The following is a 71,175-nucleotide window of genomic DNA, read 5'->3' as shown; positions in this document are numbered from 1 at the left end:
CACCTTGGGGGATCCCTGGGGGGGCTCAGCGGTTTAGCGCCCGCCTTCCGCCCAGGGAGTGATGCTGGAGACCCGGGATCGAGTCCCACGTCGGGCTCCCTGCATGGGGCCTGCCTGTGTGTGTGTGTGTGTGTGTGTGTATCATGAATAAATAAATAAAATCTTAAAACACACACACCTTTGAGGTCATCCGGGCAGTGGGGTTCCCAGGCCCCGGGGCACCAAGGGGCAGGACGTGGAGGCTCTGGAGGGACAAAGAGGACCTCGGATACTCCATGTCCCCCTATTTCCGACCACTCCCTGGGGCTTCCAGTTCACTCCCGAAGCCTGCTCAGCGAGGCCGGGGAGATGACTCCGCCCCCTTCCACCTGCGGCGCCAGCCGGGAGGCTGGTCCTCGCCCCGGGGCGGGGTGGGGCGGGGTGGGGTGCAGCTGGTAGTGCTGTGCCCCATTCTGCACCCCGCAGGTCCTGCTGCCGGGACCCCAGGGAGTAGAAAGCATTTACTGGACCCAGCCAGGTTGTCATCGACGGAGCCCCGAGGCCGACGGACCTCGAGGAGCGCGGGGGCCCTCGATGCCCGCCCCAAGCACGTCAGGTTGCAGGGGAGCAAGGCCTCCCCTCTCCCTGCTGGAGGGAGGCCCTACCCGGGCTCCAGCGCCGGGAGCCGGGGCCTGGCCCAGCCCTGCGGTCCCCGGAACCGGGAACACCAACCAGCCCCCCCTCCCGCCTCCCCGCGGCCGGGCCTCTCCCCCCTCCTCCCTCCCTCCCTCCCTCCCAGGCCCGAGGCCCCAGGCCCCAGGCTCCTGGAGCGCGCAGGCCGGCGCGTGCGCACATCGCCTCCCGGGCTCCCCGGGGGTGGGCGTGTCCCCGGCCGCCAGCCAATCAGGGCCGCCCCTCCGGCCCCGCCCCCCGCGCCCCCGGGGAGCTGCGGCCGCGAGCCCGGCAGTTGCGCGGCGGCGGCGGCGGGAGGATGGAGCGTATCCCGGCCGTGGGCCTGGGCACCTGGAAGGTGAGGCGGCCTCCCCTGCGAGGCCCGCGGGGCCACCCGCCGCCCCGGGGTGGGGGCCACCCCGCATCACACGCCCCTGCGCACCTGCTGGCACCTGTTGGACCCCGCGTTTTATCGTGGGAGGGGCCGGCTGCGGAGGGCTTAGCATCACCCAGGTATAATCCTGCGAGGTGCTCTCCGGCTCCTGCAGACCTAGGGTGCGACTTGCACGGTGGCTGGGGCTCCGCGGCCCCGCCTCGAGCTGTGTGCGCGCGCAGCCAGCGCTCCGCAGGGCTCCGTGCCTCGACTTCCCCGCCTGCCTTTGCTGCACCGTCCTCTGCACAGCAACCAGCGCTAGGAAACCTGCAAAAAAAAAAAAAGCCTGCTTCGGGGGCCATTCCTCTCTGGTGTTGCTGGACCCCAGGTGCACAGAGCTGGGTCGGCCCTGTTCGCCCCTTCCTGACCACCACGCAGAGTCTCGCGTTTGCGCAGTCAGGTCACAGCACTACTATCGATTATCTCTGCTGGCCCCCAAGGGCGGCCTCAGTGACAACCACAGAGACACAGTGGCCTAGGGCAGCATGTGGGTCCCGACGGCTGCATGCAGGGTGCTCGGCTGCATGCAGGATGCTCGGCTGCGTGAAGGGTGCTCGGCTGCATGCAGGGTGCTCCGCTGGGCAACCCTGTCCCATGCCTGGGTCGGGCCCCCTGGGGCTAATCCTTGTGGCTGCACCGAACTCTCAGCCTCAAGCAGGCTACCCTGGGGTATCCTCTGGGTGATGATGGCTGAGGCCCTGAGGGAGCCAGGGAAATGCACAGGGCACCCTGAAGCCTAGGTTGGAAACCTCTCTGGCTGCATTCACCCCAGTGAAGCACAAGGACACCCCAGGTTCAAGATGGCCTTGGGGGGGGGGGTGAGGAAGATAGTTCATTCGGAGTCTGTGGGATCACATTAAATCCATGGATCAATCTGGAGAGAACTGACTTTTTCGTACTAAACCCGGCCTTCTACAAGCATAGTCTATTTCTCTGTTAATACATTGTCCTAGATAGATTGTGTCTGTCAGTGTCTCTTCGTCTGGTTGTACATACAGCTTTCCCTGGAGAGAGCAGACCCTTCATTTGGGGAATTAGTCCTGGATACTGGACGCTCTGTGATACTATTGGAAATGAAACTTCTCTGAAATTATGTCTTCAGCTCATTCACTGTTGATGCATAGGAAAATAATCTTCCCTGGGCCATCTGGCTAGCTCAGTTGGTGGAGCATAGGACTCTGACCTCAGGGTCAGAAGTTGGAACCTCATATTAGGTGTGGGGCCTAGTTTTTTTTTGTTTTTGTTTTTTGTTTTTTTTGCTGTTGTTATGGTTGTTGTTTTAAGTGTGGGTATTCTTTACCAGGTTAAAGAGTTTTCTTTTTTCTTAGTTTACTGAGAGTTGGAATCAGAAATGGGTGTTGAATCTTATCCAACATTGATTGACAACGTGTATTTTTTTAATCTGTTCATGTGGTGAAGTATTATTATGGATTTTCTGATATCAAGCCGTCCTTGGCCATGTCAGATAAACTCAGTCTGGCTGTGGTATGTTCTTTTTCCGTAGTATATTGTTGCGTCCACTTTGCTGTTATTTTACTTAGGATTTTTGGAACGATCGATGAGCAAGATCCATGTGTGACTGTCCTACTAATATTTTTGTCTGCTTTTGATGCCAGGGTTATGCTGGTCTGGTGGAATGAGTTGGGAATATTCTTTCTTTTCCTTTTCTATGAAATATTTAGTGTCAACTTGGGATGATCTCATCCTTGAAAACGTAGAACTCTGTGTTCAACGAATTGCTTCATTTAAAAAAAAAAAAAGATAATTATAAGACAATTCGGCTTTTCTTCTCGAGTAAGTTTCTCTAGGGATTTCTCCCAGTCTTTTCATCTCTGCAAATTGTCAGTTTGTAGTGACCGATAATATTTTCTGCGATTTTGGGTCTCGGTTTAATCTGTATGGCTGTTTTTCATTGAGGTCATTAAAAAAAAAAATTGGTGCTGTCAGTCTCATCAGAAGTTTGTCCACCTTACTAAGGTTTTTCAGAGACCTAGCTCTGGCTTTGTTGATCTTCTCCGCCGTGTCTTTATTGGATGTTCGTTCTTGTTCTCACATTTTCCCTCCCCTTCTCATTTCTTGGTGGTTCGTTTCCCGACTTGGGGTGGATGCTGCTTCATTAGCTCTCAGCGCCTCTGAATGCTGCTCGTGAGTGAAGACCTGGCGCGGGGGGTTCCGTGAAGGTCGAGCGAGCAGGTGCTCTGAGAACCACGAAGCCCTTGGGGGACGCCCGTCGTGAGCCCTCCCCGGGCTCCTTCCTCCGCTTCAGCCCCTTTGCTTGTTGAGCAGCCCCGTCCACAGGGAGCGTTTTTCTGATGAAAGCCCTACTGTGCCTGTGGGTTTGGGGAGCTCCTCCGCGGGGGGTGGGCTATCTTCGAGCGAGTGTACCCCTGTTTGCCTTTCCCCCTGGCCTTCTGGTCTTCCCAGGTAGGGGCTGAATCCACACCTTCTCCTTTACTATTATGTCTATTATGTCTCCTTTACTATTATGTCTCCTTTACTATTATGATGCCTCCTCCGTGTCTTTATTCCTCTGCTGGTTCAGGAGGCACAGCAGAGGATGTGGCTCCCTGATTTGCAGGCACCAAAAATACCTACAGAGTTTTCCCGAACAAGTCGAGGAGCTGGAACTTAGAGGCTTGGGAGCCGCCCTGACTCCCACGGGCCCTGATTGCAAGGCCAGCCCACGCTGGCGCGGGTGCGGGGACCTGACCCAGGTGCCGGGACCTGACCCGGGTGCGGGGGAGCAGCGGCCGTGTCCTGAGTGCGAGCGTTCCTTCTGTCGTGCTCCTTTCGCAGGCGGCCCCGGGGGAGGTGGCCGAGGCCGTGAAAGTGGCCATCGACGCGGGATATCGGCACTTCGACTGCGCTTACTTGTACCACAACGAGAGCGAGGTCGGAGCTGGGATCCACAGCAAGATCACGGAGGGCGTGGTGAGGCGGGAGGACCTGTTTATCGTCAGTAAGGTAGGACGTCGCAGGGTGTAGACCCCGGTGTAGACCCCGCAGGGCTTGGGGGGCAGGAGAGCCGACCTAGTGTGTGGAGGGTTTTCTGGGCCCCGGGGAGCTGAGCAGGACGCGCGTGCTGGGACTGGTGCAGGGGAAGGCGCCCAGGATGGCGTGACAAGCAGAGGGGACACGTGGGCAGAGCACGCGGTGGGGACAGGTACAGGGACCTGGAAGATGCTTGGCGTTCCTGGACCGGGAAATGAGGCTGCAGCGGGGGACAGGCTGCATCCCGGGGCCCCAGCTGCCTGTGAATCAGGGGCTCGCTCTTGTTCCCCACAGAGGAGCACCGTTGCAGGTGTTTAAGTAGGGAGCTCATATGGTGGAGCAGCGAGACTTGTGTCGGATCAGGCAATTGCAGCCACCGAGAGGTGCAGGGACACCTGGGGGGCTCAGCGACTGAGCGGCTGCCTTTGGCTCAGGATGTGACCCCGGGGTCCCAGGATCAAGTCCCACATCAGGCTCCCTGCGTGGAGCCTGCTTCTCCCTCTGTGTGTCCGCCTCTCTGTGTGTCTCTCATGAATAAATGGATAAAATCTTTTTTTAAAAAAGAAGGAAAGACAGGTGCATTTGCTCAGGAGGCCGGAGACCCTGGCCGCCGTGTGGGTGGGAGAGGAGGGCAGCCCGGACTTGGGAGACAGGGGGCCCGGGGGACAGCCGTGCGGGCCACTGAGGGGCAGACGCGGGCAGCGCACAGTCCAGAGCGCTTTAGCTGTTGACTCTGATGCGGGGTGTCAGGACCTTGAGGCCAGAGCCCCAGCCCTCACGCCAGGTGTCCCTGAGCTCCGAGGCACTGGGCAGTCACTGGGTGGCACGGGCTCACGGCGTCCTTGCATGTAAAGCCAGCCTCGGGATCTGATCATCTCAAGTACTTTCCAGGCCCGATGTCCATAGCTGCAGGACGCACTGCTGCTCCTGTGTTAGTGTCACTGTCCTGCGTGACTCTGCGACTCGTCAGGTCCCAGAGAGCTGGAGAGGCCTCGGTGTGTCCCTGGCGGGGTTCAGAGAGCTCCCCTGCTGGTCCAGGAGGGGTTGCCAGGCCAGCCCCCAAACCCGGGCACAGGTTTCTCCGGGGCGCAGCAGAGCCGGCAGGGCAGATGTGCTCCTCACCCTTGACATTTGGAAATGCAAGTTTTTTACAGAAATCACTCTGTATGCTCACCGTCTAGAAGGCACCGTTATTTATTCACAGTACATTCCTCCCTTTTTTGTGTTTTCCTGCCTTTCTGTCAATACCCGGTGTTTCTGGATTCTCTTTCTATCTTCCAGTCTTCTTTCTGGAACACGTATCTGTCTTTTCTTGCTGTGTCGGAGGCCCCAGACGGGCCTCGTTGCGGTCACTACGACACGGCGGAGCGGGAAGTAATGGGAGGCAGATCCAGGGGCGGGGCTGGAAGTATCCAGGTCAGGACAGGGCGGCTGGACACCCGCCCCACCTCACCCGCGGCCACGCGGCCTTCCCAGCCAGCGCTGACTTAACGGGAGACCCAGTGAGTGAGTCAGACGGTTCGCGCCCGCCCTTCTGCTTGCAGGCGTTTGGGTTGATTTTCGTCTGGTCCCAGTGGATCCCCGTAAGCAGGCAGCCCTCCCACAAATCGCTCCCCGTGCTGCCAACTTCCCTGCTTCCCCCTACTCAGGCAGCAGGGGCCCCGTTTTGGAGATCCGTCCCCGAGGGAGCCCCATGGACCATCCGAGGCCGAGTCACCACCTCGTGTTGATTGCCGCCTGGTTGCGGATGTTGTCCACCTTCCCGCTGCTGGAATCGTGGGGCACAGGGCAGCTGTGGTGCTAACATGGGTGTCCTTCCTCCCGCCGGCAGCTCTGGTGCACCAGCCACAAGAAGTCGCTGGTGAAGGCGGCATGCACCAGGAGTCTCACAGCCCTGAAGCTGGACTACCTGGACCTCTACCTCATGCACTGGCCCATGGGCTTCAAGGTAACGTCCTGGAGGCGCTGGCTTCCTGCTCACGGCCGTTGGGTGGTGCAGAGAGCTTGGGCCAGCAGCAGGGCCGGGGTCCCCGGGCCGCGTGGGCCACACGCGCACGTTCACTTGCCGGCAGTTCCCCATTGGCTCCCTCCTCTGCCTCACAGTCCGGGGAAGAAGACGTGCCCCTGGACCGCAGCGGCATGGTCATAGCCAGTGACACGGACTTCCTGGACACCTGGGAGGTGAGCCATCGGCTGGCGGGGGATCGCGAGCTTGCTGGTTCAGGTACACTGGCTGTGTGCCCAACGCACGGGTGTGCGGCGTGAACGGGGGTGCACACCTGACTCAGCGGCCACCTGCTTCCGTAGCTTGGGCTGCCTCCTCTCGCCGACGCATCCGTCTGAGCGACAACTAGGGCAGGCCTCCGGTACTCTCAGTGTCCGCTTGTTTCTTGATTAGGAAACAGCGCGTGGTCATGACGGAAACACAGAAGAGGATAGAAATAAAACTTAAGAATCCATTTCCCCATTACCTGGTGGGGCCCCATCGGGCTCTTTTGTAGTTGCCGACGGCTTGTCGGTAACCGCTCGTTGGAGAAGCTGGAGGGATGGGGTGCAGCTCTGCAGGCTGCTGCTGGAGCCCGGACGGAAAGGGGGGAGGAGGCCTCAAGTACAGCAGCGAGTGCGGGAGCGGGGGGTTCCCCGCTGGCCTGCTGACCCAGCACGTGTGATCTTGCACACTGATGTGGGGTAGAGGCGTGGGAAGCAGGCGAGTTCACACCGAGTTCAGGGAGAGGAGTGGGAACCGGCCTTCGAGGACCAGGTGGGGTGAGGGGCACACAGATGGGGAAGCGCGCCCCCCAGACTACCCTCTCCCCCCATTTCTTTTAAACGGGAATCAGTGAAAGGGATTAGCAGCAGGGCCTGGACTATCAGGGCCAGTGTCCGGGGGTCCCCGGCCCTTTCTGTCCCAGGGCACTGCCTCTCTGGAAAGCCGTGGGTTAGAGTCTGGGCGGTCTCGGCAGCACGAGTGGAGTTCTGGATGCTGCTGCAGCGTGCAGGCAGGAGCTGGTGTCTGCTCGCTGGCCGCCTGCCCGTGGCCACTCGGGACTTTTGCCGCCGCTGTCCCCTGCACCGGGCCACACTCCGCCTCAAGCAGAGGGCCAGCAGGACAATGATGGCACCTCATGGTGCTCAGGAGGTCCATAACCTGGGTAGAGAGGGAGGCGAGCCAATGGTCAGCATCGCACATCCTCGCAGACATCGCATCAGCAGGTAGTCAGAGTAAGAGGAGTAACGATACCTAACGTGCTGCTCGTTCAGGAGATTTGGGCCCTGAGCTGAATGCTAGGTGCGTGTTGTTGGATGGAATCTTAAGACAATCCTGTGGTGAGGACAGGCTTGTCCCCACTTTGCAGGTGGGGACGTTGAGGCTCCGTGCGGTCATAAACACGTGCCCCAGGCCCCCCAGCCGGGGAGCGGTGGAAGTGGAGTAGGCGCTGGAGGCAGAAATGCCCGTGGGACGTCGGGTGGGATCCGCAGAAGTCTGGGGTGGGTGGAGTGGGTTCAGCGCAGTGTGCAGAGGCGTGCAGGGCGTGGAGCATCCGCGGGACCCTGTGTTCTCTCTAGGCCATGGAGGACCTGGTGGTCATGGGGCTGGTGAAAGCCATCGGGGTGTCAAACTTCAACCACAAGCAGCTCGACAAACTTTTGAACAAACCCAACTTGAGATTCAAGCCAATCACTAACCAGGTGAGGCTTGAACAGCTGGCTCTGCAGCTGCCCCATCCGCGTGAGTAAGCTGGGAACGGGAGGGGGCGGTGCAAGGTGGGCCTTCCCCTCCCGGAGCTGCAGAGTGGTGCCGTGGGGAGCAAGTCGGCCGGGAGCGGACACCGAGGCAGGAGAGCCTGGGGGACGGCGGGTGCCCTGGGGAGGCAGGGCGCGGGCGGAGCTGGGTTTGCTCTGTGCAGAGGCGGCAGAGGGTCCTGGCGAGCCATCCTCCCTCACCCACGGTGCTGCCCAGGCCTTCCATGCACCAGGCTGGCTCGTGAGCAAAGGGCATTTTTGCAGTAATTCACTTTACCTGAACGGTTGCACAGCGTCACGGACGTCCACAAAGCGCGCACATGACCCTGGGACTCGATGACTTCTCCTGAGCCTCGGCGCGCTCCGTGCCCGGCATCCAGGCACAGAAACAGCGTGACCGCCGCCCGCCAAGGGCAGCTGCTGTGCTGATTACTGACGGCACCGAGCCGCTTTTGAACGTAGTCAGTGAAGTGACGCGTGACGTACTCTGCTGCGTCTGGCTTTCCACAGTGTAGTTGTCAGATGCGTCCACGTTCACGTGTGGTCATCCACCGTTCCCATCTCTGCGTGGCATTCCGCGACGTAAATACAGCACAGGGTAGTTACCCATTCTGGCGTGGATGGGCCCTTGGGTAGTTTCTGGTTTGGGGACGTTAAGCATAGAGCATCAGATTCCTTTTTTTACAACGAATTTCTGGGGCACCTGGGTGGCTCAGCTGTTGAGCATCTGCCTTCTGCTCAGGGTGTAACTCTGGGGTCCCGGGATCGAGTCCCGCATCGGGCTCCCTGCATGGAGCCTGCTTCTCCCTCTGCCTGGGTCTCTGCCTCTCTCTCCGTGTCTTTCAGGAATAAGTAAATAAAATCTTGAAAAAAAATATACCCTTCCTATCATGTGGGTACAGGAAAGGGCATCGCTCGGTGAGTCTCCGCAGGTGAGCGTGCTCAAGCGGTCAGCACCCAGACCAGGAAGCAGAACAGCCTCTGCCTTCTGGAAGCTCCCTGGCTGCCACCCACGGAGCAGCCACTGTCCCCACGTGAGGCACGAGAGTGCCACAGGCTGGAGCGGAAATACAGGCCCAGAGGGGGCACCTCACCGGGCAGGGGCCGTCGGAGCGCCCAGGGAGCATGGGAGCCCTCCTGCCCATTCCCAGGGGCCTGTCACCCCACGGGGACGGAGGCCTGCGCCTGGGGACAGGCCTGTGGCTCCTCTGGGGCAGAGCCGACCGTGAGCGCGTGCCCTGTTTCCTGGCGGCCTGTCGGTCCCAATCCCCCTGGTAAGGTGTGACTCTCTCTGTAGATCGAGTGCCACCCGTATCTCACCCAGAAGGAGCTCATCGGGTTTTGCCAGTCCAGACAGGTGTCCGTGACCGCGTACCGGCCCCTTGGCGGTTCCAGGTAGGGGTGCGTCGCGGGTGGTGGCACGTGGGGCTCTAGCAGGGAAGAATTCGGGTGGTTGGCAGGGGCTCTCTGAAGGAAGGGGAGGCTCGTCCGGCCCCCCCACCGACCCCAGCTGTGTGCCGTGCTCCCTCCACCTGCTAAGCTAACGAGCCCCCTTGGCCGCTCGCACCACCCGGACCAGACACCTGCACGTCCTCCAGGCCATTCTGCCTCAGGGCCGGGTCTGTCTCGATCTGTGTTCCTGCCACCCCTGCCGTAGTTAAGCGGGCGCTCTCCCCACTAATTCTCGCTAGTTCTCGCAGCCTCCTGGCTCAGGCCGGGATTTCGCGCTTTGCACCCACTGTCCCCGAGGTACCAGACGGGGCGGCTCAGTAGAATCAGGTCACCTTCCTGCTGGAAAACCCTTCCGTTCTTGGCTTGGCCTCGAAGTCCCACTGGTCTGGCCTCTGCGTGCTTCTGGCCTCGGTTCTTCCCCCAACAAGTGCGCTCGCCCAGCACTTGACACCACACGGGGCTCCCGGGAAGGAGCGCTGTCTTTCCGGGCTCTGTGCCCCTCACGTGCTGTTCTCTTTACCTTGAGATCTTGCTCGGACCCTTTTTTTTTCTTTTTAAATCTGGCTAACTCAGATTTCTGATACACGGTTTATTTCTGTGTCACCTCCTCCAGGAAGCCCCCCACACTCCCCGTATCCCGGTTTGTCCATAGCCCTCGTCTCACGGTCTTGTCATTAATTCCTGTCCCCACTTGTCAGAGCTGCTCGAGTGCAGGGATAGCATGTGATTTGTGACTCTCCTCCACCCCCGGCTCGGTGCCTGGGACAGACCAGGGGCCCAGGAGGGCTGGAAGCATTTGACTCTAAATACCTGTGTGTGTGTGTGTGTGTGTGTGTGTGTGTGTGTGTGTGCGCGCGCGCGTGCGCGCGTCTGCCATGGGAGGTGGGCACAGGTGTCTGAACGCGGTAGTTGCTGGAAGGCCAGGTCGTATCGTGCAGATGAGCGTGGGGTCCCAGGGCCGCCCAGGGGAGGGAACCAGCTGAGTGCTGGGCCCGCGACAGGTGAGATCAGCTGGTCAGTTCCTCCAGGAGGCTCTGAGCACTGTCTGTAGAGCCGCTTAAGGAGTGGTAGCCGAGGAAACGCCTCTCCGGAGTGGTTAGGGCCTCTCCCTGCGGGACGCGGGCCCAGGGGTGGCGCCAGGCCGTAGCCTCGGGGTCTCCGCACTAGACCTTCCGCGTGTTCCCGGGCTCAGGCTCGTGTGGGCCCTGAGTTGAGCTTTCTGAGATTGCCAGCAGCAGCAGCAGTCTAGATGCCACTGCAGGCCCCACGGTGAGCGAGGTCAGACAGCCCGTAGACGTCACACCAGGCCATGGGCCCTCCGATGGTGCCACCTCGTCCTCGAGGAAACACCACATATCCACCAAGACCAGCAGTGTGTCCAGCTGTCTCCTGGGAAGTGTCAGCCGGTGGGGTCGGGGTGGGGAGCGCTTCCGTCCCGTTTACCATCCCCGCAGTGAGCAGCTGTAGCGATCAGACGAAAATAAATCTCGGTTTTGCCCTCTGGAGGAAGTAGCGGGGTTTTCAAAGCCAGGAGCATGCACACTGGACCCCCTAACCCCCTGCCCGGCCCTGCTCTCTCTAGTGAGGGCGTAGACCTGATGGATGACCCTGTGATCCAGAGGGTGGCGCAGAAGCACAACAAGTCCCCGGCACAGGTAGGAGGGGCTGGGCGGGCCTGCTTCCTCTGGGGGCTGAAATGGGCAAGGACGGAGGACAGGAGCCCCTGGCCAGGCCCCCACGCTTCACCAGCACGTGCTGCCCTCCCCTCCACCCTGCACACCAGCGAGTGGAACAGGAAAGGCCTTCCCACCGGCTTCCTTGCTCTGACGTCCAGGGTCGAGGCGTTGGGCACATCCGTGGGATCTCATTAAGTCAGAGAGGTCTCCGCGGGCCAGTGGCGGTCATTACATACACATTGGGAAAACCTTCCAGAAAATACTGGTGTGGGTTCGTAAAGGACTTTGGAACAGAAAAGCTTTGTGATTAAAAGCTGCCCCTGACTTTTGGACTTTTTCACTGTACGATATGCTGTAAACTGCGTGAGAAACCACCAACTCCGTGGAATCTCCTCCCTGTGTCTGATATTAGACTTTTTTTTTTTTATTCCTGCAGATTTTGCTCCGATTTCAGATCCAGAGGAATGTGATCGTAATTCCCAAATCAGTCACCCCCAAGCGGATTATTGAGAATATCCAGGAAAGTGCTTCTCTTCTTTTAGGCAGAGGGCTTGGGAACACATGCAGCTAGCGGGGGTCGGCCACCTCGCGCACAGGCCCTGCTGGCTGTGATGCAGCGGGCGCGCAGGGTGAAGCTGCGGCCACAGCCCGAGGAACCCGAGGGTGTGACAGTGCCCAGCCTGGGAGCTGAGACGGGAGTGGGGAGGCGAGAACAGCCAGGCACCTACCCGCCGACCCCACCAGAACTGAGCCCAGCCACCCCCCCGGGCCCCTGCCCCCCTCCAGCCACAGCTGCTAGGGACCCCGAGTCCCTGGCTTCCCCTGGGCTGTGGTGGGGCCTCTCCTGTGGGCAGAGGCCGAGCCCGAGGCCACTCCACCTTCTCTCCCAGCCCCTCAGCTGCAACCAGGGTCGGCCCTCCTGGGAGAAAAGCTATTTCTGGAGCGGGTCATAGTCCTCAAGTATGTTAGGAGCCAAAGGGTGGGCGGGGCAGGGACAGTGCAGCTTAGAGCTTGGCTTCAGAGGGAACAGATGCGAAGAGGACCCTGCATTCTGAACACTGTCGGAGTGGCTGGTCCCGGGGATGAGTGTCCTCCTAGCTGGTAGGGTGGGAGGCACAAATGTTTTTGGGTTTTGTTTTTTTTTTGAGCAGTGGGAAAGCTTTGCTGCACCCCTTCACCGTCCCAGGGTGTCCCATACTCCCAGGGGGTGAGTGCAGTACCCCCCGACGACTTTCCAGGGGCTCCCAGCCGGCCCCGAGACATCCAGCGGCAGGCCAAGGCCCGCGGCCCACATGCGTGTGGGAAGGCCAAGGCTCTGGGGAAGACCCGGGGGCCACAAGCACCGTTCGCCCTCCGCTTTGTGTCCCCGAGAGGCCTGGCACGACACTTGGCAGGTAGCACATGCTCGACAAAGTGCTCCCTGACCTGACTTTGCCGTGAACATCTGTATTGGCTGCAGGTGTTCGACTTTAAATTATCAGAACAGGACATGAATGACATCCTCGGCCTGGACAGGAACTTGCGGCTGTGCACATTACCCATGTAAATACGTCTCCTTTACTTCCTTTCAAAATAGGGGGATTGGTTCCTGAATCGGTGTTGATTATATATGTTTTAGGTTAATTAAGCCTTCTCATAACTCCTAAGTCTTTTCTGTTTGAGGCTGTGCCCCTGAGCGAATCCAAAGACTAATTTGGTACATCGGGGACCTTGAAAGTGCACAACTGTGTCTCTTAGAATGTTTCTCTTAAAGAGAATAAGCATTTGATTTGTTTTCCTGTTTTTCAGAGCTGTAAACCACAAGGACTATCCTTTCAACATATACTTCTGAGCATGGCTTCCCTCTTCTTCCTCCTGCCCGGGCGGACGGATCCACGAGGCCCGAACCACCAGCCTCTGCCCTGGGCTGCCAGGGAGGGGACGGGAGGGACGGGGCTTGATTCGGGTGGATTCCCACCTGGAAGGGCAGCTGAGCTCCCTGAGAAATTCATACGGTTCAGATGGTCTCTGTGATGGAAAGGGAGAGGGTGATCCTCTCCACAGAGAACCCTCAGTCCTTTGAGCACAGTGTGATGGGATTTTACAAGACAATGTGGCCTGTACTCTCAAAAAAAAAAAAATGATTGTATTATGGAAATATTTAGATAAATACAAGAGTTGAGACCATGCCATGATGAGTCTCTGTCACTCGGCCCCACTGCAGCCCTGGGCCTGCCTCACATCCCCTGTGCTCCCCTGTGCCGGCCAGCACCCGCCCCCCCCCCCAACGATTTTAAAGCAAAATCCTTACCTTGACACATCCAAAGAAAACGGGGCTGAAGTGGGAGATGTCTCAGGTCAACAGAGAGGCGTTTTTCTTTCTCCACATAGTGGAAACCCCAGCTCAGAGAGGACGCTCGGTGCCCAGGCCGTCCACACTCTGCACAAGGAAGGGCATTAGGGAGCGTATCCACGCAGGCCCATTCAGGGCAACGTGTTGCTCATCTCACGAGGGGTCACCTCAGCACTATTGGGGCCACTCGTGTTAAAGCTGCTATAAATTATGCGAGACTTCAAAGGCTCATTTTCATGAGTTAATTGGCAGGCATCTCCCTGTTTGCAAGTGTAAGAAAAATTCAACACAATTGGCTAATAGTACTTTTTATTAACATTTACAGAATTTTCCTGGGTTACAAAGTAATTCGACCAAATTCACAATGCAAAGAACTGAGAGGAGCTCAACTAGATAAAGTAAAAAAGGCCTTTTATAAAAGAGCAGTATCTAGGAAAACTCCTCTTTCTAGTAGATCCTTGTGGTCTTTGCCCACGTCTATGACATGCAGATAGGGGCGCCTGGGTGGCTCAGTCGGTTGAGTGTGGGACTCTTGGTTTGGACTCAGGTCATGATCTGAGGGTGGTGAGGTCGTGGGGCTCTGCGCCTAGTGAGCGAGGAACCTGCTTCTCTCTCTCTCTCTGCCCCTCCCCACGTATGCTCACTCTTCTATCAATCTTTAAAAAATATATCTAATAAATGGGCATAAACACTTCACAAAACCTGCCACATAGCATACATAATTTGTAACTCGCTTTTTAAAAAAGTGTAGGGGCGCCTGGGGGGCTCAGGTGGTTAAGCTGCTGCCTTCAGCTCAGGACGTGATCTCTGGGTCCTGGGTCATGTCAGGCTCTCTGCTCAGCGAGGAGTCACTGACCCTCCCCCCGTCCCTCCTCCCCACTCCCCACTTGTGCTCTCTCTGTAAATAAATAAAATCTTCAAAAAATTAAACATGCACAAACGTACATACCGGATGTACAGTTGATGCAACCGTTCACTTAATATTTTGACCAGTTTCAGCCGGTCATCCATCTCCGGCCTAATGTAAATGACTTCCACATGTTACACTGAATCCTTATCACCACGACTCTGGCCTTGCAAAGGCACTTCGGGCTGCAGGGGGCTTTCTTCTCATCCCGACACCTCAAACTCCGACGCTGACCAATGTCCATTCACAGGTGAGCCTGGAGGGACCAAAAGGTAAGCTCCATCACTTCATATTCTATAGAAAAAACTATTACAGATTGGTGGGGGTTTTTCTTATTTTTTTATTCTTGTTTTATTTATTTATTTATTTATTTATTTATTTATTTATTTATTTATTTATTTTTTTTTTTGCTAGAAACACTTGGAATAGCAACACCAGGGCAACCAGCGAGGATGAGAAACACTGGGCCCCACGCGGCCGGCCGGGGAGGACGCGCGCCCGCGGGGAGCACTGCGCCTCTGCAGCTGGGCCAGCGGCTCCCGGGTTCGCTCTGTGCATATCCAGGAGCGCCCCGGGGAGCTCGGGGGCGACGCGGACTGAGGGCCTAGGCCAACACCCCAGGCCTGCCCCGCAGGGACCCGGGCCTCCCCTCCCCTGGAGGAGCCCAGGAGCCTCTCCAGGTCGCCCCGCGACGGGCGCCCGCGCATCCGCGGCTCTGGCGGCAGAGGGCGCCGCTCGCCTGCTTGTGGATCGGAGGCTCCCGCGTGGGTCGTCGGGGTGGGGGTGGGGGGACCGGGAGCGAGCAGGGCTGCGGGGGGGGGGGGGGAAGCCGACGGCCTGGTCCATCTTTGGCTCCCGGGGGGGCTCTTCTTGGATCCGCAAGAGCAGGAGCGAACGGGCCAGCTGCGGTGGGGGGGGGAGGTGCAGGGGGGTGGGGGTGCGGGGGTGCAGGGGTGCGGGGGGGTAGTGTCCGAGCCTGGGCCACACGGGGGCGGCTGGGAGCAGGGGCCCGATGGGGACAAGCGGCCGGGCCCTGTTTGTTTACCCGGCTTCTGAGACTGGGCCTCCTTCCCCGCGGCCCAGGGCCGCCCGCCAGGTGCGCGCCGCCCACCACCTGGTCCCACCGCGGCTGCCCGAGAGTGCGGCACCTGCCCTGCCCTGCCAGGTGGGTGCGACACTTGCCGCCACGCCCCGCGGATGTGGCCTCTCCGTGCTCCCCCAGGGCCGGCACCTCTGCATGCTCCCCGCAGGTGCAGCACCTCTCCAGGCTCCCCACGGGGGCGGCACCTCTCCGCTCCCCGCAGGTGCAGCAACTCTTCGTGCTCCCCCTGGGGGGGGGGGGCGGCACCTCTCCGTGCTCCCCGCGGGGGGCAGCACCTCTGCATGCTCCTCGCAGGTGCAGCACCTCTGCATGCTCCTCGCAGGTGCAGCACCTCTGCATGCTCCCCGCAGGTGCAGCACGTCTCCAGGCTCCCCGCGGGGGCGGCACCTCTGCATGCTCCCCCAGGCGCGGCATCTGCCCCAGCCCCCAGAGGGTATGACACCTGCCCCGGCTCACTGCGGGTGCGGCACCTGTCGGGGTGGGACTGACGCTCCCACCGGGTCCACAGGGAGAGAGGAACACGGGTTTGCTCGGCCTCCCCGGGCTTGCGCAGCCTTCCTGACAAAGGACGGTGTTGGTTTCTTGTCTGGTGCACACACGGCAACGTGACCTCTGAACAGTGGACTCCCTCTTTTTTTGGTGGAACCCCTACTATTACTAAGTTTTTGAACTTGCACCCAAACAATGTATATTTATTTATGTATTATATGAATACACTTCTTTATTAATCCAGTGTGTACATTATAAAATACCCCCAAAAAATAGAAAAAAAAAAAACTTTACACTGAGCCAGAGATGAAACAAAAATGGAAAAATAAGAACTTTAATCATGGTCCAAACTTTTTGTTCTCACTAATTTATTGTGGTTAGATTCTTTTCAAAGCAATGATTCAACTATGCTTTACATATATATATATATATATATATATATATATGTTTTACATATATATATATATATATATTCAATCTTGATTCAATACTTTGTGATACAGAAATTTGAAATTTTGATCGTAAACTCAGTTTGATTTGAAACACAGTCTTCATGGCAAGCAGCTGGAGCTGAAAATCCCTCACAGAGATGCATTGATGCAAATGGAGAAAGCAAATCTTTGGAAGTTCTTAATAAATCCTGGCACTCATTTTTCGGTCCCTTTTACTAATTATATCACTTTTGAAATTTGGACTCTCCAATATCTGTGAAGTTTTTTGAAAAATTATACTTCCAGTAGCTTAGTGATTTAATAAACATACACTTTAGGAGATGATTCCCACGATCAGGTTAATTAATACACCCATCACCCTAGATGGTTTTTTTTTTTTTTTTTTTTTTTGGTGAGAGCACGTAAGATGGATTCTTTAAGCACATGTCAGTGTTACAGCACGGTATTATTAACTATGATTACATGCTGAATATTAGATCCTCAGAACTTATAACAGAATTTGTGCCTTTGAGCAACATCTCTGCATCCCCCTACTCTGATCACATGAATGTTAGAGCTTTTGTTATTGTTCAAGGTCCACAGGCTCTGTTCCTGTTTTTTCCCCCAGCTCATTTTCTCTCTCTTGTTCCCATTGGATGATTTATGTCGTTTTACCCTCCTAGGTGCCACTTTGATTATTGTGTTTTCCAGTTCTAACATTTCCATTTTGTGATTCTTTATATCTTCTATTTCTTTACTGAAACTCTGTCTTTCCATTTGTTCCACATGTGTTGTCATTGCTTGTTGAAACATGTTCACCATAGCTGCTTTAAAATCCTTGGTCGGATAATTTTCCTATCTTGGTCGTCTTGGTGCAGTGCATCTGGTGCTCATCCTTTTTCATCCAGTTTGATAATCTCCTTGTTCTTGGCATTATGAGTACTTTTTAATTGAAACATGGCCTTTTTTTGTATTGTGTTTTAATTAAGCTCCAGATCTCTTTTAAAGGCCTGATAAAATTGTATAGTGTGGTAAATTCACAGAACAAAAGAGAAAAATTTTTGGAGACAAGTAAAAAGCTAGATTTTGGCAATTTGAAAGTATACTCAATGATTACCTTCTTTTTTGTTTTTTTGTTTTATTTTGTTTTGTTTTTTTTAGAGATTTATATCCCTGTGATCACTTCACAGGGACAGCATTTCAACCTCAGTGACAGGAAAAAGCAAAACAGACTAAAAAGCCAAGGCATTGATAGGTTAGGTTGTTTGAAATGTATTGTCATTGACTTTGAGGGGGAAAGACTGGGTTTAGAGACATTTACTTCCAGATTCGGGGGACTCAGGCTACATTTCAACGTGTCAGGCTAAGTAATATGGGCTAAGCCAGATCCTTTCTCATCCTTGAGCTGTTCGCTGATCATCAACCAGAGTCAAAGAAATCAGTTAATTCTCGTCATTAAATGGATAATCCGGATGATTAGCAAATCTAAAAGGTGAAGAGAGAGACTTAGTCAGGTAACTGTTTCTGGGCTGGGTAAAGAGAGGTTTCTTTTAAACTGGCTTAAGTATGAAAATTAATGGAACTTTCTTTTATGGACAAGGACAAAAGCATCTAGTTTTACAATAACCCGGTACTACTACCTACTACCACTTGACACTATAATGAACACATTGTAAAAAATAGTGCACAGTGCTCATGAACACATGTACAAAATTAAAACAATATGTTGCATTTTTGCAGGTATTGTATTACTCTACTACTTAGGAGATAAGGTCCTGGGGTTGCTACTTTAAACTCCCAAGAGGGCAGAAATGAACTCTGCCTCTTTTAAAACCATGCCCATAGGGTTTCATACATAACGGGAACAAATACTTCAAGGCGATGATGGGGAGGGCAATAAGAACGTCACTGTTGTTCAGTTTCTCTCAAGCACTCAGAAGTAATTCATCTATGCCTTTACTCGGTGAGAAATTATTAGATATAGGGATGGATACAGTGATATATATTAGTTATATATATATATTGAGAGAGAGATTGAGATATATCCTATATATATATAGAGAGAGAGAGAGATCCAATATATATCCAATATATATATTGAGATATATCCTATATGTGTATATATATATACATATATATAGAGAGATCTCTCTATATATACATAGAGATACATCCTATATATATATCTCTATATATATCCTATATATATAGAGAGAGAGATCCTATATATAGAGAGATATATATAGAGACATATATATCCTATATATGTAATAGTATATATACTAGTCTATATATATATATATAAAGTAATAATTTTGAGATAGTGCTAAATCACTAAATAATTAATTCTTTTTTTTTTTTAAATAATTAATTCTTGATTAAAACGACTGATGCTAATTGCTAAGGATTACTGCCTGCTTCTCCACTCTCCCTTTCCTTTCCCTCTTTATCATTTGATCATATTATTCATTGACCCAGCACTGATTAATCACTCAAGGAGACAGTAGATTTTTAAAAATCCTGCCCTAGGAATCTAACGTTTCCAATGAGGCAAACGGGAAATAAACAACATAAACCCGTGAAGTGTATGGTGTGCTAATCAGGAATATGCGCCAACAGGAAAACAAAGTAGAATAGAGAGAAAGGCATTGCTGAGCAGGGTTGCATTCTTAGGTGAGGTGACAGAGAAGGTGTATCACAGAGGTGACCTGAGGGAGGACACGAAGGAGGTGAAGGGGTGTGCAGCCGGCTGTCGGGAGGAAGAGCATCCTGGCGGAGAGAACAATCAGTGCAAAGGCCCTGGGACAGGCCCCGCAGCCACGAGGAACAGCAGGGAGGCCACGGGCCGCAGTGGAGTCAGCGGGCGGAGATTGGACACAGCGGCAGACAGCGAGGGAGGGAGCGCCCTGCGGCCCCTGCAGGTGTGAAGGAAGCCGGCCTTCTGTCCGAGTGAGATAGGCTACCATGTCAGGAAGAGGGCTGCCCGTCACCCTGGCCTCCAGGCGTGAAGGGGGAAGACTTGGGTGTGAGCTGTGGCCTCTGCAGATGCCATCTTGAGTCAGTGGTAGGCCTGATGGGTTTGAGGTGGCGTATTGCACACCCAAGTGCAGCTGAGCCAGCGGACTTACAAATCTTAGTCCAGGGTCGAGGTCTGGGCTGGATAGAATTCTGGGGAGTGGGTATTCAGATGGTGTTTAAAGCTTGAGACTGGGTGAAAGCAGCCGGGAGGTGGGCACAGACAGAAAAGAATAGAGGTCCAAGGACCAAGTCGCTCCAAAGTTAGGAGGCCAGGTGGATGGGGAGGGCTTGCTAAGAACAGGAGAAGGAGGCTCGGGCGACAACGGGGAAGCAGGTAAGCGGGTGGGCCGCGTGGAAGGAAAGCCAGGCACACGTTTCCAGGAGGAGAGAGAGGTCTGCCAGCTAAAATGAAACGAATGAGGAGAGGAGGTCATGGCTGACCTTGACAAGGAGAGTTTTGGCAAAGTGGGGAGCAGGTGCCTCAGAAGACGGGAAGAGAGAGGCTCGAGGCTGCAAGCATAGGCTCCTTCGAGAAGTTTCCCTGTGGAAGGAGAAATGCAGCGTGGCTGCAGAGTGATGTCAGCTCAAGAGAAGATTTTGGTTTGGGTTTTGGTTTTAAAGACAGGAGCACTATGGGGACTTCATCAGGATAAAGAGCTTCTGCACAGCCAAAGAAACAGTCCACAAAACTACAAGACAACCGACAGAATGGGAGAAGATTTTGGCAAATGACACATCAGATAAAGGGCTAGTATCCAAGATCTCTACAAAAGTTATTAAACTCAACAGCAAGGAAACAAACAACCCAACCATGAAATGGGCAGAAGACATGAACAGACATTTCACAGAGAAAGACATACACATGACCACCAAGCACATGAGACAATGCTCTGCATCACTGGCCATCAGGGAAATACAAATCAAAACCATAATGAGATCCCACCTCACACCAGTGAGAATGGGGACAATTAACAAGGCAGGAAACCACAAATGTTGGAGAGGATGTGGAGAAAGGGGAACCCTCTTACACTGTTGCTGAGAATGTGAACTGGTGCAGCCACTCGGGAAAACTGTGTGGAGGTTCCTCAAAGAGTTAAAAATAGACCTGCCCTACGACCCAGCAATTGCACTGCTGGGGATTGACCCCAAAGATACAGATGCAGTGAAACACCGGGACACCTGCACCCTGATGTTCACAGCAGCAATGTCCACAATAGCCAAACTGTGGAAGGAGCCTCGGTGTCCATCGACAGATGAATGGATAAAGAAGATGTGGTCCATGTATACAATGGAATATTCCTCAGCCATTAGAAACGACAAATTTGCTTAAACATGGATGGAACTGGAGGGTATGATGTTGAGTGACATAAGTCAATCAGAGAAGGACAATCATCCTATGGTCTCACTGATACGGGGAATATTAGACGTAGTGAAAGGGAATAAAGGGGAAAGGAGGGGAACGGAGTGGGAAATATCAGAGAGGGTGACAGACCATGAGAGACTCCTAACACTGGGAAACAAACTAGGGGTGGTAGAAGGGGAGGAGGGCGGGGGGGCGGGGAGCACTGGGTGACGGGCACTGAGGGGGACACTTGGCGGGATGAGCACTGGGTGTTATACTATGTGTTGGCAAATCGAACTCCAATAAAAAATATATATATTACAAAGTCCTCTCCAACTTTTCAACCTGATGTGATAAAATATTTGATTTCGTTCTAGATTTCCTGTAGCTGTGAATTGTTCAAACATGTCTGATTCAGGATAAAATGTAAACACGTGCTATTAATGATTTCACATGTTTGTACTTGTGGATTGTACTGTTTTGCCTTCAAATAAAAACTTTTTTTAAAGAAAAAAAAATATATATATATATTAAAAAAAAAAAAAAAGCCGGGAGCACGGTTGAGTGCCTGTGGGGGGAGGGAGAGCCTGATGGGGCAGTGGAGAGGGATTTCCCCAGGTTTCGGGGAGGCAGTGAGTAAGGCGGAGAGAAGGGTGATGCCAGCACCCGCTGGCCCCCATCACAGGTGCAGTGAGGACAGAGGACAGGATAGCATCAGGGAAAAGAGGTTCCAGAGGCCTGGAAGGAAAGATATTCCCCAGCCACTTTCCTAAAAGAAGAGGAACCCCTCTGTGGATTGGGGTCACACAGTCCCACCACCATCCAGCTTCCCAGCGTCTAGGGAGCAACGAGCTACTTACAAAGTATCTGAAAAGTAGCGAATGTTTTTGTTGAGGCCGCTCAGAGTCTCCATGTCCTCTGGTGTCAACTGGAAATCAAACACCTGCCAGAAACGTGAGGCGATGACTCAGTTTCCCTGCGGCACTGACTGCCCCCCGACATGTTTGTGCAAGGGGTGTGGAGGTTTTGAGAGACGGCTCATGAAGCTGGGGTTCACTCCAGGCGGGAGTCGGGCCCCCCGGGGGCGCTGGGCAGGTGCATGTGGCCGCAGCAAAGGAAGCCTCGACAGGCCCCAGCGCCAATCACATGTCATCTAACTCCTTCTCTGTGCAGCTGCAGATCAGGCCCTAGCTTGGGGTTCAAAGGAAACCCAGCATGGGGACCCCAAGCTGACCCTCCTGGGGCCTCTCCCGACACCGCAGATGCTACCTGGGCACTGAGGACAGACGGCCCGCGGGTGCCTCACGGATGACCCAGCGCAGAGGGAAATGGGGCCCCATCCAGCCCTGGGCCCGCAGCCCCACCTGGAAGTTCTCCCGGATTCTCTTCTCGTTGAAGCTCTTGGCCAAGGCCACCACCCCCCGCTGCAGCTGGAAGCGCAGGGCAACTTGGGCTGGAGTTCGCCTGTGCCTGGCGGCCACAGCGTTAAGAACTGGGTCCTTCAGGAGAACTGGGGCGTCCTGGTTCACCCTAGGGGGAGGCAGGGTGCTGTGTGTCAGAGCCCGTATAGCCCCTCACGCCGGGGGCCTTCGCCCTCTAAGCTCTGCCTCCTGACCCTGCGGCTGTGCCAGTCCCTGGGCTCGCTTCTTTTGGTGGATCCAAAGAAGGTCCAGAGAAAGGAAGGCAGAGGAGGACCCTCAGGGAGTATTTCATATGTTTTTTTGTTTTGTTTTGTTTTTTAAAAACGCATTTCTGAGAAATGTGGTAAAAGACTGGATAAGAAGAGAAACTGTCCAAATTAAGATCCAATAATCTGCATTGTAATAACCCAATTATTTTATAAGAATCTACTATTTCAAAAGTGCTTTTATTTTATTTTATTTTATTTCATTTTATTTATTTACTTGACTGAGAAAGGGAGAGAGAGAGAGCACACACAGTGGGGAGCAGCAGAGGGAGAGGGAGCCCAACTCGGGGCTCAATCCCAGGACCCTGAGATCATGATCTGAGCCAAAGACAGACGCTCAACCAACAGGGCAGGTGCCCCTCAAAAATGCTTTCAATTAATGATCTGCTTTGTCAAGTGCTAAAAGGTGAATTTTTATATTCCTCTTCAAGAGATAAAGATACTAAGACTTAACAGAAGTTGTCATTTGTCTCCTATCACTCGGCTATCAAGCGTCAGAATCATGGTGAGGGCTCACTTTGTCACTCTTTACAGCCAAAGCTTTTCAACTGTGTGAACATTCTAATCAGGGTTTGTGTTATTTAATAATGTGTCCTTGAGTCCCCACAATGTAGGCGAGTTAAGCGTCTATGGAGATGGATCATGGCTGCTGTCTACCATCCTTCCCCCCGCTCCCCCCACCCCAGACAGTTGAGTGATGACTCCAGAAGGTACAGTGTCTGCGGTTAGGATACGGGCATAGAGGTCATTACCATTCCTTCCTGAAGTCAGACCCCAAGGCACCGTATGCGGTCAGGATGATGTCCTTGGACTTGCAGAACTCCAGGAGTTTGCTCTGGTTGAAGTAAAGGTGACACTCCACCTGCAGAGTGCCAAGCAGAAGGGCTGGATCACAGGACCACGGCCACCAACCTGACGGGGAAGCTGCAGGGCTGTATCACCCAGTAGCAAACGCATGTGGGTGTCCCAGCCACAGGGGCCAACACAGGATCGTCACCCACAGCTGTGCCAGGGGACCTGCCAGAGGCTTATCTCTGCATTACAGCCCAGAGACAACATGGCTCTACTGAGAAAGGGGTTCATGAGAGACAAGGCCGGGGCGGGAGGTCGGCAGATAAGCTCATTCTCTCTGGCTGGAGACTGTGGGACCTTGAGTCTTCCTCACACATTGCTCATATCTATGGAGGAGCAGCTCTGCCTTTCTTGGTTTTCCTTTTTTTTTTTTTTTTCTCATGAGAGAGACACAGGCAGAGGAAGAAGCAAACTCCTTGCGGGAGCCCGATGTGGGACTCGATCCCAGGACCTGGGATCATACCCTGAGCCGGAGGCAGACGCTCAACCATGGAGCCACCCCCGGGCCCTGAACCCCAGGTGTTTAGGCTGTAGGGTGATGGTTTCCGCTGTGGGGCGGCCCTGAACAGAAACAGAATGTTCCGACCGATTTTCCAGCTGGCTACTTTCCTGTCCCTGTGCTAGAAGCACAAGGGGATTGTTCTCCAGCGTTCATTGTGAAAGCCTGGTAGGGCTTCTGGAGGTCAAAAATCACAAAAGCTGGGGACCGTCTGATAGAGGAGCCCTGAGATATTTTAGCTGCCAGGCTCGTCCACACCGAGCCTCCAGCAGTTCAGCAGCTGCTGTTTGGGGTTCTCTCCTGTCCCGCTGTGACCCTAGCAGTGACTGCGCTCCTGGGGAGCTGCGATTCTCTGCACCTGCGTGTCTGCATCTCTAATTTTCAGGGCAGCAGGTTGCCCTGTGACCTCGGTCCTCTAGCAGAGCTGGGAAGAGCTGCTGGGTGGGTCCCCATTGGGTCAGCTTTTCCTTATCGTAAGAACCCAAGGAGCTCCCAAGCTCCTCCCATGCCAAATCAAAAGTGTGGCTGAGCTCCTGCTGCACACCTTTTTCACTGCCTTTCCCCTGACTGTGGTGGTTGGATAAGCATGAGCACAGATCCGAGGAGAAGCCAGAAGCCTGACTTGGGCCTCCCGTGAACTGTATTCACCAACACAGCTTGCAGGAAAGGGGCTGGCTCAGGCATTAGGTGCAAAGGGACTTTCTGTGTCACAGCTGCACGTGTGTTTGCGGTCTCCGTCAGGGACACGGACAGGGAGGAAGGGGGATGTATTATATTCAGGGCCCCAAACCAAGCCTGGACCTAGGTTCACCTGACCTGAACCACTGTCTGCTATCACCTGGTTGCCTCACAGATCACAACGAACTGAACTCTGTTCCAGCTCTTTGAGCCCATGTAGACTTCCCATCAACCAATGACCTCAACCTCACAGCTCACAACAAACTAGACTCTGTTCCAGCTCTTTGGGCCCATGCAGACTTCCCACTAACCAATGACCTCAACTTGGCCGCATTCCATTTGCCCGGTAGAGCTCAGGGCCACGTTCAGCTTCTTCCTTAATTCTTCATCACTACCCCAATCAAAACCAGTTTCTTTATTTTCTATAAACTGGTGATGCCCAAAGTGAAGGTAAATCTCCCAAGGGACCCACAAAACCACCTTTTAGAACATCTATATGTACTTTTCATCTAAAAATAAGAAAAAAAATAAGCCTCACTGATATTTAATACACGGATTGCCAATCCCTCTCTAACAAGCCTGCAGGTACAAAGTTTAAAGGAGATAAGCCCAAGGCGAGTGTGAGGTCTCCGGAGTGCAGAAGGGTGGCCACTCACTTCTGTACTCATGATTTCTTACATTATTCTAAGATAAGCAAGTTTTATGTGTGGCTCATTAAAGCAGGTTTATTATAACAAGTGGACTTGTGGATTTTTTTAACCTTTAAATGTTTTTATTGTGTAAAGTACACATAACATAAATTTACCATTTTTAAAAAAGTAGATCTACCATTTTAGCCATTTCTAAGCATACAGTTCAATGGCACTAACCTATTCACATTGTGGGTGGCTGATTTTGTACCATTGAGTCTCAGCAGATATCTCCTAACACAGAACTCGAAAGAATTACCCGTTTTCTTTTATATAGAAGTGTTCCAACTTTATTGACCAGAGATGAGAAAGCTCAGTAATTAGCTAGCTTTGAATTTCTAAGACCAACCACCATAACACCTAGTAGATTATACTCCAACCTGACACTTCGATGTTTTGTTATAAAGTCACATGGCCTTGGGGACTGTTTTCAACAACTTGCAGTATACTCTGCTCTCTACAGGATGGGGAGATGCCACCCGTGACCTAGTTGAAATGAGGGAAGAGTAAGCCAAGGAGGGAGAGGAGATGGGGGCGGGGGGGGGGGAATTGATGTGGCTCACCTGGTTGCAGACAGGCTTGTACTTAAGCCTTGGCTTGCTCAGGATCCTCTCCAGCTGCCTGCGGTTAAAGTTGGACACACCAATAGACTTGGCAAGCCCTGAATCCTTACACTTCTCCATGGCCTACGGAGGGAAGGGGGGGTCAGTAATCTGTGGAGCCAGCTAGGGAAGCATGATAAATGGTAGCATGCTAAGAGTAGGGGTGGAGGATGGGAGAGAAGATGAGACAGAGCAGGAGAGAGAGAGCCTTTATTTTTTTTTATTTTTTATTTTTTATTTTTTTGGGGGGAGAGAGCCTTTAAGGGCACTCATGTCAATAAAGGAGATAGGAATTAACCAAGTAGGAGAATGGAAAATAAAATAATTCTAAAAAATGAATAAGAATATAGAATAAGAATGCACAGGGTTTAGAACAGAGCTAAAGGGCCCAGTGCGATTTTTAGCTGCACACCTAGAAAAACGTGAGTGATGGCAAAACAAGCCCCAGGAGACCAGGAGTAGAAGTCTGCAGCTTGGGAACCAGGAAGGAGGCCATTCTGGTCCCCAGCCCACTGGTTCCCTCTTTTCTCTGTGACCTCATGTCCTATTAGGGCCATCAGATTAACTGTTCCAGTCACACATGCACCCTTGCTGTTCTTGAACATAATAGGCTCTCTCCTACCTTAGGAACTGGGCCTTGAGGGCATCTGGGTGGCTTAGTGGGTTAAGTGTCTGCCTTCGGATCAGGGCATGATCCCAGGGTCCTGGGATCAAGTCCCATGTTGGGCTCACTGCTCAGCGGGGGATCTGCTTCTGCTCTCCCTCTCTGCTCCCCCTCACTCTCAGTCTTTCTCAAGTAAACGAATAAAATCTTAACAACAACAACTGGGCCTTGGCTTCCTTTATGCCTGTATCACTCTCCTTCTAGATACCCACGTGATCAGTTCCACACTTACAAATCTTTGCCCAATTTGTTACCTTCTCAGGAGAGCCTACCCTGCCCATCTGCATCCCATACCTACCCTGGCATTCTCAGTTTCCTTGGTGAGTTTTACTTTCCCATTCCACACACCCCCAACCCATGCCACAGCACTTCCATTCCATGCGCCTAGAAACCTTGGTTTGTTCATTGAAGTAGTCTGAGAACTTAAAAATACTCAGTATTCCATACATCATAGGCACTCAACAAGTACTTGGTAAATTATTAAATGGGAGAGGTGTGAAACCATGGCAGAAGGACACTCAGGGAAGGACTCGCCCAAGTCTACATGGGAGCAGAACTGGACGAGATGCACACATCTTGAATTCCTTGTCCATCCTCTCTCACCCAACATTCAGAGACATAGATCGCATCTTTGGAGCTCTACTCACCTCCCATGTGGCACAGAGATCCACTCTGTCAAAAATGATTTTTCCATCTTTGTCCTTTGGGAACAATTCCTCCCCAGGCTGGGACACAGAAAAGAATGAGAGGTTGTACAAAGCTGTGTTTGGCCTCAGCCAAGCCATCAAGAGCCTACAGACCTTCAGGCTAATGCGACAATGTATTCTCATTTTGAAAGGAATGGAAACCTTAGGCTAAAGGGAGAGAAAGTACATGGAGGAAATGCATTTCCTAGAAAGTATGTTTTTAACTGATAAATGTTCAATAAGTATTGTTTGTGTCAAGGGCAGCTTGAAACACCCAATACCCATCCTAGAGAGAGGCTAGGGTGGTGCCAGGACTCCATAGGCCTCTTGGCCCCAGATGCTTGTGGAATAAGCTGCTTCAATTCCTGCTTCCACCTAGAGATGGCCATTCAAAGCATGACTCGTCAGCATCTCAAAGCCTGTGTTCCATCCTCATTAAATCTCCTGTGCCTCAACTGTTCTCTACCTCAGGACATTTTCCAAAAACGAGGGGTCAAAGGCTGAGATTCAGGAGCAGAGGTCTTGAAAATACAGTGTATTCACAAAATCAAAGACATGGATGACAGTGAACTCTTGTCACTCTGGGGCTGAGAAAGGAGTATTACAGCAGAAAAAAGCGAATCTTAAAATACTATGTATGTTTCTCCTCATTTTTTATAAACTATATCCTCTGTTGTATTCATCTACTAATTGGTATGTTGGTCATCAAAGTAAAATAACTTTTGCTAACCTTCAAAGGTACTGGGAAATGAATGAGATAAAGATCCACATAGCTAAACCCAAGCTTCTTCAGTGACATTTCTAGATTGGTTTGAACCAATTCTGGACGGAGGAAGGTTACCCACACCTGCAGTGGTTGAAAGAGAAGTAGTATTAGATTATTTTTTTAAAGAACATTTAGGAGAAATTAATAAAGTATAAAACTGTCACTATTCACAATGCAGACGTGGTACTATATAAAGACTCCACCAAAAAACTATTAGAACTAATAAATTTAGAATTCACTAACATGGCAGGAGGAAGTAACAGGGAAAAAAATTAAGAAACCAATCCCAGGGGCACCTGGGTGGTGCAAGCAGTTAATCGTCTGCCTTCAGCTCAGGTTATGATCTCAGAGTCCTGTAATGGAGCCCCTTGCCAGGCTCCCAGCTCAGCAGGGAGCTTGCTTCTCCCTTTCCCTCTGCCTGCCACTCTGCCTGCTTGTGATTTCTCTCTCTCTTTCTCTATGCATCAAATAAATAAAGTCTTTAAAAAGAAGAAAGAAAGAAAGAAAGAAAGAAAGAAAGAAAGAAAGAAAGAAAGAAAGAAAGCAATCCCATTTAAAATTGCACCAAAAGGAATAAAACACCTGGGAATAAATTTAACCAAGGAGATAAAAGACCTGGATTCAGAAAATTATAAGACACTGAGAGAAATTAAAAATCACACAATGGGAAAGATATACCATGTTAATGTATTGGGAGAATTAATATTGTTAAAATGTCCATACTACCCAAAGCAATCTACAGATTCAATGCAATCCTTATTAAAATACCAATAGCATTTTTTAGAGAACTAAAACAAACAATCCTAAAATGTCTATGGAACCACAAAAGACCCTGAACAGGCAAAGGAATCTTGAGAAAGAAAAACAAAACCAGAACTATCATAATCCTAGACTTCAAGATATAAAATAAACCTACTGTAATCAAAACAATAAGGTACTGGCACAAATGGAGACACAGATCAATGGAATAGAATAGAAAACTCAGAAATGAACCCACAGCTATATGGTCAATTAATCTTCAACAAAGCAGGAAAGAATATCCAATGGGAAAAAGATAGTCTCTTCAACAAATGGTGTTGGGAAAACTATATAGCCACATTCAGAAGAATGAAACTGGACCACTTTCTTACACCATACACACACAAAAATCTCAAAACAGTTAAAGTCCTAAATGTGAGACAGGAAACAATAAAAATCCTAAAAGAAGACACAGGCAGAAATCTCTTGGATGTTGGCCTTAGCAACATACTTAAGGATATGTCTCCTGAGGCAATGGAAACAAAAGCAAAAATAAACTATTGGGACTACGCCAAACTAAAAAGCTTCTGTAGAGCAAAGGAAACAATCAACAAAACAAAAAAGCAACCTATTAAATGGGAGAAAATATTTGCAAATGATATATCTGATAAGTGGTTAATATAAAAAAAAATATAAGGAACTTATACAACTCAACACCAGAAGAACAAATAATCTAAGGAGACTAATCAGGTCTGGGAGAAGACCTGAATGGACACTTTTCCAAGGAGCACATAAAGATGGCCAACCGACACATGAAAAGATGCTAAATCAAATGCAAATCAGGGAAATGCACTCATCAGGGAAATGCGAATCAAAACCATAATGAGATACCACCTCACACCTGTCAGAATGGATAACACCAACAACACAAGAAACAACAGGTGTTGGTGAGAATTTAGAGAAAGAGGGACCTTGTGCACTGTTAGTAGGAATGCAAACTGGTGCAGCCACTCCAGAGAAGAGTATGGAGGAAGCTTCTTCAAAAAATTAAAACTAGAAAAACCATATGATCCACTACTATAATTCTACTTTGGGGTATTTACCAAAAGAAAATGAAAACACTAATTTAAAAAGATACATGCATGCTTATGTTTATTGCAGCATTATTTACAATAACTAAGATATGGAAGCAATCCAAAAGTCCACTGATAAGTGAATGGATGAAGAAGATGTAATACATATGTAAAATGGAATATTACTTAGCCATTAAAAAGAATGAAATCTTGCCATTTGTGTCAACATAGATGGACCTAGAGGATATCATGTTAAGTGAAATAACTCATACAGAGAAGGAAAAATGGCATATGCTCTCACTTATATGTGAAATCTGAAAAACAAAACAAATGGATGAACAAACAAACAGAAAACAGAAACAGACTCATAAAGGCAGAGGAGAAACTGGTAGTTGCCAAAAGGGAGGGAAGGGAAGGAATGGGTGAAACAGGTGTAGGGGTTCAAGAAGTATGAACTTCCAATTATACAGTAAGTAAGTCATGAAGAAAGGAGAATAAATATAGTCAAAAATGGTGCAACAACATTGTATGGTGACAGATGGCAGCTATGCTTATCGTGGCGAGCTTTCCGAAATATATAGACCTGTCAAACCACTCTCTTGTACACCTAGAACTAATAGAACATTATATGACCACTCTGATTCCATAACAGAAGTGCTATCTTTTAATTCTGCTTCAATTTTTTTAAAAATTGCTGTATTTTAATACGGCCTAGTTAATTGAGTCCTTAGGGACTTGCTGCCTAGCTCTAGCCTAAGCAGAACCAAATAAAACTATCTGATTCAGCTTTAAAGAAAAAAAGAATCTTTAGGAGAAATGAATAAAATGGCAAATAAATAATGAAAACCACAAACCCACTTGCTGTCATTGGGAAGTGACAAATCACCCTGCCAAGCTCCTAAGTTGTGTTCCTCATAGCTTCTGTTTCATACTGAATAAAGACCACAAGGAAGAAAAAAAAATAGTATGGCCTTGCACAGAGGGTTCAAATGTTAGAATGTAAAGGAATTATTTGGTTTGCCTGTAAAGAACACACTCCTGGGTTCTACCTCAAATATAATAAATCACAGTATCTGGAGATTGAACCAGAAAATTGCATTTTAAGCAAGAACTTCAAGTAGTTGTGATTCAGTAAATTGCATCTTGGCTGTATTAAATGGTTCAGGGTTCCAAAGAAAATTAGGCCCTATAGGAATTCGAGGGAGGGTACTTTAGCTTATTTTAGGAAGTAACAATTTAGGGAAAATCAATCAAAATTGCTAAAAATAAGGAAACCAGAGGACCCTCTGGAAAGGAGATGAACAGATGAGAATAAGATGATGATACTGTGTGTAACAGAGTCATAGAGCTTCATCCTCTGGATTGAGAAGGAAGAGATATCTGTTCACAGACCTGCCTAGGATTCACTTGAGTGGACTTCAAGTCTTTCTTCTTGGGCTACTTTACCTCATATTTAAATATCCGGTTCTAGCAGTACTTAGCTCAATGCACACTACTGGAAAAATGCCTCTTGGATTCCCTTTCCAGTCTGACTTTAATACATACATTTTTTATTTGTTTCAGATATGATATCTATGGATATGAAGAATAGTAGGAGAAAATGGGTCAAAAGTTAAAATATATATATATATATATATATATATATATATATATATATATAGGGGCACCTCGGTGGCTCACTTGGCTAAGCGTCCAACTCTTGATTTTGACTCAGGGTCCAGAGATAGAGCCTCGTGTAGCCTCCATGCTCAGAGGGGAGTCTCCTTGAGATTCGCCCTCTCCCTCTGCCCCCCACCCCACTGGCACACACGCCTGCATGTGCACACACACCCTTTAAAAGATCTTTTTTAAAAATTTTAAAAATATATGTATTTTTACAAATATTGCTTTCATCCTTGCAGCAGTTCTGTGGTATTCTTTTCCTACGTCATAGGAAAGAGACCTAAAATGTCTATTAGTCACAGTAGAGAGGGGACTGTACACAGAACCTTCGAAGTGTAGAATATGTCCTCTCTCTTCACAGCGCCATCAGCAATCTTCCTCTGGATGGCCCTCCCAATCTCTTCTTCATTGAGATACATATAGGCTGAGTCAAAATGGCGGTAGCCTACATCGATTGCTCTCTTGACGGCCTCTTCCACTTCAGTCTTAGGAACCTAGAAGACCACAAGAAGATAAGGACCTACTTGACAGGAATGGCCAGTTCCACATGTAGAGCGATTCAGCAGAACCTCATTTACCCAAGGGCTGAGAGCTAGAGATGTCAGAGATAAATGTCAACTCATAACCTTAGTGGTAAATGTTTGACAACCGATCTCTGAAGAAGAAAAGAAGTCTTGATTTATGGTATTGGCCTGTTTCTATGGTTAAATACTCCCACCCCTGCTAACTTCGAGCTAGGAATATTACAAAAAGGTGCTCACCATTGGATCTCATGAGCTCATGAGCTGACCCACCTGGCCACTGGCTTCAACCCTCTGCTTCTGGATTTACATGATCTGTGGATTTACACAATCTATTGATTTACAGTCCCAAGTGAATTCACTCTGTAAGAGATGATTAAACTGGTTGCAATCCAGAAGCCGAAGGCTCAAAATTACCTCAGTGCAATGATGGCGTAACTTTATACAGAATAAATTAATGATTCTCTTTTCTAAACTTGGAGAAACACTTCAAACATTTGAGGAGGGACAAAGACAAAAAAAGAAAATAAACTCCTCTTTTATACAAAAATAGCTATAAGCAATAAACAACTTGGTTATTTCTCTTAGCTGCCTGCCATTCTGCTGGCCTACCAGGCTGGACTTTTAAAATTATCCATGAATTTCCCTCTCCATGGCCTTCCTCCCTCCCTCACTTAAAATGTCCCCCGGGTTACTTTTAAATTTATAACTCCTGATAAGTTAACTAGCACCAAGGAGATTAACTGACCATCCACAGATTTAAGAGCCAAGTCCAAGTGAAAGCCATACTCCGCATCAGCATCCTTGCTGCAGTCCTCAGCATTATACCCCATGTGGCTCCTGTGCTGAGGAACTAATCCTACAACTTTCTTTAAACAGTTATAAGCTCCTCTGCCAAGAACCACTGAAGGCGTGCTCTTGTAGGTTGCAATGTTCAAACGAGAAACACGCATGGAGTTCAGCGTTCCAGAAAGAGAATTTCCAAGTGCCACTTGGCTCTCCCCATGGCACAGTACTACCAACCTGGCTTCTAAGAGGATATTTCCACTCCAGACCACTAACACACCTTCTAATATTAATCTTGTCCTCTCCAGACCCTTCAGTGGCCAAGATTTCTCTAGATATTCTATGAGTTCCGGTGGACAGAGATCTCTTGGACACTGGGCCTGACAGAAAAGGTCATCACAAGCAAACTCGCCACGGAGTCTCCGTTGTGTGGTAATCAAGACTCCTGGGTTTCATTGATTCTAGCGGACTGTGCGTGGCTACAACTGGAGAGCAGGTGAGAACTGCTGACAGATGATACACGCCCATGTCCCTTGATAAGAGTGCCACTCCGAGGCTGACCCATTGACAAATAGCATCAGAGTCACAGGGTAGCTCATGAGAAATGCAGATTTTTTAGCTCTATCACAGATCTACTCATTGAGAACCTTTGTGGTTATAGCCCCCAAATCTGGACTTTTAACAGGTGTTTTTATGCCTCTGAAAATTTGAAGAGCACCAACTCACTGACTAAATGCACAAAATAACCTAACCTGGAGAGAAGCTTACAAATGAAGAAAATGAGGCCCACCTGCATTTGCCAAACTCTGGTTCTTATGAGGACCTGTGTCTGCCACCCTCCATCCCCAACGTCATTATGACTACCTTGCTAGGAGCAGAGGTGCCAAATCCCAGTGGAGGCATGCTGAGTCCATCGTTCAGCTTTACAGATCTAAGTTTCATTAGATTCATCTCTTTGCACTCTTCTGGCTTCTAATTATAAGACACCTGCAGAGGGGAGAAAATAGTATAGTAAGTCACATGCCATAAAATCACCCCCTTCAAATTACACAAGTCAACAGTTTTTAGTATATTCACGGCATTGTTACAAGTATACAATTTTAGAGTACTTTCTTACCCCTCCCCAATACCCCATACTCCTAGAAACAACTCCCCATTCCTCTCTCCATCGACCTCTGGCGACTACTTTTTGTCTCCACAGATTTGCCTATTCTGAAAATTTTATTTGAATGCATTCACACACTATGTGGCATTTTGTGACCCCCTTCCTTTCCCTTAGCATAATGTTTTCAAGGCGAATCCACATTGTAGTGTGTAATAGTACTTCAGTCCTTTTCATGGCCAACTAACGTCCCTCTGTACAGATGTACCACATGTTTATGCAATCGTCAGTTGACGAACACTTGGCTTTTTCTACTTTTTGCTTACAAGGAACAACGCTTTACACTTCTGTAAACACTTCTGCATGTGTTTTTGTGTGGACGTGCATTTTCAATTCTCTTGGATCTATACGTAAGCCTGGAATTACTGAGTCATAGACCAAACCCATGGTTAACGTTCTGAGAAACTGCCAAGGGTTTTCCAAAATGGCTGTACCATTGACATTCCAATTCGTGAGAATTCCGATTTCTCCACATCTTCTCCAACACTTGTTTCCCATCGTCTTTTGTAAATAGCCATCCTAATAGGTAGGAAGTGATACCGTGGGTTTGATCTGCATGTCCCTGAGGACGAGTGATGTTGATCATCGTTTCACGTACCTCTTGGCCATTTGTATGTCTTCCTAGGAGACATGTCTACTCAAGTCTTTGCCCATTTTTGAATTGGTTACTGGTTTCTTTATTAACAAGTTGTAGGTAGGAATTCCTCATCATATTTTGGAATGAACCTCTTATCAAATACATGATTTGCAAATGTTTTCTCCCATTCCAAAGAATGCCTTTTCTCTCTGTTGACAGTTTCCTTTACTGCACACAAGCTTTTTGATTTGATGTAGTCCCACTTGTTTATTTCTGTTTTGTTGCTGCACTTCTGGTGTCTTATTCAAGAAATCATGATCAACATCATTTAGATTTTCTCCTGTGTTTTCCTCCAGTGTCTTAAAGTTCTAGGTCTTATATTTAAATCTTCAATCCGTTTTGAATTGAATTTGACAACCCTGATACATTTGTATTATTCTAACACAGTCTAAGAATGATTAATCTTTGATTAATTTTGTTCTTAAACTATTTAATGAAGCTCTAACCGTGGGCTTACTTATATTTCTGAGTTTGAATTGATAAAAGAGCAATTGAAATCCAGACATTATCTGCTTCATGATGGGTAGCAATAGAAAGTACACAGACCACCTAAGCAGTAGTTTGGAAAAAATGAGATTTTAAATGATGTTTGTTCGATTTTATGATGCTATGGAAAATTACTAAATATATATATTTTGAAGCTCTTATCTGATTTTCCAAGCCAATTTCTCAAAAGGCTGTGCCCCATCAGTGTTTACACTCTGGTCAACAGAGCATGACAATCTCTAGTTCATTGACCATGTGACGGTATTGTGATACCTCATTGAAAAATTTCTAAACAGACTATTGGGCTGTCACATTCCTTTTCTAGAATATATTATCTATAATAATTAGAGCAGATCTCATTAAAAGAGGCTAGCTAAAGCTGTTAGATTAATTTCTGGATTCCAACTCTGTTACAGAGTCTTTCCCTTTCCTCTCATGCCTAATTCAGATGCATTGAAACATCTCCTTTCCCTCTCCTCTCAAAAAGGCACTAAGCCTCTAGTAAGTCTATTCCATCTCACGTACACATAGGAGATGTGCAGGAAATGCATGCTACCTAGACGTACCGTGGCTATCATTCCGCAATCTATACAAACATCAAAGTGTCACACTGCACATCTATGACACGTAACGGTATACATTATACTTCAATAAAAATTATGCCTCTGTGGGGAAAATATGCATTAAAATGAAATGCCATTTTCATTTAGTCTGTTTAAATTGTATTACATTAAAATATCCACTACAAAGATGGTGAATAAAGTAAGATATCGCTACATCTTACAAGCCTTACATGGGGTATGAAACTCCAGAATGTTGACAACTACTGTGATATGTATTATTTTATTGCGATTTTTGGTCTCTGTTCTGGAGTAGCCAATTTTTAAGATTCCTGAAAGAAAATGTATGATTTTTGAAGAAACAGGTTAAAATGCCCTGGGTTTGTAGTTTTTATTGCATAATTGGTCACAATGAACTGCCCAGCAGGTGCTCAGCCTGCACAAATTTAGAGTCCCCAAAATGCCTTCTCAACCAGCTCCCCCCGCCTCCTCTGTTCAGACCTCTCCTGTCGTTTCCCTTAGACTTCTTGTCTTGCCCCCACCATCTAGAACTTCTCCGTCTCTGCCATGCTGAGTTTAGAAATTCTTCCAAGACAAAGCCAGCTCAGCTACCGGCGCCTTTCTCTTGGTTGCATAGGTCATCCAAAGAATAGTTTAACTATGAAACACTGGGTGGTATTTTCTGGACTTTGATACAGACTACCATCATTATTCAACATCTGCAATTGCCAGCATTGATTCTCAACGGTCTTTAAACCTGTTTCTATTTGCCTGCCGATTTCTCCATTTTACTGTAATTTCCTTTAATTAACTTTTTAAATAAAGAAACTCAATATACCATGAAAAAAAAAAAAAAAAGAAACTCAATATAGTAGAAGATATGAGTGGGTGACAACGCCTCACACTGTAAGAAACATGATACATTAAATTGGAGAAATTGTATGAGTTCACACATCTAAAATCATGCTTAAAATACTGTCTCCAGCTCTGTCCCGCCTAAGGGAAGCAAATAGGATTCAAGTAGCATCTCCACCTACCACCAATTTTCATGTGCGATACCATTGACCAGAGTTTACTCTCTAGCCGTTTCCTCCAAAAAGAAATCTGCCTTCTTAGAAAGTAGCTATTTGTATTGTGCATCAGGGAAATTCAGGATAGAGTTAAATACTGTGTTGTTGCCAGAAATCGAAGCTTACAATGCCAACAACAATGCTGATAAAACAAGGCGTCCACAGAAGGAATCTCATCAGACCACTTGTGACATTTTGAAAATAATGTTAACATCATTATCTGGAAGACGTTGATTCTGTGAAAATTAATTATGAGTTCAGAGTTACAGTGAAAAGCAAAAAATTAATACAAAGTTTAGGAAAGGGCAGTTGAAATACAAAAGCAAGATGAGCAAAAATAAAACATGTTGAATTTGTCACCAATTTTAATAAGTGAGGGAAGGTGAATGTACGTGATTATTTTTTCTTCCTTTATATCAATGGCAGGTTATAAAGTGGAGCTCTGACATTTCTCTATTTTGGCAAGCAAGACATTGATATAAGCCCAGGCGCCTTGAAAGTGTGCTGAACGGGAAGGATGGTGGCAGGTGCATGAGCAGGAAATATGCCAAGGATGGAAACAGGGAATCCACCAGTGGCCACACAAGTGACAGGTCAGTGTTCCAGTCCTCACTCATTACTCAAACATGGGAAGTGCTTAAGAGCACGGAAGAGAGATGATTAAATCCTATGGGTCCCATAACACTGATGAATGGAGCCTCTGAAAGACATGTCAATTCACGAGATACCAGATTGCAAAAATACCGAATCCTATAAAGAAGGCAAAAGCCATGGGCACATTTTTTTAAAGTGTGTAGAAAGTAAAGTTTTACCATAAAAAAAGAGGTCATTTTGGTGATCAGTGGTTTAGATTTGTACCACCTGGGGAGAGACAATTATACTAGGGCCCCAAAGGATAAGTCAATCATCAAAATCCTGCAATTTGGGCAAATCTTTTGTTCCAAAATATTTTATTTTTGAATAGTGAAAGTTGGAATTCACATAATTTTCAAGTGTCCTGAAGTATTATTCACTTTTTGGATTTTTCAGCCATTAAAAAAAATGTCTATGCCATTTGTAGCTTGTGACCTATACATGAACAGTCAGTGAGCTGTTTCATGTTGCGGATCTCCGCTCCACATAATTACTAGACATTATTATAATATTCGCAATGATCTTTCTATAGATTATGGTTTAACTGTGGTAAAATCTGCCTAACGATGTTTATCATGTGGACCATGTGTCAGTACACAGTCCAGTGGCATTAAACAGATTCACAATCTTGTACAACTATCACCACTAACTATAGGCAAAACATTTTTGTCGTCCCCAACAAAAACACTGTACCTGTCAAGACATTTCCTTTTGGAGAATTCACTACCGATGTACAGAAACACAACTAATCTTGGTGTGTTCGTCTTGCACCTTGCAACTTGGCTGAGTTTGTTTATCAGCTCTACGAGTTTCCTTATGAACTCTTGGGGCTTGTCTATACTGTAAGGTCACATCATCTGTGATCAAGAATAGTTTTACCTCATCCTTCCCAATCTGGATACCCTTTGTCTCTGTTGCTTATCTCACAGCTCTGGGTAGAGTGTTCAAGATAATGTCAAATAGCAGTGGTGGGAAAGGGCATCCTGTCTTGCTCCTGATCTTAGGAGGAATGCGTTCAGCCTTCCAGCATCGAGTGTGATGTCAGCTGTGGATTTTCAATGTATGGCTTTGCTGGGTGTTGAGCTGAACTGCTCCATGATATCACTGCCTCGGCCTCCATTCCAGTTGGCTAAGTGCACAGTGAACTGAATGATGCTAGCTCCTCCCACAAACTCAGGCCCTAGACAGCAGTGTTTTTGAATACCCCCCAAAACAGAGATGGCTCCCTTAAATCTGCTGGATGCCACTTTAGCCTGTGAGGCATAAAACAATGGCAACAGCCTTTGTATTTGCAGGCAGCAAACAGAAGCAACAACCCACCTTCAAAACACAGAACACTGATACGCAGAGGACAGGTTCCTTACTGCCCACCGTGGATCCAGCAAACTGTCAGAACCTCTGGTTTCTATCCTCACTGCAGCCTGCTGCAGACTGGGGGTGGAGGGCAGGGGATGCATTGAAACTACCGCCCTGAGGGCTCTAACTGTTCAATATTAGCTCAATGTACCAGCCAAGCTTTCCCAGGATGTGGCAAGCTTTCGAATAGACTCCGGAGTTCCAAACTTTTTCGAAGGAAATTTCAGTGTTCGTCTAGTAATATACTTTACAATCATTGTTTTTGTATGTTTTTCTGAAGTTTCTTTCATCAGTGATGTTAAAATTGTAATTTCAATACAAACTGTTTAGGAGGGACACCTGGGTGGCTCAGCAGTTGAGCATCTGCCTTCGGCTTAGGCTGTGATCCTGGAGTCCAGGATTGAGCCCCACATCGGGCTCCCTGTGAGGAACCTGCTTCTCCCCCTGCCTGTGTCTCTGCCTCTCTCACTGTGTCTCTCATGAATAAATAAATAAAATCTTGGGGAAGAAACTGCTTAGGAGATGATTTTTCCAAAATTTAACCAATTTTTAGTTGTTCAGTAAAAATCGGTTTCCATGTTTTGATTGGTAGAGCAAGCTTAATCTACCTAGCAGGAAACTAAGCACAATTAATTGGAGATACCATTCCCCTACAGTCATAGAAGTGCTTTAGACCTACTCTAACCAACTGGCAGACATGATTCTCCGGCAAGGAAAGACCTAACCTAACACTTGGCATCTTTGTGACATTTGTCAAAAATGTCTGGAATATCACCGTACCTTTCCTTCATGCATTCTGGTTCCCTATCTTTGAGCAACTGGTGCTCCCAATCTTGCAGTTTTTCTATTGCAAAGAAATGTGCTCAGAGAGCAAGATAATTCCTAGTATGTATGGATTCTGTAAGAGAAACATGACCTGTTCTGCCATAGGAGCTCCAGTTATGCCAACCAACTTACAGAGCCTGCTTCTCTAGACACAATTAGTGGTTATGAGTTGAGCAACTAACTCAACATAAACCAATTATATATGTTCCCCATGGCTAAAACAATTGGCTCTAGGGTAAGGGTTTCAAGAACACTAGGATTGGGATTTTCCCAATGGGTCCCTTTCATAATCTATGCAAAATCCAAGATTACAATTGTCTTAATTTACACTCACATTCTTAACCCAGATTCTTAAGGCAAAACATCACACCAGGGTTAGTTGGTTCAACCTCAATCACCTACAGCGTCAGAACCAGGCTCCCTCATGAATCCTTCCCCATGTCACTAGTACAAAATTTCTTATCCTCATGGTAATTTATATCAAGTACTGTGTAGCCTTTTTCCACCACTTTTCTTTCTTTTTCTTATTATTACTTATATTCACTATAACATGCCTGCTAATTTCAAACGTTGAAGAGCTCTGGTGGCCAAGGACTATAGGAAGCTGGTTTCATCTGAACTTCAAAGCAGTAGTTCTCAGAGTGTAGTCACAGGACCCATGGAGGACCCTAAAATCCCTTTTTGGGGCATATGAAAAAGACTATCATCATGATACCAGGGTACCATTTTCCTTTTTGGTCCTCATGATCTCACATGTATGCAGTGGAGGTTTTCCAGAGGTTTACAGGGTGTGGGGTATTGTACCAGACTGGACACAGAAGCAGATTTGATATTCTAGCTGCCTTCTGTTAGGCTACTCATTCTGCTTTCAAAAATACCAAATGATTTCACTCTTATCCCTAATGGATTTTTTTTTGGAAAATATTTTTACTTTTCATAAAATATACTTTTGGCATTGATACATAAGAGGCTTATTATTTTCTAATGATACATAAATGTTTAAAATGTCCTCGGTTTCATTTCCAATCGAATGTGTAGAATCTTAAAAATCTACACAATCTACAATAAAAATGCTGAACTTACAGAAACAGAGTAGATTGGTGGTTGCCTGGCCAGGGCTATGTAGGGGGGAATGGGTGAAGGTGGTCAAAGGTACAAAGTGTCTCTTGTAGAATGAAAAAGTTCTGGGGATCTAAACAGCATGGTGACTCAAGCTAATCGCACTGTAGTGTACACCTGAAAATTGCCAAGATAGTAAATCTTAAATGTTCTCACCACTCCTCCTCCAAAAGTAAATGTGTGAGGTAGTAGATGTATTAACTAACTTCATTGTAGCAATCATTTTCCAGCATATACGTGTACCGAATCATCACATTGTCCACCTTAAACTTCCACAAGGTCACATATCAATTATATCAACAAACTAGAAATGTACATACAAATTAAATCATGTTAAAGGAAATAGTATGAATTTACCAAAAACAACAGCGATTTTCTGGACTACAAAATACTAAAGTCATTTAACTAAAATCTGATAATAAAAGATAAGGTGTTATACTGTGGAAATAGACATACTTTAGAATTCACTAACCATAGTATAATTGTCTTACAGAGTGCAAATATAATACAAAAGAAAAGAATATACTAGAATTTACTAGAGACTTCTGTCATTGGGTACAAGGCAAATACACAAAACTTGCACGAAAGCACCACAAAATGGAAATGAGCAAAGTATTCCCTGCATTTCAATCATAACAACTTCAAAATATTTAGGAATAAATTTAACAAGAGTGATGGAGCTTCTACAGGGGAACAAAACTATAAAATATCATTGAAGGCATAAATAATATCTGAACAAGTGAAAATGTACAAAATTTTTGGACAGTTTATTAAAATTTAAATTCCCATAAAATAACATATATACCCACATGATTTTAATTCAAATTCCCCTAACAGTCTAATTTTTAAGATTGTATACAATTTTTTCTGGTATATATGAAAAAAATTAATGCCAGAGAGAAAATTCATGGAAAGAAAATTCATGGAAAGTATCAGTGACAGACACTTTCTTGACTGTACCTCAGAACTTATTACAAAGCCAAGATTATCTAAATAATTGTATTGGTACTCAGCCATCAGAAAAGGATGAAGGGCAGCCCCCGTGGCGCAGTGGTTCGGTGCTGCCTGCAACCTGGGGTGTGATCCTGGAGACCCGGGATCAAGTCCCACATTGGGCTTCCTGCATGGGGCCTGCTTCTCCCTCTGCCTGTGTCTCTGCCTCTCTCTCGCTCTCTCTGAATGAATGAATAAATAAATCTTAAAAAAAAAAAAAAAGAAAGAAAGAAAAAACAAAAAAGGATGAAATCTTGCCATTTGCAATGACATAGATGGAACTAGAGGGTATTACGCTAAGTGAAGTAAGCCAGAGAAAGACAAATACCATATGATTTCACTCATATGTGGAATTTAAGAAACAAAACAGATAAATGTAGAGGAAGGGAAAGAAAAATAAAATAAGATGGCATCAGAGAGGGAGACAAACCGTAGGAGATTCTTAATTATAGGGAACAAACTGAGGGTCGCTGGAGCGGAGGCAGGTGGGGAGATGGGGTAACTGTATGATGGGCATGAAGGAGGGCATATGATGGAATGAATACCAGGTGTTATATGTACCTATGAATCACTGAATTTCACCTCTGAAACTAATAATACAGTATAGATTAATTGATTTTAAATAAGCAAAAATAAAGTAAAATCATATTGGTATAAAGTTACACAAAATTCTCATGGAACAGAACAGAAAATTCCGAATTAGCTTTTATTTATGTGAGAATTTAAGGTATGAATTAACAGGGTGGGTATAAATCCAGAGAAGAGTAATGAATTATTTAACATATGGTACTAGAATAAATGCCTGTCCACTTCAAAGACAGTAGGGTTGGATTTCCCCTCTTTCACCATATATGTAAGTAATTCTAGATAAAGTATAAAAGGGGAGAAGAAAAATACTTACAAGAAACTCTAAGGCACAATCTTGTGGGTGAGAAGATCTTGTTAGACCGGGAAATCAGATGCTATGAAAGAAGAAATAAACGTATTTGAACACACAAACAGGAAAACTCGGCATGACAAAATTCACTTTTGTCAGAATTAACAAGCAAATGAATAAGCTGGAAGACATTTATCAACTAGATGAAAGGGAGCTGGTATTTATAACCTAAGAGAGCTCTGAGACATTGACCAGAAAAAGACAAACAGTTTTGAAACATTGGTGTTAGAGGAGGAGGCCTTCATTGCACAGAAGACTAAGCCTAATGTCCACACATACAGGACATTGGGATTCACTAGCATTTAGGGGAAAGCTAATCCGAGTCCCGAGAGAGGTCAGCCTAAAGACACCTGAGTGGCCGAAAATGTCAATGCCTCATGCCATCCATCGTGGGTAGGTGCGAGGAGGGTACGGCGATCTTATCTGTCACGGCCAGGTGTTGGAAACTGCATTTGCAAAGCAGCCTGGCCACAGGGACCGAAACCTGAAATCAAAGACGCAGTCAGGGGACAGAGAGCTGGGAGGTTTAAAGGTCACTTGGTACTCACAGCTGCCAAGGATGCTCCTCGGGCCCCTCGGGTCACTCCAGAGAGCCACTGGGGCTGGTGCTGAGGACACCATAATAAGAGCAGAGCTGTGGGCCAGAGGAGCAGAGCATCTACTGCGGGTTCCGGGAAGCATTGGGCCAGGCAGGGCGAGCAGGCTTCGGATTGGCTGGGCTCGGCTCAACTGGCTCCCATGTGCGACTAGCAGAGCATGTGGCCTGGAGCTATTAAAGTTTCAACATGCTTCTGGATGGGCCAAGGTAATCTGAGGAGCCTTGTTCCCCTTTTGTGGGTGTTAAAGTATCCGTTTACAAAAATTTAAACTATGTTTGGGGGCCTGGCCAGCTCGGTTGGTGGAGCATGTGGCTCTTGATCTCGGGGTCATGAGCTCCAGCCCCACACTGGGTGTAGAGATTACTTTACAATAATAATCATCAAATTAAAAAGTATGATCCCTGGGTGGCTCAGCAGTTTAGCGCCTGCCTTTGGCCCAGGGCGCGATCCTGGAGACCCGGGATCGAATCCCACGTCGGGCTCCCGGTGCATGGAGCCTGCTTCTCCCTCTGCCTGCTTCTCCCTCTGCCTGTGTCTCTGCCCCTCTCTCTCTCACTGTGTGCCTATCATAAGTAAATAAAAATTTAAAAAAAAAAAAAAAAAAGTATGATCCCTGGGTGGCTCAGCAGTTTAGCGCCTGCCTTCGGCCCAGGGCATGATCCTGGAGTCCCAGGATCGAGTCCCACGTCGGGCTCCCTGCATGGAGCCTGCTTCTCCCTCTGCCTGTGTCTCTGCCTCTCTCTCTCTCTCTCTCTCTCTCTCTCTCTGTGTGTGTGTCTCTCATGAATAAATAAAATCTTTAAAAAAAAAAAAAGTATGTTTCATGCAGTTGGCCCCATCACGCTTTCCACGACCAGGGGAAATCTAACCAGTGTTATCTAACACTCAGGGTGGGATTCACTGGGGAGATTCGGGTAGTGGGGACCTCTGTAATGGAAGGCACTAGTAGGTATAGGGTGAGACCTGGTCCCCATGCATCCATAGCCTTTAAGAAAACCACAGCATGGGTCTACTCCTCGGTTGGTCATGACGACCCCTTGATGCACGACACATCACCAGGTGGCCCATTGCCAGATGGCCCATTTGGTGAGCATGAACATAAATCCATGACACACTGGGAAGCATTTGGGGCTTGGAGTAATGTGGCATGAAGGGAAATGATGCAAAACTTGCTTTAGTAATAGCAAGGCACTTGTGGGGCGACTTGGCCCACGTTATGCGTGGACACCTAATGGAAGGTTCTTAGGATTTTGTAAACACTTCCGCAGTCAGCCGGTGTGAAGCCAACCACGAAACAGTTGCCTGACACCATCTTAGCTAGTGATCCCCGTCCTTGACTTAGGAGGCCAACAGCTCATGGTGTCTATGTCGTTTGAGAGATGAAAGCCCGAGACATTTGCCACTTGGCCTCTGCAAGTTTGGCCTGCCATGCCTGTCGTCTTTGGGACGGGCGACGTCCCTTCCTGAGGAACATATCTGGGCTGGGTGAGGCTTGCAAGTGGTGTTGGCAGAGGATGCAGACATGGTGGCGGTGTCCATACTGAGCATGGGGAATCCCAGAGTAACGAGGAGGAAGCCAGTGAGTGACAGCCGGTCCATGAGCGAGGGGGTCACAGCATGGGTGGTGATGGAGGGGTGAAGGCTGGGCGTCCCGATGGGCCAGTCCCCGTGGTGATTTGTTAAGAGAGGGTAGCATTAGGTGAAGGGTAGGATGTAGTCAGGAGCTGAGGGAGGAGGACAGGAGACGGGGAGGGAGCACAGGCAGGGAGCGTGTCTAACTGGGGTCGTCCTCTGGGGGCATCTGAAGTGCACCCTTGGGGAGGATGGGTGTGAGCAATTAGTGGGAGCCCGGGTGTGAGAGAGGACTGCAGGGTGGGAGCGCAGGTGGGCCTTGACAGTGGGTGTGGATACTCACGTAAGTGCCATCCTGGGACTAGATGTCGCCGAGGGGTCGAGGGAATGCAAGGCTGGTTTGGTAAAAAGAGAGACCGTGTAAGTGCAGCGCTTGCATGTGTCTGAGGCCGTGGCCGTGATCTGAGCGGCAAGCAGGTACGTGTGGGTGGGTGCTGCTGGTGGGGCAGCAGGGAGGGCCACGGGGCGGGGGGACCACAGAGCGGGGGATGGGGACACGGGGGGGGGGGCAGCAGTACCCAGCCATGGAAGAGCAGGGACCCGCCTCGTCCGCAGTGGCAGCGAGGATGTCCATGGACGGTGGCGCTGGCAGGGACAGACGCTGGTGTGAGGGAGAGAGGAGGTCAGGGCAGAAGTCTGGGGGCGGGGAGTCGGGTGTAGAGACGGGAAGCCCCAGCGGAGAGGCTAGAGGCCAGGAAGCCTAGTGTTGTGATGCAACTGAGGGTGCAGCGGGGATGCTGTGTGGTCCTGGAGGCCTCGTGCTCGGCCCTCTGCTCCTGCAGGTGACAGAGAGCGGGGTGTGTCGGGGCCTGGCTCTGGGGTGAGTGTTCTAGGCCTAGGCGGGAGTGCGTGGGTTAGGGAAGGCCCCACGGGGTGCTAAGGGGGCTGTGTGAGCCTAAGGGACGGGCCTCCTGTGGCCCCAGAGGGAGGGGGTTGGGGCCCTCCCTGAGGTTGAGGGGCAGGGAGCACATTAGGGGGGCCCCTTGGTGGAAAGCTGTCCTCTAGCGAGAGGGGCGGGTGTTCATGGGCGGCCGGTGCTGCTCGGCTTCGGGGCCAACAGAAGTGTCCCAATTCCCCAGATGTGCAGAGGGGGGGCACGGCCCCTGGGGAGCCAGGGAGGCCGGGCAGGGATGCTGGGGGCTCCTCTGTTTCCAGAGCGTTTTGTAATCCTTGACTCCAGCTGAAAGAGAGTAAACCTGAGTGTGGGCGGGTCGCACGACCCAGCAGGTGTCCTGGACTCCCCGCCAAGCAGCCCCCAGGGCCAAGGAACGGCATCCAGGCCACAGGGGCCGCGCTCTGTGGGAGGCTGGTGGCCCTGCAGGGGACCCAGGGGAGGGTGTCCAAGGACCTGAGACGCTGTATCCCCAGGGGTGAGTCCTGGGCTGGGCGACAGCATCTCGGGGGACAGCCTTCCCGAGCAGCCACCCACCCAGGTGAGGGCATTTCCTCACCTGGGGCTCCAGAAAGGTAAAACCTGTCGGGCAGCTGGGCTCGGGACCTGGGCTCGGAGCCGTGGGCGACACCTTTGGGCGTCCGGCCCTAGTCTGGATGCACAGGTGCTTCCTGGAAGGGCACCGGGGCCCGGGTCACCCAGTTCCTCAGGCATGTAGGAGCGCCCAGGCCCCGGGGATTGGCCCCATCCAACCTCGGCTGCAGCCCCCCTGCACCCGGGGCTGGAAAAACGGAGGAGGCCCTCGAGGCATCTCATGCTTCGGGACACCCACCTGTCCTGGTGCAGCCGTCGGGCCGGAGCTGCGACCACCCCCCGGGCCCGGGGCCGTGAGCCGGTGCCCAGACCCCAGCCGGACTCAGGCCGCCGCTGACAGGTGCACCTGACGCTGCAGCTCCTGTGGGCCGTGCGTGGGGTGGGCCTCCGGGTGGCCTGCGGGTGGCCGGGGGACTCGTTTCCAGGGCTGGTCACCGCCTGTCCTAGTGGGCCCCGGGTGCGCCGTCAGCCCTGGGGAAGTGGCTTCTATTTCCCGAGAGGGGCTTCAGCAGAGGTTGTGGAGCAGGGACAGCAGGGAGCGGGTCCTGCGTCCCTCTGCCCAGGCTCTCTGTCCCCGGGCACCTCAGCCAGGGGCCACGGGTGGGCGGTACCAGGACGTTAAAACCACCTGCGAGCAGCCCCCAAACCGCAGGTAGCCGGCGCTGCATCGTTGGCCCGGCCGCCCACCTTCTGCAAGGGCTGGGGGGCTAGAGGCCCTAAAGGATTCCCAGAGCTCCCAGTGGGGCTGCATTCTCAGGGGGCCCTCCCCTCCTCACCCCTCATCTGGGGTTTTCCTATCACCTCTGGAAGATGCCACATTCGCTTGACACCTTTCATCCTAGTCTCGGGGGTTGGAGGGGGGAAGCCAAACGGAGGCGGGCACTTTTGGGGCAGCTGGAGACGTGGGAATGCAGGCCGGCCGCCTGGTAACGGAGATGTCCCCGGACATCATGCTCAGCTGTGCTGCTCCCGACTTAGTTTCATGAGTTTTCACAGGAATAGAAAATAGAGAAAGAAAGAAAATGTAGCAAAATATTAACAGGTGAATCACGGGGAAGAGCATGTGCATGCTCATTATACTGTGCTTTCAATTTTTTTTTTAAAGATTGGATTTATTTATTCATGAGAGACACAGAGAGAGAGGCAGAGACACAGGCAGAGGGAGAAGCAGGCTCCCTGCACGGAGCCTGACACGGGACTCGAACCTGGGACCCCGGGTTCACACCCTGAGCAGAAGGCAGACACTCAACCGCTGAGCCACCCAGGCATCCCCTGTGCTTTCAATTTTTTGGTGAGTTTGAAATCTTTCAAAATAAAACTTGGGGGAGGACGTAAATGTCTCCATGGGTTCTGAGGGAACATGAAGGTGACCCCGGAGGAACACGAGATGCTCCATGAGGAGCAGCCTGGGGGCTCCCTCCTCCCTGTGGGACTGAGAGCCTCCAGAGGAAGCCTCAGTGACACGATCTGGACTGGCCTGGGCAGCCCGGGTGGCCCAGCAGTTGAGTGTCTGCCTTTGGCCCAGGGCCTGATGCTGGGGTCCCGGGATCAAGTCCTACATCAGGCTCCCTGCATGGAGCCTGCTTCTCCCTCTGCCTCTCTCTCTGTGTCTCCCATGAATAAATAAATCTTTTAAAAAATTAAAATTAAAAAAAAGAAATCTTTTTAACTGGCCTGGTTTCAGCAGAAGCAGCCCCCCACCCCCCGCCCGCCCCATGCTTTCGAGGCCCAATGCTTTTCAATGTGGCTTAATCATTAAATGCAAAGGTCCCAGGGTCCCGGGATCGAGTTCCAAGTCGGGGCCCCTGCTCAGCATGGAGCCTGCTTCTCCCTCTCCTCCTTTCTTGCTCTCTCTCTCTCTGACAAACAAATAAAATCTTTAAAAATGCCAATATTCCTCAGCCATTAGAAACGACAAATACCCACCATTTGCTTCAACGTGGATGGAACTGGAGGGGATTATGCTGAGTGAAATAAGTCAATCGGGGAAGGACAAACATTATATGGTCTCATTCATTTGGGGAATATAAAAAATAGTGAAAGGGAATAAAGGGGAAAGGAGAAAAAATATCAGAAAGGGAGACAGAACATGAGAGACTCCTAACTCTGGGAAACAAACTAGGGGTGGTGGAAGGGAAGGAGGGCGGGGGGATGGCATGACTGGGTGATGGGCACTGAGGGGGGCACTTGATGGGATGAGCACTGCGGGTTATCCTATATGTTTGGCAAATTGAAAACCAATAAAAAATAAATAAATAAATAAATAAATAAATAAATAAATAAATAAATAAATAAAATGCCAATACGGGTTCCCTCTCCGGAAAGCAGAGGCTTCCCCCAAAGCCTTTCCTGAGGGCCCCAAGTGAAGGAGCGATTCACATTAACTTCTGCTAATTACCTTAACAAGTGGGGAGCATCCCAGAGGCGACAAGCCACCCCTGCCACCGCTTGCTAAGTGAGGTGCGGAGGCCCCAGCTGGACCCCGCTCCCAGACGCACCTAGGGGTGCTGCTGGGTGGTGCTGGGTGGTGCTGGGTGGCACCCATGGCATGGCGCCTGCCAGCTGCCTGCAGAGCCCGGCTCCGTGCTCTTTGTGCCTTTCCCCTTTTCTAAGATAAAGAAAATATAAAATAAATAAATAAAATAAAAGTAAAGTAAAATTAAAATAAAATGAAATAAAATCTTCAAATGCTCAAGAAGTGTCTTAATTAATGGGCATAAACTGTGAGAAGAACTAAGATTTGGAACACGCATTTTTTAAAGATTAATAGACAATATTTTTTAGAGTAGTTTTGGATTTTCAGGAAAAATGCTCATAAAATACAGAGCGTTCCAATCCCCATCCCCCGAGTGTTCCCTATTATTAGCATCTTGGGTTACTGTGGGACATTTGTTACAATTGATGAGCCAATACTGATATATTATTAGTAACTAAGGTCCAAAGTTCGTGTTAGGGTTCGCTCTGTGGTTGTGGAGCTCTGCGAATATTGAAAACTGCATACAGACCTGTCTACACCATCGCTGCATACATCACACAGACTAATTTCACTGCCAGAAAACTCTCGGTGCTCCACCCATCATCCTCTCCTTTCTCTCTTCCTCCAAATTCCTGGCAACCATTGGTCCTTTTACAGTTTTAATAGTTTTATCCTTTCCAGAGTGTCATACACTCAGAATTATAAAGCATGTTGCCTTGTAAGACTGGCTTTTTTTTTTTGGCCTAGGAATATGCATTTAGGCTTCTTTTCATGTCCTGATACTTGCTCTCTTCTTATTGCTGAATAAGACTCTACTGTATGAATATAATTATGGATCTAGATCCTCCCTACATATTTTGGCAATTAGGAAAAGCTGCTACAAATATCTGTGTGAAGTTTTCTGTGTGGACCTGAGTTTTCAATTTATTTGGGTAAATGCCAAGGAGTAAATTGCTGGACTATATGCTAAGAGTATATTTAGTTTTCTAAGAAACTGCCAAAGTGTCTTCCAAAGCAGCCACACTGTTCTGCGTTCCCACCAGCAGGGAATGAGCCTTCCTGCCACTCCACGTCCTTGTCAGCATTTGCTGTTGTCAGTGTTCCAGATTTTGGCCATTCTAATAGGCAGGTAGTGGTATCTCGTTTTTTAAAAAAATTCGCAATTTTATAACGACAAATGCTGTTGAGCGACTTTTTATAAACTTATCTGCATATCTTCTTTTGTTAAGTGCCTGTTCAGGTCTTTTGCCCATTTTAAAATTGGGTTGTTTGTTTACAATTGAGTTTAAGAGTGCTTTGCATACTTGGGTGCTGATCTTTTATTAGATATGTTTTGCAAATATTTTCTCTCAGTCTGTGGCATCTCATTCTCCTTACTGTGCCTTTCACAGAGCAGATTTTTTAAAAATTTTATTTTAATGAAGGCTAACATTAACTTTTTTTCTTACATGGATTGTGCACTTGGCATTGTGTCTACAAAGTGATTGCTGTGCCCACAGTCATCTAGATTTTCACCTATCTTCTAGGGTTATATAGTTTTACTTTTTACGTTTAGGTCTACAATCCATCTGGAGTTAAATTTTGTGAAATGTGTAAGGTCTGAGTCTAGATTCATTCTTTTACATGTGGATTTGTTGAAAAGATGATGATTCTTTCTCCATTGGATTGTCTTTGCTCTTTTGCTCTTTTGTCAAAGACCAGTTGACTGTATTTGTGTGGGTCTGCTCTGTCCCACTGATGGATTTGTCCATGCTCTCACCACTACCATACTGTCTTGATTGCTTCTAGTAAGCTTCAGCATTCAGTAATGTCAGTCCACTGACTGTGGTATGCCTCTGGCATATTCTCCTGCCTCTGGTATGTCATGATTTTCTATGTCTGTCTGTCTCTCCAGTTTTGTGGTCTTCCATTTGCCCCATAACTTCAATTTCTGACAGATCTAAGAGCTATTGAATTTTAGTTTATCTTTTTGCTTGTTATGAGGACGGGAAGGATGACTTCCAAGTTTGTAACCTGTGAGACCAGAGACCAGAAGTCCGGGTTTTTCTATCTTTTTAAAATTTGGCCCTCCCTTGTGAACAGCTCTGACCTTGTTAGACAATGTACTTTTTTTTTTTACTCCTTGCGTCTTCTCCTTATCTTTTTACTGCCTGAAGCAGGCCTAGGGAGTTCACCTGGCTGCCTTCATGTACAGTGATCTTCCCAAGGGAGCAACTTTTTAAGATGGATTTCAATAAACTGACTAAAAAAAATGTCCAATGAGACATTATAAAAAATAAGAGAGATACAATCTCAGTCCACGTAGAGAATTCGATCCCAATATTTATGTGCGGTGTCTTAAAAACATAAGGTTATGCCATAGCCCTACGAATGTGAACTAACATCTGAGAACCTATATGGCCTCCTCCAATTTAAAAGGGTGAGTCATTTTAGGAAAGACTGTGGGCTGCACAGCTTGTTGGTTAGGTCTCAGCTGAAGAGCGTAGCTTTGGAAAACCCAGCGGTTATGACAGGTCAATGTGGTCATGAGCTGAAGCAGCAGGTTAGGTATTGGTATTGAAAAGTGCAGCCGGGTCCTGAACAGCTATAAGTCTCAAAATCCCTTCATTGTCCCTGTTGGGTCCTTGACTGTCTCAAATTTTAACAAAGTGGTCCGCCATAAAAAAATCTGGTTCCTTCAGATGGCATGATGAAGTTGATATTCCTAAAACTTATAGATATCAAATGTATATTTTTTGTAAAAGATGTTCCTAGAAGTTAACGTAGGTGTAAGCAGTGTGCTCTTTTGCGTGCATATATTTTCCAATGGTGTTTTGAAATTCAGGAGAATTGGAGTTTCCAAATGGATTAGCCATGTTAATGTTGGCTTTATAGAAAATATTTAATGGCTCATGAATAGTTTGTGTTTTGTATTTGTGAGTGTGCCTTACTTCGTGTTTGAGGTGTTTCAAGGGGTCAAGTATATCAAATTAATATTTTTTGGACTTAAGAAAATTAGAGAAATGTGGAATTAATGTGAGGGTATTAAAACCACAGGGCATCACGGGGATTACCTAGTCACTAAACCAAGACTTACTACCTAACCCAATTGCAGCTTCGACCTCTCAGGAATGTAACCTTTAGCTGGTCAGCAAGAGAATTTCCTGGTCACTCACTAGGAGACCTACTGATAGACGCTTCCATTCCCCTTAGGAGGGTGACCTTGCCTTAAACAATGGATTCTTTGCTAATAATTTCCTTTTTTCTGCTCCCTCCCTACATTTAAAAACTCTTGCTTTCCTGCAGCTGGATGGAGCTCCTTTCTATTTGCTAAATGGGGTGCTTCCTGATTCATGAGTTGTTTAATAAAGTCTGTTAGATATTTAGAATGCACTGAGTTAAATGTTTGCTCCTTCGCAAGGGCAACTTGGCCGGTGAGTGGTTTTCTTGACTTGCTGCCCAGCAACCCCCAGCAAGTCCCTGCTATGACCTGGACACACATAATAGTCTATCTGTGACTCTCAGCTCTGGTTCTTTGGTAAAAGACTGTGGAAATTTCCCCTTTTCCTGCAGGACAGAAGTATCAAAAGAGGCATTTGCCACCATTTCCCAAGCAGATGTGTACTCAGCTGCCTCCTCAGCCAGCAGAGTCCTAAGGATCCTTTGGGGCTGGTTCCCCTCCTGCATCTGAGGCCACTGGGGCTATGGTAAGTACCTCCTTCCCTCTGCTCTGCAGACTACTGGAAGGAGCCCATGGGCTGCTGGCCATCCTCTCAGAGTGCTTCCCTGTCCAGACTGAACACCATACATCTCCCTGTTCCTGGAAGGGCCCCAGGAACTGATGAATCCCTGGGAACTGCTATGAATCCCTGGGAACTGCTATTTCCTGGAGGTTGAAAACTACCCACCCCACGCCTAGGCCATCAGTGAAGCTGTGCCATCTTATCCCTTCTTCCCCACCCCAAACCCAAACTCTGGGCAAACCAGTTCAGCGCTCTATTGAGTTAGAAGGAAACCAAACACACAAGACAGCAGTTGGGAGAGGTAAGAGGCTTTAGGGAAAACAATTATTTAATATTTCCTGAAAGCGACAAAGGTTTAGCACCGTCCCCTCCTGACCTCTGGATTTTGCTCTGACTGAGCATGCGCTCTGCAGCCTGGACTGACCACACGCTGCTGCGTCTACTCACCAACATCTGAGGCGTTGCCACACTGCTTGCCACCCTCCAGAAGCCAAAGGCCTCCGTGTTAATATTCGTCAGCAGTTGAGGTTATGGTGGCCAGCAGCACCCAAAAGGGAAAGGACGATGTGTAATATTGGTTCAATGACTCCTTCTTTCTCTCTCTCAAATAAATAAAATCTCAAGAAAAGAAGAAGTTAAAAATTGTATCACCTGGCTGGTTGTGAAGTCTGCCTTTCTTTCTTCCACAAACATGACTTTATAATAAATGTGGTTTTTATCTATTTTTAAAGATTTTCTTTGTTCACTTGACAGAGTGAAAGAGAGAGGGAGAGAGAGAGCAGGAACAGAGGGGAAGTGGGGGGAGGGACAAGCAGACTCCCTGCCGAGCAAGGAGCCCAATGCGGAGCTCGATCCCAGGACCCTGGAGTCATGGACTGAGCGGGAGGCAGACACTTAACTGACTGAGCCCCCCAGGTGCCCCTAAATGTGGTTTTTAAAAGATAATAATTGAACTCTTCCAATCATATTCCCTGCCCAGATCTGAATACACAGGTCACGCAGGGTCAGCTATTTCAGTGCACTCCTCACCCTCACTATACCTGTCAGGAAAGCAATGCAGATTCCATCCCTGGTGATTTCAAATACTCAGTGGAAGAAACGGCTGATTCTGGCTTGTTTTGGTCTCTGGAGGAGACCAGCCACCTGCTCGGCACAAGCACATACTTCAGAGTGATACGGGCTCCAGGCAGCAAGTTCATTTCCCATTTATAAAATTCATGAATTATTTGCCAACTGCCCACCATATGCAACATAGCAGAGATGGGAAGAATGTCGCGTAAAAATCAGGTCCCATCTCCCAGGGGCTTACTCTAAAGTGAGGAGACCTCTGTACAGAGTAGCAACCCAGAATAAAATGGGATCGAAAAATGATTATTATTGAAACATCTACTTTTTTGTAAGAATTACTGATTGATCACCTCTCTCTCTCTCCCCGCCCCCCCCCTGCATTATTTCCTTATTGCCTTGTAAATAATGAGTATCAGTGAACTACTGGTAAGACTTGGAATAGTATTAGGTGGAATTTTTTCTAATAGAATAGGAGAGGTAAGACTTGTTACAGCTTTATTGAAGATAAAGAAGTAAGTTCGGTGTCCTGGACTACAAGGCCCTGAAAGAGAACACATGTGACTTGGGAGGGGGCTGTATCACAGAGGGCCCAGGCTGGATATTCCCCGGTTAGTCCAGGGGCTGCCAGCCAGAGCCCTCCAGCCTCCCAGGCTCCCTAGAGAAACTGGACAGTCCGTAGGGATGATTGTTTGACCAGCCTGGGTTAAAGGAATCTGTGGGGATTCCAACTCTCCCCAGTTGTATACAATCAGGCTGAACGAGAGAACTGTCAAGAGACGCGAGGTTCTCCTAGTTCCGTAGGAGGGGGCTAAGAGAAAAGCGTGAGGAAGGGAGAAGAGAGGAAGTGGGAACACAGGAATGAAAGAAGGAGATGCCGAGGGCCTCCGGGAGTCATAAACAAGTGACACAAGTGTGCCACAGGTAAATAATTGCTTTTGGTTTCTCCTCACTCACTCCCCAGAATTGTCAGTGTACAGAGAACAGCAAATACTTGCCCAGCAAAGAGTATATTGACATGGTTCAAAAAATAAATAAAGTCATGTTGCCAGTAGTATTTGTCCCAAGAAGCGACCTGTTTTCCTTAATGAATTCTCTAAAGTGGGACTGGGTGCTGTTGCATTCTGGGTGAACAAAAGCTGTGTCCCTGAACTTGGCAGAGAGGCATGGGTGGGAAGAAGCAACTCAAAGGTCAGAAAGACACTGCTCTGGGAAATGGGAAGCTGCCCCCCCCCGCCCCCTACATTTTCTTGCTCTGAGAAGATATCCACTCCTTCCTCCCAATTCCTAAACCAAAAATGTCTAGAATCAACTCTGACTCTTTTCTTTCCCTTCACCATACATCTAATATGGTAGGTAGCCTTGTTGACTCAACCCATCAGATATATCCATATTCTAACAACTTCTGACCACATTTACTGCTCACGTTATGGTCTAAGCCAACATTATCTCTTATCTTCATGTCTACATGGAACCCTGAAAGAGGCTCCTCTTCCTCCTCCACATTAACACCCAGGTAATCCTGTTAAAACATGTCACCCAAGTAGCTTCTCTGCTCAGAACTCAGTATCTTTTTCCATTTCTCTCAGAACCAAAGTCCTTTGAAAGCCTGGATGACATACCCCCTCTCTGTTGGCTGTCTGGACCTCATCTTCTACCCCTATCTCCTTTGCTCACCCAACTGCACACAGTAGACCACTTGTTGTCGCCTAAATATTATAGGAACGCTCTTTCTTCTTGGCCTTGGCCTTTTCTGGTCCATGTCCAGGAATACTCTCCCACATACTCACCAAGCTCACTATCTTGCCTTAATTTTTGCTCAAAAGTTGCCTTCTCAGTGGAATCTTTCCTAACCATGTTTTAAGAGCACTAAACGCTCCCCCTCTTCACCACTACCAGTTCTCCTCCTTGGCCTCATTTTTCTTCAAATCACCGTCAAGAATCATCAAGGATGGATTTGCAAGCTAACAAATTAGCTTGTCCTGGTTTCATGGATGCCAATAGAAGGACAGCTTATTACTCACAGTAAAAGCTATAGCTAAAGTAGCAGCGTCTTTTCTAGCTTTGTTGATATATAAGTTGACATATAACATTGTGTAAGCATGAGGTTTATGATATGATGACTTGACATATGTATATATTGCAAAAAAAAAAGTGTACGACCATAAGGTTTGCTGTGCTAGTTTCCTTGAACTCCCATCTCCATCAGGTGGAATGAAGGGCACCAGGTGAGACCTAAACACACAGTGGGTTGAGTCATGAGAGAAAAATCTTGAGTCTAGAGAACCCGGATCAGTAGGCAGTAAGCACCCCTGCCCTTTCTCTGGAGGGAGATATTTTCTTTGTATTATGAGGCAGTAAACAGCCTTCCATGTCTCTGGCGGGGGCCACAATCTATATTCCAAGGCTATTTGCTGTATGAACTTCTTGAAAAAACAATAGTGTGGAATGAAGGGTCGCCACTGCCTCTGCTTCTGAGGAGTCCAGAGATGTGAAAGACTGCAGAATTATCCCCCATTTATCCATTTCTAACAATTAAATATGCCTTATTTCATTCATGGAATTCTTCTTCCGCTGGACTACAAACTCGAGACATTTCTCATTTTAATTTCATTCTCATTTGTTTTATTTATTGATAAAACCATGTCTGGCACATAAAGGATGTCCATAAAGGTGTGCTGCATGGATAAATGGATGAATGGTAAAATACACAAGAACTAATCACACTGCCAAAATACACTCAGATGATTGAGAAATTAAATAAATCCCTGAGATGCATTGCTTTACCACAAGCCAAATATAACACCAGAACTTTTTAATCTTATTTTAATGACTTGGAAAAGGACTGAGGCAACCCAACAACATTTATACAAGACTGTATGCTGAAGATTATTTCAATTTTGTAAACAAACACGTACACATATGTATAGGAAAATCACGAAGGAAAACGCACCAAAAGTTAAGTATTTTTATTTTTTTACATTTTTTTTAAAATGGGCTAATTATGGGTTAACTGTGTTCTCTATCCTTTGTCTTTATTTTCCAATGTTTCCGTAATTTTTATGTATTATTTTGATTATCAGGAAAAACCAACATGTTTATTTTGAAGTCTTTACTATTTCTTTCTTTTTTCTTTTTTTCTTTTTTTTTTTAAGAAAGAAAGGCAAAGCAGCCTGAAACCACAGGTTGCTTGCTTGCTTGCTTGCTTGCTTTTTTTATTTTTCACAGACTGCTTTTAATCCCCTCCATCACTCACAGAAGTCCTCTCCAAGTCCTGGAAACGAGAAACTCTGGTAGAGTGAATGGTGATAGCTCACAGTCAATTTCCTTCAGAAAACGGGTAATGAGAATGATTGACAGCACTACAAGAGAAGGAGGGACATGAGCTTGCCACTTTTGCCCCCCCACTGTCCCAGAATGTTTCTTTGGGGCTGCAGGCAGTCTAGGCTAACACCTCCAAATCCACAGCCACATCCCCCCAGTTCTGCCCCCTGGCACATGAGCACTGACGCTCCCAAGCCACATGCAAATCACCTGCACACCCGGTGCCCCCACACACGTGGAGCACAAACACCAGAGTGACACAGGGCCTGACCTAGGTGGCAGTTTACAAGTGGGGGTGAGTACTGGGGCGCGAATATTGTGGTCACTACATTCCCAGGGGGAACCGGCCTGTATATGGGGAGAACAGTCACAGGATTTTGCTGCTTTTTTTTTTCATACATGCATTTAGCAAATATATAAAGAGCTCCCTCAACAACACAGAGTCCCTCTATTAGGGAACTGCCAGTCTATTGAGGAGGTAAGATGTACCCCTAAATAACCATACCTGCAAAAAGTGATCAGACTTCTTAATTTATAATTTAAGAGAATACTTGCTGTTCAGTAATGAGTATTACTGATGATCTTTCTTTGAAAACTAAATTCTTATTCTATAACTAAAATCTTATTCCCTTTGTCTCAAACCTCCCTTGCGAACACTCCCAATTTGACTAGTCTTCCTTCTCCTGGATCCTGAGACCCTCCTGCAATAATTGAACAACTGGAATGTGAATAAGTCATAGTCAAAGGAGGCAGGGGCTCCCCAGGGGACACCTCCTGATGGACAAAGGCCACCCGAGGGTGTGTCTTGACTCAGAGACCGGAGAAATCCAAAGGATCTTATCTGTATACCACTGGGGACACATCTGTCACCAACTTGAAGGTCAATTAATTTCATGAGCCATTTATAATCAGTTCAGTGGCATTACATAGCTAAGAAAAGGTCAATGGAAAGATGTATTTGAAACAAATGGATCTGAAAGAAATAGGGGAAGGATTACCCACTAAGGAAAAAGACACATTTGCCTTCCTAGGTCATGCTCCTCCATAAAAATATTAACATTACATTTATAATTATATTAGGATAAAAATAAATAGAATCCAGGCTGTACTCATTATTATATAGTCATTATCAATGAGATTATTTTTCTCCTGATTTTTATTAAAGATTTTATTTATTTGAGAGAGAGAGAGAGAGAGAGAGAGAACGTGAGCAGAGAAGAGGGGTAGGAGAGAGAGAAACAGACTCAATGCTGAGCAGAGAGCCCTAAAAGGGACTTGATGTCATGATCCTAAGATCATGACCTGAGCCAAAGACAGACACTTAACCAACTGAGACACCCAGGCACCCAATTCTTTCTCCTGATTTTAAAAAGAATTAAAGATGAAGCATTTTCATAGGCCTCCCAAAGTACAGTGCGCTGAGGGCACTGTGCCTCTGTGTCTAATAGGTAAGTCAACCCGAGTGGAAGTACACCAGGCCCAGGGACTAGGGCATGAAAATAGCGAATTCCCAATGATGCAGGCGTTAGCAATTCTGTTCTGGGGCCCCACTCACACTGTCATCGGGTCAGAGACTGAGGTCTGGAGTCAACCTCCATGTTGAGGTCTACAGGAAGCTCCTGTTTTACTGCTGTGCGGAAATCAGGCCTTTAGTCCTGATTTAGGGCAGCTGAGTCCCTCTGCTGACCTCCACACTACAGAAAACAACTAACAATCTGTGAAATACAACGTACAAGTCACTTACAATAGTAGTTTGAAATATCGAAAATTTCTGTTGGGCTTTCAATTGCTTTCATGTCTTCTGGAGTCAATTCAAAGTCAAAAACCTGAAAGGAGGGATAGAACCAGATTGAACTCTCCCCTAATGCAGCTGGCTTCTACCTGGGAGCTTGAGTTCTTCCCAGATGGGTGGGAGCAGGGACAGGAATGAAGATGGAAGGGGCACACTCTGAAGGGGCCTGAGTTTACCTCCCACACTTCTTCCCCACCCCCTCTCCTCTGATCCACTCCCACAAAAGAAAAGCTTATAACTCACAATCCCAAATCTTTTTAATTGAACTGCTTGTAACATAAAAGAAAAAAATTATTTTTGTCCAACCAAAGGCACAGCTGGACAAAAATATCTGTGGAATCAACCAAAGTGTAATAAGGTTTTTCCTTCCCCTACAATATAATGCAACCTTGAGCTTAATCAAGCATTGGAAGGAAAAGCAGCTCCCCTGTGAAGGTCTCTTCAAGAATCTGTTGATGAGAAAAAGGCATCTCCTGATCAACTGTTCAGTCACACCACCTGCTCATCCCAAAGCCAAGTACCATTCTCTTCCTAGTCATGTTTACTCTTCCCTATGAAAGAAAAATATTTCTGATTGATCTCTGAGGGACTTACATTCAGAGAGTTCTCCCTACAGTCTCTCTTACTTATGTCCAGATTTGTTTTTATTTGAAGATATATAGCACCTAATTGAGAGGGCATTCAGAGCAAAGGAGACAGATCTTTGGTAAGAAATATTAAAGCAGAAGCTCATTATTTCATCCAGGGGACAATTTTGTGGAAAACTTGGTGCCTCTATCTATCTATCTATCTATCTACCTATCATCTGTACATCTGTATATCAATCCTCTTACAACTATACTGCAGAAGTGATATGTTGTCATGGGATATGTATTAATACATTGAGTTGAACTGAAAAATAAAACAGGATCTTTTCCTGATCTAACAATGAGATTAGATTTGCCTATAGGATATTTCCATAAATTGAATGAACTAAATCTATGGCTTCGAGGGGTTTTTTTTTAAGATTTTATTTATTTATTCATTAGAATACACAGAGAGGAGAGAGAGAGAGGCAGAGACACAGGCAGAGGGAGAAGCAGGCTCCATGCAAGGAGCCTGACGTGGGACTCAACCCCGGGTCTCCAGGATCGCCCTGGGCTGAAGGTGGTGCTAAACCGCTGAGCCACCAGGGCTGCCCGGCTTCAAGGTTTTGAAGCTAATACCTTAAAAATAATATGCTCCACAATATCTTCTTTTGCAAATATAGAACTCATGGCGAAATTTTCCTTGTCATTAGGACAAGCTAGGGATCCCATGGTTTTTCACAATTCTCAGAAATTCACTATAAAGTAAATTAAAGACAGCAGGCTGATCAAAAGCATAGGAAGATATATGAGAGAGGGTGTATGGCAACACTACTCATTCACTAGTTAATTTGCTTGGTCCATAAACTTATATCGGGCTTCCTACCTAGAGCCAGGAGCTCTATTGGGAGGGAAAAGTGTTACGAGATGACCCAGAGAGCATCACTACACTTAGGGTTCTCACAGCCTGGAGAGCACACTGACATACAAACCATCAATTTGAGTTTAATAAGGAAAACCCCACAAAGCCATGCCAAGTGCTATGGTGGCCAAACTGTGCTGATGGTCATACAGAGCAGCTCCTCCTATTGGGTTTGATATTGAAACACAAATTGGAGTTCATCAGATAGAGAAGGTAACAAAGAGGAACCAGGGTTTTAAAAGTTCTTTACTGCATGGAGGGCCTCCTATAAGAAGAACAGAGATAAAATGTGTTCAGGATCACACAACTAGGAAGAGGCAAAGCCAGAGCTAGAAACCATAAAGCCTAGGGCTTTGGGTCATGCTCTCTCTCCTACCTGCCAAGCTGTCCCATAGCACATGGGGAGAGATACCTAGGAATGAATGAACATGGGCACATTCTGAAAAGCAAGAGAGCTAGTCCCCAACACAGCATCCATTCCTTACTTTGGAAAAAATACTGCTGGGCCTATACCTCAAAGTTCTCTTTGATTCTCTTCTCATTGAAGCTCTTGACCAGGACCACCACCCCTCGCTACAGTTGGAAGCGCAAGGCCACTTGGCCTGGGTTTCTACTGTGTTTCTTAACAATGGCGTTCAAAATTGGCTCCTCCAAGAGAGACGGGCTACCCCCTTCCACCCTGAGAAGAAAAAACAAAAACCACAGATTTGAAGGGTGTAGAAATGAATATATAGAGTGTTCTGTCGCATTTCCCCAGATTCCCCAGGCAACTGAAAGAAGTAGGTACAATACAATATGATTAAAAGAGAGTTTTGTGAATATTCTTAGCGATTCATTCATCATTACAACAAACTGGAAACAATTAATGTTTTCATCAACCGGTGAATGGAGACACAACTTGTGGTACATGTGTCCATACGATGAACTATTACACAGCAGCAAATAGGAATGAGATAGACACTTGAAACAACATGGATACATTTCAACAGATACTATGCTAAGCCAAAAAAGCTGGACCCAAAGAGTATGTAGTTTATGACTTCTTTTATGTCCAAAGGGTATGTACTCCATGACTTCTTTTATTTATGAAGTCCTGAAACATACCAAACTAATCAATGTTGAAAGGGGAAATTAGGAAGATGGTACAGAAGAAAACAGTGTGGAGGTTCCTCAAAAAGTTAAAAATAAAACTAGCTTACAGTTCAGCAGTCACACTTCTGGGTATTTACCCAAAGACTACAAGAACTTATCTAAAAGGGTACATCACCCCTATATTTATAGCAGCATTATCTACAACAGCCAAGATGCAGAAGCAGCCCGAGTGTCCAACAACTGCTGAATGGGTAAAGATGTGGTGTATATACACCGTGGAATATTACTCACCATCAAAAAGAATGAAATCTTGCCATTTGCAATGACATGGATGGAGCTGGAGGTATTATGCTAAGTGAAATAAACCAGTCAGAGAAAGACAAATACCTTATGATTTCATTCATGTTGAATTTAAGAAACAAAACAAGCAAAGAGAAAAAATAAGAGGGGGAGAGAGAGAGAGTGAGAGAGAAATCAAGAAACAGACTCTTAACTACAGAGAAGATACTGATGGTCACCAGAGAAGAGGAGGGTGGGGGGATGGGGAAAATAGGTGAAGGGGACTAAGGAGTGCACTTGCTGTGATGAGCACGGATTAATGTATAGAATTGTTGAATCACTGTATTGTACACTCGAAATTAATATAACACTATATGTTAAGTAACTGGAATTAAAATAAAAACTTTAAAATAAAAGAAAGATGGTGAAGAAGAATTGATTGGGAAGAAACACAAAAGAACTCTCTTAGGAGACAGCAAGGTTCTGTATCATGGTATGGGTGTGGGGTATACCGTACATCCACGCATCAGAATTATATGGCTAAGAGTTATGCACAACAGGCTGTGCAGATTTTACCATAAAATCACTTAATAAATGATATTCAGACTGGAGGTTGGAGTAGACGGATGCATGGATGAAACAAGATTGAAAGAGTGTGGGTGATTTTTGAAGCTTGGTGATGGTACATGGGAATTCACTACAGGATCGTGTTTACTTTCTTATGTTTGAATCTTTCCACATTAAAATGTTAATGAAAGTGTTTCATCATCATAGAGTTGCTGGCATAGGTTCACTCTGACATTCTCATTACCAGGTTGGGCCCTTTTGGGATCCAAGAGCGCTGTAGGCAACTAGAACAGTATCCTTGGACTTGCAGAACTCCAGGAGCTTGCTCTGGTTGAGGTAAGGGTGACACTCCACCTGCAAATTGCCAAGATCAAAATACATACACCAATAATATGTAAATTTAGAAAGTCCTTTGAAGAGATATCCAATAGTCTATGAACATATAGACTGTGTTTTCAGATTAATAATATTTTTCCTGTCCTTCTGAAATACCTTCAGATGCTATCAATTTTCAGAAAGGATAAAACAATCTTCTTCCTTTTCTTCTTCCTCTTCTTCTTCTTTTCTTCTTTTCTTCTTTTCTTCTTCTTCTTCTTCTTCTTCTTCTTCTTCTTCTTCTTCTTCTTCCTCCTCCTCCTCCTCCTCCTCCCTCCTCCTCCTCTTCTTCTTCTTCTCCTTCTCCTTCTTCTTCTCCTTCTCCTTCTCCTCCTCCTTCTCCTTATTCTTCTTCTCCTTCCTCTTCTCCTTCTCCTTCTTCCTTTTCTTCTTCTTCTTAGTAGGCTCCACACCCAGCACAGAGCCCAGTGCAGGGCTTGAGCTCATGACCCTGAGATCGAGGCTGAGCTGAGATCAAGAGTGGGATGCTTAGGTGACTGAGCCACCCAGGCACCTCTCTTCTTATTTTTTTTATTAGTGTTTAAAATGATTAGAGGCTGTTATGCTCAAGTTGGGGCCTCTAAATGCCATTTCCTACTAAAAGAAACCAAGAATCCTTAGAAAGCTGGCTGACTCTAGGTCTGAACAAAAAAGCTATAGATTGATCCTAGAACATCTTACAGTCCTCAGAGTAAAGAAGATGGGGAAGACAAAGAGGCAGGCCAAAGGAACAGGGGCTCCCATGAGGATGTTCCTGCTGATCAAAATGGTGACCATTTGACCATGGATAAGAACAGCAACTGCACCGGGTGGGAAAGCATCCTATTCTATCTGTTCACACTCGTGAGTTCACAATGACCTGTATATGTGATCACATCTCTTTAGATATAACCTCTAGTTTATTTTTTAAGATTTTATTTATTTATTCATTCATGAGAGACACAGAGAGGCAGAGACACAGAAGGATAAGCAGGCTCCCTCGGGGAGCCCAGTGCAGAACTCGATCCCAGGACCCCGGGATCACACCCTGAGCCAAAGGTAGACGCTCAACCCCTGAGCCACTCCGGCATCCCTAACCTCCAGTTTAGAGGAAGCACAAAAGACCAAATAACACATCAAACTGTATCACAGGCATCAGTCAGTAAAACCAACTGTGCAGAAAAATTTAAAGGAAAAAAGGCTTAGTTTCTTTCACAAATAGAAGGAGAAAAGGAGGAAGACAAAGGGAAGGAAGGAAGGACAGAGGGACATATTTTAACACATTTTAAATTATTTTCTGCAAATAGATTCCCAGAAGTAAAATAGCTGAGATGAAAAGTATAATATTTGAATGGTTTCTTGCTTCATTTTCAAGCTGTTTTACAAAAGGGCTATCCAACTTCACAATGTCATAATGTTTGAAAGTTGGTACCATATGATGTTATTTTTAAAAATTATTTAATGATGACTTATTCCTTTCCTCACTCTCCACCCCACTCATCCTCCCAGGCGTCTCCCTCACCACTGTTCCTGTGGGTTTTCCCATGCAGCCCGTGTGATGAAGTCCAATGGCTTTTTCCACCTCTATTTGGACTGGCTGCTCCTCGCCAAGACACACACACACACACACACACCCATGTCCCACTCAAACTTTTTCAACCCTCTTCTTTGGCTTCTACCATGTTCCCTGTCCCTACTTTGCAGCTCATATTCAATCTCCTAACCAGTGTTTATTTGCCTGATCCTTAATTGTTTGTTGACTTTCTTGCCCTCTTCCTGTTTGTCCTATCCCAGAATAAACTGGATATTTACTCTCAGGAATGCTTATCCATTTCTGTGAGTTTAATTACCACCCATAAAGCAATGACTCCAAAATCTGCACCTCCAGCCCTGACCGGCTTCCCGAGCTCCAGACCAACACTGCTGTCTTCCAACATCAGCTTCCACTTGACATCTCTGAGAAGGGACATCAGGCATCTGAGAAGTGGAAATAATACCCTTCCTACTCCCCTCAACCTGTTCCTCATTTGGCCTTTTCCTCTTTTCATAAAAGGAACAATCTCCTATGCAGTAGCCTCGAGCCAGTAACTTGGGTCCTGCACATTTAGGAAGAAGGTGTGAAAAAAAAAAAAAAAGGAAGAAGGTGTGAAGGGCAGGAAGCAAGGTAGTCTCTGGTGGGCTGTGGGCTCACCTGGTTGCAGACAGGCTTGGACTTGAGCCCTGGCTTCTTCATGATCATTTCCAGCTGCTTGTGGTTGAAATTGGATACCCCAATGGACCTGGTTAAACCTGCATCTTTACACTTCTCCAGGGCTTGCGGGGGAGGGAATCATGTGGCAAACTTTTAGTGTACTTGGGCCTTTGCATTTGACATTGAACTTAAAAAATCAGGAAATCTCTTCTAATATATATAATGATTTGACTGAACTAGTTTTATCACCTACATATACTATGTCCTATGATATGTTATTGCTCTGCACATGTTTTATTTCATTGAGCCCATTACATGCACAAATGGGACAACAAATAGATGTTAAAAAGCTTTTAAGTTTCCTCATCACCCCACTCTCATTCATGGCACTTTTTTTGCTATTAGGCCTGTAATTGTTCTTTAACAAATGGTGTCAGAGTCAAAGGTAAAGAGAAACTCAGGTTTTCCTCCAAGGAAAGGTCTTTCTGCTTCCTCTTTCCTTCACTGTTGAAAAAAGCATATGGAATGGGATAGATATTGCAGGCTTGGCTCCTATAGTGCCCCCCTCCCCACTTCTGCTAAGTCAGACAGCTGCCCATCCCTCCCTCTGTGGGGATACAGCTCTACCCCCTTTTGAACTTGCTGCTGACAATACCCCCTATGAGGCTCGCAGGCCTAACCTGACCCATGGAGCAAAGAAACCCCCACTTAGAACCACGGAAGTTAGGTTAAAAATTGACCTTGAGTCCATCCTGCTCAACTCCCTTGCTTTACAACTAAGAACACTGAGGTATATCAAGGTTTAACTACTTGAAGGCAGACAACTAGAGGAGTTGAACCCGTGTCTCTTGACTCCCTACCCAGTGGCTTCTACCTCCCCGCACAGCCCCTCTTGGGTCCGGTAGCCGTACTTCCTGCCCAGGTGTCACACAGGTCTACTGTCTCTAAAATAACCTTCCCGTTGGCACCGTTGGGCATAATCTCCTCTCCAGGCTGGAATACAGAGAGAAGACAGGAGGAGAAAGAAGTTGTTTGTTTCTTCGTTTTTAAGAATGACCTTTCTGGTGCCTAAGGAGCTTGGTCACATGACCTTTAAGCGGCTGTGATTACTAATCAGAGTGTGTGTGTGAATGTGTGCATGCGAGTGTATGTGTATGCTGTGGAGAAGAAATGGAGGAAATGGAGAACAACAGTCATCTGAGAGACTGTAGCAAAGAATCTCTTCACCTTCCTATCCACACACATCCTTGAACTCTGCTAAGAATCCACTTTCCTATTGTTAGAATTGATTTCACAGAGTTTGGATGATAGGAACCCCTTACACTATTAGGCGATGTGTTTCAGCTCCAGTTTACAATAACCCAAGTCAGAGATGGTGAGGTTACCAGACATTGTCAGTAACTGCCCACTCTGATGAGAAGTTGGATCAGTGAAGCCCAAAGAAGCCCAGTGGTGCAGTATAGACCATCCCAAGGTACCTCATCATGATTGGGCTGAGAGGTGCAAATGGGAGAGACTTTCCCCCTAAAGATGGGGGTTTCCCACCACCTCTCTGCAGTCAGTTATAACTCAACATTCTAGATAGTCCAAGACGGTAGAGGAGTAGGAGACCTTAGTTTCGTGTGGTCCCAGGAATTCAGCTAAATAGCCATCAAATCACTCTGAACACCTGTGAACTCAACTGGACATCTAAGAAAAGAAAGACTGCGAATCTACAAATAGAAAAGCAACCACTTTCTGCAAGAATGACAAGATGGAAAAACGTATCTCAAAAAAGAGAACAAGAGGCAGTACTGATTGCCAGGGACCTAATTGGTATGGATATAAGTAAGATGTCAGAACTAGAGTTCAGAATTACAATTATAAAGATACTAGCTGGGGAGCACCTGGGTGGCTCAGTTGGTTAAGCATCTGCCTTCAGTTCAGGTCATGACCCCAGGGTCATGGGATCAAGCCCCACATCCAGCTCTCTGCTCAGTGGGGACCCTGCTTCTCCTTCTCTCTCTGCCTGACACTCACCCTGCTGTGCTCTCACTCTCTCTTTCAATCTTTCAAGTAAATAAATAAAATCTTTTTAAAAAAGATAGCAGCAGGACTTGAAAAAAAGCATGGAAGATCCTAGAGAATCCCTTTCTGGAGAAAAAAAAGACTAAAATCTAATCAAGTCAAAATCCAAAAGGCTATTTCTGAGATGCAACAAAAAAATTGAGCCTCTAACTATTAGGATAAATGAGGCAGAAGAGAGAATTAATGATACAGAAGATAAAATGATGGAAAGCCAAGAGGCTGAGAAAAAGAGAGATAACAACTACTGGATCATGAGGGAAGAATCTGAGAGATAAACGATACTATAAAGTGAATCAATATTAGAATAATTGGGATCTCAGAAGAAGAGGAAAGAGACAGAGGGACAGAAGGTATATTGGAGCAAATTATAGTAGATAACATCCCTAATCTGGGGAAAGAAGCAGTCATTCAAGTCCAGGAGGCACAGGGAACCTCCATCCTCCCAAATCAATAAAAATAGGTCAGCATCTTGACATATAATAGTGAAACTTGTAACTTTTTTCACAGAACTGGAATAAATAATCCTAAAATTCAAAAAGTTGAAAACAGAGCTACTCTATGACCCAGCAATTGCACTACTAGGGATTTACCCCAAAGATACAGATGTAGTTGTCCAGAGGGGCACCTGCACCCCAATGTATATAGAGGAAATGTCCACAATAGCCAAACTATGGAAAGAGCCCAGATGTTTATCTATTGACAGATGAATGGCTAAAGAAGATGTGGTTTATGTATATACATATAATGGAATACTACTCAGCATCAAAAAGAATGAAATATTGCCATTTGCAACGATGTGGATGGAACTAGAAAGTATTATACTAAGCAAAATAATTCAATCAGAGAAAGACAAATACTATATGATTTCAGTCATACGTGGACTTTAAAAAAGAAAACAAGATCATAGGGGAAGAAAGGAAAAAATAAAACAAGACAAAATCAGAGAGGGAGGCAAAGCATAAGAGACTCTTAATCATAGGAAACAAACTGAGGGTTGTTGGAGGGGAGGCGGATGGAGGGAATGGGGTAACTGGGTGATGGACATTAAGGAGGGCAATGATGTAATGAACACTGGGTGTTATGTAAGACTGGTGAATCACTGACCTCTACCTCTGAAACTAATAATAAATTATATGTTAATTAATTGAATTTAAATAAAGATCTTTATAACTATTAAAAAATTACTCAACATTCTTGAGGATACTGATCACTAAGGGACCACAAACAGGAACACATCATTTAGACATATAGGGCACTGGCCTCAACTCTTTGAGGTGGAGGAAAAAAGATCATTGAATTTCAGTCATTACACAGGCTACGAGATGAGGATTTAAAAAAAAATCTCAGTGGTGAAAGGACAGAGGTGTCAAGGTGAATCATAAGTCATGGAGCCAAACCCAAGCCTGCCTCTCAGTCAGAACCCAGAAAATGGGAAGGATGTAACATGATGCAGCAGCAGTGATGACCATAACAAGGCATAACAAGAAAAGCAGAAGCTGACCTTCATAGCTTTCGGCAAATGGATAATGAAGAGATCCACATAGCTCATCTGAAGTGCCTTCAGTGATCTTTCCAGGGCTGGTCGAACCAATTCAGGTCAAAGGAAAGTAGCCCAAAGCGGCAGTGACCAAAAGAAGTGATTTCACACATTTGGGGACCAAAATTAAGCACCTTCGTTACAAGATTGAGAAGTGAGTTACAAGCCACTGGGGTGATCTAAAAATAAGGGACGCTGGGGCTAAATGTATCACTTGATGTGACCAGGGTCCTTCACGGGCACTGAATTATATTTGAGTGATGGTAGGAAAACTGAATGGACATCAGTGGACCAAGGAGAGCAGCCCCAGCATCTCAGGGATCAGAAAAGTAATCTCTCAAAGGAGAGTCAGGAAGTGTCAGGCGAGGGGAATGGAATCTGCCATCGTGCCTGGAAACAGTTCTTCCTCTTTCTAGATATAGGATGTCCCTGATGGAGACACTCATAGGGTCATTCTGTAGAGACCCCTCACTCTCTGGACATTGGAAGCACCATTTTCCACCTGAGAACATTTTACAAATTTTGGTAAGTTCAATGCTGACTTGAAGAATGTGTTTCTGAGTCAGGCTTCCTTCGCAGAGTACTAGATCGACCACACTTGGATATGTCCTGTGACAACCTGCTGAAGAGCAAAAGGAGTGGAATCCAGTCTAGTGACTCAGCTGATCCGTACAACAGATAAAAAAATATGCTTATCACTAGTCATGTTTCATGTGTGAATAGGGTTGCTCTCCTACCTCTCTCGCAGGCTTCAATCAAAAGCAAGCCTTTTCTGTTCTCTACTTTTCTCTCATGGGCCCCTACAATGTGAGAAGGAACATAAGTTACTCAAACCAAGACCAAAGGTCATTTTTTATTTTTTGCAAAATAACGTGTCTAGCAGTGACTTCTCATGACTCACCCACAGCACCTTGATGGTATAGAATATGTCCTCTCTCATCACGATCCCATCAGCAATTTTCTCTGATGGCCTTACCAGCTCCCTCCTCATTTTGATAGACATATGCAGCATCGAACAGAAGGAAACCTACATCAATAGCCACTTTGGTGGCCTCACCAGCCTTGTTCTTAAGAACCTACAAAATATGAATTAAGAGTGCTGGTAATCCACCTGACTCAGAGAAAAGAAATGCACTTCCTTCATGTCGTGTTGGCCAGCTGTTTCTTCTACACATCTCCTGCTACCCCGTGGGTGACGCAAGCCTCAGTAACAAGCCTGTACTCTGGAGGCACAGACAGGACCTCCAATCTCAGAAGAGTTAGTGAAACAGTCTTCACCATGGAACATGGAAAATCAAGTCTCATTCAATAAGGAATTAATCATATGGAAGTAACCAAAAGGAAGGCTTCTGACACTAGAGAAAACTTCTAAGGAACTAGATGTATGTAGATATAGTTACAGTTATAGAAGACAGAGACAGGATAAGGGGGTGACATGTATTTTGGGCTCAGAATTGAAAATGAGGCCATTATAGCCATTCTCCATGTGAGAATGGAGATATATATGTATATATGTGTATATATATATATTTATATTTGTATCTCACATTTTCTTTATATATATATTTCTCTTTTATAAGATTTGTTTATTTGAGAGAGAAGTAAGAGACAGAAAGAGACAGGGAGAGGAAGTGGGAGGGGTGGAGGGAGAGGAACAGAGAATCTCAAGCAGACTCCCCACTGAGTGTGGAACCCAACATGGGGCTCGATCTCAGGACCTGGAGATCATGACCTGAGCTGAAATCAAGAGCTGGCTGCTTAACTGACTGGGCTACCCAGGTGCCCCTATATATTTCTTTACACGCACACACACACACACACACACACACACATACACACACAATGGAATATTATTCAGTTTTGAAGAAAGAAATCCTATCACTTGCAACAACATGGGTGAGACTGGAGGGCATTTATGCTCACTGAGATAAGTCAGACAGAGAAAGACAAATACTGCATGATGTCACTTATATGTGGGATCTGAAAAAAAAAATTCCTAGAAACAGAAAGTAGAAAAGTGATTGCCACAGGCTAGGAGCTGGGGAAATGGGGAGATGTTAGTACCAAGTTTCCACTATAAGACAAAGTCTGGGGAACTCATGTATAACATGGTAACTGTCCCTGATAACACTGTACTTATAATTGAAATTTGTTAAGAGGATAGAAGATAAATGTAGAAAAGAAAGGGAGGGCATAAATATTTGACGTGAATATTCTCATAATGTATACATATACCAAATAATCGTGTCATGCAGTTTAAATATCTTACAACTTTGTGAATTTTATCTCAGTAAAGCTGATAAAAAAAAAAGCCAATCAAGCGTACCAATTGGATTTAAAGGAAAATAATGGCTCATTTTCAGGGAGATTGAGAGGGAATTAAAGGAGAAATATACTACAGGATGTCCATTATTGTGATACAATTGTCACTCTATCTGCTTGGCACTCAACATATCCATGTAAACTCACCCAAAGACGTCTAGCCAGAAGCACCTATAACTCTGCCTGGGGATTTCTATGGCCACCAGTATCTTTGGGAGAAGCTCTTAGTAATTAGGTAGAGAAGATGTGGTGACCACTGGATGCAACTTAGCCTCTCTACCTGGCTCTGTAGTCCTCATCCTATGGGCCCATGAATGGAACAGCCCTGCTGGAAGGGACTAAGACCTCATGTGGGCCAACTGCATGGGCTACTTCTCATCAGAGCTCTTTACGATCATGCTGTTCATAAATGTGTGACCTGTCAGCAGCCTCAAAGACTGACAGCCAGTGTTCATAGGGTGCCATTCCTCAAGGAGACAAGCCAGCCCCAGGATTGTATTAAACACCCCATCGCAGTGAGGAGGGAAGCAAGCAATGCATCTTTACTGGACTACAACATTCTATGGATGAGTTTCTATGGATGTCCCCTTGCACGGTCCCTTGGCCAGCATTACTATACAGGGGCTCTCAGAGAGTTTGGTTTGTCCTTACAGCATCCCATGTACTGCTGCCGTGACCAAGGGACCCACTTTATAGTGAAGGATATGCTACAATCAACACCTGACCACGGAATCCATTGGTTTTCTGAAGATATTGCATCTTCCAGAAGCAACTGGCATGACAGTACATTGGACGACTTCTTGATGGTACAACTACAAGTGCCAGGTTGGGAGGAACGATACTGTCAGTTAAGGACACTGCCATTTAAGAAGCGATATGGTATTTTGAACTAGTAACAATTATGTGATACCACAATCCTAATACCCGATTCAG

At 46.9% G+C, this 71,175-nt stretch overlaps 2 protein-coding genes and 1 pseudogene across 3 annotated transcripts; 1 reads left to right on the top strand and 2 right to left on the bottom strand.

Annotated features, from left to right (window-relative positions):
* Nucleotides 1-901: 901 nt before the first annotated feature.
* On the top strand, nt 902-13,113 carry AKR1E2 (aldo-keto reductase family 1 member E2). The gene is made up of 10 exons (XM_041767908.1): nt 902-1,009; nt 3,881-4,048; nt 5,907-6,023; nt 6,179-6,256; nt 7,643-7,765; nt 9,117-9,214; nt 10,854-10,926; nt 11,384-11,467; nt 12,407-12,489; nt 12,736-13,113. Exons 1-10 carry the CDS (start codon nt 971-973, stop codon nt 12,776-12,778), a joined length of 906 nt encoding a protein of 301 aa, XP_041623842.1. The 5' UTR covers nt 902-970; the 3' UTR covers nt 12,779-13,113.
* A 1,941-nt stretch (nt 13,114-15,054) lies between these two features.
* LOC121496638 (aldo-keto reductase family 1 member C15-like) lies at nt 15,055-42,914 on the bottom strand. 2 transcript variants are annotated; one of them, XM_041765117.1, is made up of 11 exons: nt 42,798-42,914; nt 42,214-42,274; nt 33,336-33,458; nt 31,491-31,658; nt 27,656-27,772; nt 26,887-26,964; nt 25,537-25,659; nt 23,008-23,117; nt 21,933-22,098; nt 21,429-21,511; nt 15,055-17,693 (listed from the first exon to the last, which is right to left on the bottom strand). In XM_041765117.1, exons 3-11 carry the CDS (start codon nt 33,420-33,422, stop codon nt 17,651-17,653), a joined length of 975 nt encoding a protein of 324 aa, XP_041621051.1. In that variant the 5' UTR covers nt 33,423-33,458; nt 42,214-42,274; nt 42,798-42,914; the 3' UTR covers nt 15,055-17,650. The 2 variants fall into 2 exon arrangements, with proteins under 2 accessions (XP_041621051.1, XP_041621053.1); XM_041765119.1 differs by lacking the exon at nt 42,798-42,914 and adding an exon at nt 42,600-42,732.
* Nucleotides 42,915-56,548: 13,634 nt separating this feature from the next.
* LOC121497760 overlaps nt 56,549-71,175 on the bottom strand; it is a 17,316-nt pseudogene continuing 2,689 nt past the window's right edge.

Source organism: Vulpes lagopus, chromosome 8, assembly GCF_018345385.1.
Source record: "Vulpes lagopus strain Blue_001 chromosome 8, ASM1834538v1, whole genome shotgun sequence".
Lineage (NCBI taxonomy): Eukaryota > Metazoa > Chordata > Mammalia > Carnivora > Canidae > Vulpes > Vulpes lagopus.
Note: the sequence above shows the minus strand (reverse complement) of the source record. Positions and strands in the feature narration are given on the sequence as shown.

Coding starts and splice junctions, on each gene's coding strand:
- AKR1E2 (XM_041767908.1), top strand. CDS start 971: ATGGAGCGTATCCCGGCCGTGGGCCTGGGCACCTGGAAG. Junction 9,215..10,853: donor CGGCCCCTTGGCGGTTCCAG/GTAGGGGTGCGT, acceptor TGCTCTCTCTAG/TGAGGGCGTAGACCTGATGG. Junction 11,468..12,406: donor GGATTATTGAGAATATCCAG/GAAAGTGCTTCT, acceptor TATTGGCTGCAG/GTGTTCGACTTTAAATTATC.
- LOC121496638 (XM_041765117.1), bottom strand. CDS start 33,422: ATGAATCTAATGAAACTTAGATCTGTAAAGCTGAACGATGGACTCAGC. Junction 31,659..33,335: donor GCACCTCTGCTCCTAGCAAG/GTAGTCATAATG, acceptor GTGGTCTTCTAG/GTTCCTAAGACTGAAGTGGA. Junction 27,773..31,490: donor ACATATTCTACACTTCGAAG/GTTCTGTGTACA, acceptor CAACCACTGCAG/GTGTGGGTAACCTTCCTCCG.